Source organism: Aquarana catesbeiana, linkage group LG04 (genome assembly GCF_042186555.1).
Source record: "Aquarana catesbeiana isolate 2022-GZ linkage group LG04, ASM4218655v1, whole genome shotgun sequence".
Classification (NCBI taxonomy): domain Eukaryota; kingdom Metazoa; phylum Chordata; class Amphibia; order Anura; family Ranidae; genus Aquarana; species Aquarana catesbeiana.
In genome coordinates, this window is record NC_133327.1 from 26,766,469 (window position 1) to 26,838,557 (window position 72,089).

A 72,089-nucleotide genomic window follows, 5' to 3' on the forward strand; every position below is an offset into this window, starting at 1 on the left:
CCTGTTTAACAGTCGCATGTAATTACAATTCTTGATATAATAATTCACAGCAGGGCCCGTTCCAGCACCCACCAAGAGTAGTAACTGTGAGGGCTTACAGTGTTCTGGTACCACCAACACCTAAGGCCCAATTTTCCACAGAGTATATAGGGCAGGCCGTATAGTATATACAGACGGTCCCCTATTTTCAAACATCCGACTTACAAATGACTCCTACTTACAAACGGAGGGAGACAACAGGAAGTGAGAGGAAATCTACCCATAGGAAGGGAAATTCTGTCCTGTAAGAGTTAATATGGGAAAAAGGTGTCTCCACTGATGCTTTATCACCAATCCTTGTTTCCCTAATAACCCAAAATTTTAAAAATTCAATTGTCATTGGGACAGAAAGTGAGGTGAAATCTGAACAGGGGCACAGACAGCAAAACAAATGTTACAGGGGTGATAACCCTTCCCTATGTTATCCAAAAAGCTTAAAAATAGATTTTTTGGCTGGAGCTACCCTTAAAAAACGTACCTGTTCCAAATTACAAACAGATTAAATTTAAGAACAAACCTACGGTCCCTATCTTGTTTGTAACCCGGGGACCGCCTGTATACTGCTGCTCAGAATATATAGGGCCTGGGGCCCCACGCCTTTTTTTTTTTAAATTTGGGTGTGGGGTTCCCCTTAATATCCATACCAGACCCAGAGGGCCTGGTAATGGGCTGGGGGGGGGGGGACATGCCGTTTTTCTCAATGATTTTCATCTATATTCCCAGGACCCGACAATACATTATAGCCGCAGTTTTAAATGACTTTTATTCCTTTAGAAATGTCATTTTGCTGCAGGGACTGTTCTAAACACGGGAAAAATGTGCCACTTTACGGCATACTATAGTTACCCCCCAGGCACAATATTTAAAGGAATATTTCACTTTTATTGTTTCACTTTAGGCATTATTAAAATCACTGCTCCCGAAAAAACGTCCGTCTTTAAAACTTTTTTTGCATTGATACATGTCACCTGGGGCAGGACCCGGGTCCCCAAACACTTTTTATGACAATAACTTGCATATTTGCCTTTAAAATTAGCACTTTTGATTTTTCACGTTCGGGTCCCATAGACTTTAACGGTGTTCGCGTGTTCGCACAAACTTTTTGTATGTTCCGCCGCAAACCGAATCGGGGGGTGTTCGGCTCATCCCTAGTCTTGACAGTCTTAGGGCCTTTTAGGGAACCCAGGCTAGTAGCAGTACTAGTATTAGCTATAGGCTGTTCAAATTTTGAATGGATATGAATCGTGCCAATAAGTATCAATGTGGTATCTTTAGGTTTTGATGCTCTGTCAGTTGGTTGTGATTTCTCAGGAACAAAATGATCCAATATGGAATCATGAGGCTCCCGATCTGACAGTGCATAAGCAGCAGAAGACCCAGAGGCTAAAGCTGCAGGAATATCAAATAAAATATCAAAATAAAGGGATTCTGGAGGTGAAGGTGTAGGAGTGTGTTAAAATTTTTTGCATTCTGAGTCAGCAATCACAGATGTGATTTTTTTTCCATAAGATCTAGCATAGCAGTAGAGAACTCTTTCCTAGATAAGGCTAGATAAGGGGCCACAGCTGATTTAGCCAGGGGAGACTCTGAGAAATGTGTGGTCTCAAATAGAGATCAAAGATCCAGGCTATCAGTGTTGGGTCCTTGAAGAGGGACACTGCAAGCTGCCCCATAACTGTTAGTGGATTATGAACCGGAGTGCTGACACAGTGGGAACCACTCTAGACTCTGCAGCTAGACCTTCTGGGGAGGCTGTGTGCTACTACACACGCCAATTTTGAGAGTGGAGGGCCATTCACCTGGCTGCAGATTGCTTGCCCATCTACATCTGCCTCATCAGATGTGGCCTTTCTGGGCTATTGGGTAATGTATCTTCCTTGGGTGTGTCCAGGAACCCAGGGAGTTGTGGGAAATGGAGTTAAAAGGGCCAGTGCCTGCATCTGATCATGGTGAGTAAATGGGCACTACCACTATAGTATGGTAGCACAAAAATCTTTATCTTAGTGTCAGCATAAGAATAGATTACAAGAATTGACAGGAGAGGTAACAATGTTGGGGAAGGAGCAGTAGAATTAGCAGAAAAGACTTTAAGTGCTAGTTCACACCAGACACAGTTCCGTTCAGTTCCGTGCGCTTTTTTCTGCATAAAATGCATGCACAGTGTTTTCAATGTATTCCAATGGCTCTAGTTCACACCATGCAGTCAGTTTCCGGTCAGTTTCTGCACCGGAAACTGACCGGAAACTGACTACATGGTGTGAACTAGAGCCAATGGAATACATTGAAAATGGCCTAGGTCTTCTTTCTTTTTTTTTGTTTACAAACAATTTTTAATATTGCAAAAGGTCATGTATAACAGAAACATAGGTACATCCAATATGTATCAAGTATGTACTTAATATGAGGTGAATGGTTATATATAAAAAAGAACATAGCAAAACAACGTAAGAACAATAATGTTGCTATCTAATGCCGCGTACACACGGGCGGACTTTATGACCGGACTGGTCTGACGGACTTTCCAACTGACTTTTGAACGAACGGACTTGCCCACACATGATCACACCAAAGTCCAATGGATTCGTACGTGATGACGTACGACCGGACTAAAATAAGGAAGTTGATAGCCAGTAGCCAATAGCTGCCCTAGCGTGGGTTTTAGTCCGTCGGACTAGCATACAAACGAGCGGACTTTTCGACCGGACTCAAGTCCATCGGAAAGATTTGAAACATGTTCTAAATATAATGTCCGTCAGATTTTCGACCGAAAAAGTCCATTGCAGGTCCGATGGTGCCCACACGTCGGATTGTCCGCCGGATTCGGTTCGTCGGACCAGTCCGGTCTAAAAGTCCGCTCGTGTGTACGCGGCATAAGAATTAATTTTTTCTATAAGGTTATATAAGTTACATCACAGTTTAGTTCTAAACTAATATTTATTTTTAGGCTACATTAGGTCATAAATAGGGATGTGGTATATCCCAAGGGGACCATTTTTTTTTTAAATGTGCATAGTGTCAAAGAGGGTATGGTGGATACGCTCTGAGAGTTTTATTTGTTCCATTCTACTAAATACCTGGGACCAAGGGACTGTTGATGAGTGCCAGTTAAACGTTATCATCCAGTGGAATGAGTTGAACAGTGTGTGAATTAATCTAATATGCTGTGTGGGTACATTAGGTATAGGTGCAAACAATAAACACATCTTCGGTAAGATTTTTGCCTATAATATTTTCAATCTTAGCTGCTGCTTGTAACCATATGGGATTCAAAATTTTGCAGTTCCAGAAGGTATGTAAGATGGTGCCTTGATCTGGGTAACCTCTAAAACAAGAGAGGGATACCGATGGATAAAATGAGTTTATTGTAAAGGGAGTTAGGTACCATCTGGTGTGTATTTTGATGGCTGTTTCTCTTGCTGAAATTGAGTGAGTACATTTCTGTAGGTTTTGGATCATAGTGGTCCATTCTGATAGTGTAAAAGATTGGTTCAAGTCAATTTCCCATTGCAGCATTGCATGAAAATTCATTGAAACAGCTGTAAATACAAGAGATCAAGCCCCTATCTCTTGGTGAGGAAATGGCGATTTGTTAAAATTGGGAATAAGGGGTATGTAATGTTAGAGAGAAGTATTTTTGGTAGAATTTTTCAATTTGAGTATAATGGGATAATTCTGAAATTGGGAGATTATATAGTTCACATAAATCTGAAATTTGCTATTTAGGGATTTCAAAGTAGTGAGGTTGCATAATTTCCATATATAGAAAGTACTACAAATTCTAAAAGGGGGGGGGGAGCGGGGGAGCGGGGGTCTCCTATAAAGAATGCTGGGGGGGTGGTAGAAGTCAAGTCAAATTTATCTTTATAATGGTGCCACAATTGATATGAGTGGACCATACCTTATTTAAGGGAAAGAACTCTCTGGGTTGAATCGACTTGGACCATAATATTCCTTGAAGATGGAATGGTATAATTGTTCTTCAAAATGTAACAAAGCAACTTGATTTGAATGAGCAAATCATTGAGCTAACTGTGTAAATCTTGCTGCTAAGTAATAACACCATAAGTTAGGAAGGCTCAAACCACCATTAGATTGAGATCTGTGCATAAGAGAGTAACTAAACCTCGTTTTTTTGTTGAGCCATATAAATTTGTTAATTTCTCTTTGTAGGGAGTCTACCGTACATATAGGGATCAGTATGGGTAAAGCTCTAAAATAAAATAGTAGTTTAGGTTAAATCATCATTTTGGTAGCTGTTATTCTCCCCAAAAAGGAGATGTCATAGTTAGACCATAGTAGCGTTTTAATATGTGTGAATAGTGGTGGATAATTGGTTTTAAAAAGAGTTTTATAAGATGGGGTAAGGAGGATGGCCAAATATTTAAACGAATGTGATATCCAGGTAAAAGAGAATCTATCCTGTAAAGATGCCGTTAACAATGGTGGAATATTTATAGGCATTGCAGTACATTTGGATAAATTAACCCCTAGGCCGCTGAGATCCTGTAATACTTCTAGTTCTTTAATAGGGAAATTAAGGGGTCTGAAAGGAACAGCAAAATGTCATCGGTGTATAGGCTCTTTGAAGTCTATTAGGCCTTTGGAATAGCCTTTAATATTAACATTATTTCTTATGGCACAAGCGAGGGGTTCGATGGCCAGGGCAAAAAGGAGAGGGGAAAGGGGGCACCCTTGTCCAATTCCTCTACCTAATGCAAAGAGTTTTCCCCAGGAAGTCTAATTCTAGTTTCATATTTGGGGAGTAATAGTTCCAGGTATGAGCAACTGACACTATCAAAGGCCTTGTGGACATCAAGGCTAATGCCCTGTACACACGGGCGGACTTTTCGACCGGACTGGTCCGACGGGACGAATCCGTCAGACAATCCGACTGTGTGTGGGCTTCATCGGATCTGCAGCGGACTTTTTCGGTCGAAAATCAGACGAACTTTAGATTTAGAACATGTTTCAAATCTTTCCGACGGACTCGAGTTCGGTCGAAAATCCGCTCGTCTGTATGCTAGTCCAACGCACGAAAACCTATGCTAGGGCAGCTATTGGCTACTGACTATTAACTTCCTCATTTTAGTCCAGTCATACGTCATCACGTACAAATCCGTCGGACTTTGGTGTGATCTTGTGTGCGCAAGTCCGTTCGCTCAAAAGTCTGTCGGAAGTCTGTCAAAAGTCTGTCGAAAGTCCGTCGGAAAGACCGTCGGACCTTTGATGCCGAGAAGTCTGCCCGTGTGTATACGGCATAAGAATAACTACTAGGTTTGTATGTAAGTTAGCGTCCTGTATTATATTTGTGACAAGCCTTAAATTGTCAGTAATCTGTGTGCCTGGAATAAAACCCATTTGGTCTGGGTGGATTAATGATGTGATGACCGCAGCCATTCTGTCTGCCAGCAAACAGCCAAAAATTTTGAGGTCATTATTTATAACTGATATTGGGCGGTAGTTCTCAGACATGTGCAGGATGAAAAAATTTGTTTAGTTTAGTTTCGTTTCGATTCGTTATTTAACTAAATTAGTTTAGTTAAATTCGTTGCATTCATTACATTCGTTTTCGGAATTTGTTTCGTTTCGTATTCGAATTCGAAAAAATTCGACTGCATTCGAAAAAATTCGACCGTATTCGAAAAAAACTATCAAATTCGAAAAAATTCTAACACATTCGAAAAAAGCTGTCAAATTCGAAAAAATTCTACCACATTCGAAAAAACTATCAAATTCGAAAAAATTCTACCACATTCGAAAAAAACTATCAAATTCGAAAAAATTCTACCACATTCGAAAAAAACTGTCAAATTTGAAAAAATTCTACCACATCCGAAAAAAACCTATCAAATTTGAAAAAATTCTACCACATTCGAAAAAAACTGTCAAATTCGAAAAAATTCTACCACATTCAAAAAAAACTATCAAATTCAAAAAAAATTTTACTACATTCGAAAAAAATATAAAATTCGAAAAAATTCTACCACATTCGAAAAAAAACTGTCAAATTCGAAAAATTTCTACCACATTCGAAAAAAACTATAAAATTCGAAAAAAATTCTACCGCATTCGAAAAAAACAATAACTGAATTTGAAAAAGTAAACTATATATAACCATTTTGCGAAATTTGAAATTCGTATAGAATGAAATCGAATTCCAATAGAAAAGATTAGGATAGAATAGAAAGTATAAAAGAATAGCATAGAAAAACAATAGAACAGAATAGAAAAAAATATAATATATAGTATTCTAATCTTTTCTATTTGAATTCGAATTCATTCTGTACCAAATTCCAATTTTGGAAGATGGTTAAATATATATATTATATTTTTTTTCTATTCTGTTCCATTGTTTTTCTATGCTATTCTTTTCTATTCTATTCTAAACTTTTCTATTCGAATTTGAATTAATTCTATGCGAAATTCGAATTTCTGAAGATGGCTTCTAAAATTAGAATTTCCTATAGAATGAATTCGAATTTGAATAGAAAAGATTAGAATATAAAATAATAGAAATAGAATAGACTAGAAAAACAATAGAACAGAAGAGAATAAAATATAATATATATATATTATATTTTTTTCTATTCTGTTTCATTGTTTTTCTATGCTATTCTTTTTTATTCTATTCTAAACTTTTCTATTTGAATTTGAATTCATTCTATATGAAATTCGAATTTCGGAAGATGGCTTCTGAAATTCGAATTTCGTATAGAATGAATTTGAATTTGAATAGAAAAGAATAGACTAGAAAAACAATAGAACAGAACAGAATAAAATATAATATATATATATTATATCTTATTCTATTCTGTTCTATTGTTTTTCTAGTCTCTTCTTTCTACTCTATTTTAATCTTTTCTATTCAAATTCATTTTATACGAAATTTGAATTTTGGAAGATGGTTTTATATATATATATATATATATATACTATTTTTTCTATTCTGTTCTATTGTTTTTCTATTATTTTCTATTATATTCTGATCTTTTCTATTTGAATTCAAATTCATTCTATACAAAAGTCGAATTTCGGAAAATAGTTATATAGAAATAGAATGAAATCAAATTCTAATAGAAAAGAATAGAATAGAAAAACAATAGAACAGTAGAACAGAATAGAAAGAAATATTATATATATATATCTATATATCTATATATCTATAGATATATAGATATATAGATATATATATATGTGTATGTATGTATGTATATATATATATATATATATATATATATATATATATATATATATAAAAAAATTGGAATTTGGTACAGAATGAATTTGAATAGAAAAGATTAGAATAGAATATTTTATATTTTTTTCTATTCTGTTCTGTTGTTTTTCTATGCTATTCTTTTATATTATTCAAATTTCGTATAGAATGATTTCGCATTCAAATAGAAAAGATTAGAATAAAATAGAAAAGAATAGAAAAACAATAGACCAGCATAGAAAAAAAAAAAAAAAAATAAATAAATAAATATATATATATATATATATATATATATATATATATATATACTGTATTTATCGGCGTATAACAAGCACTTTTTTCCCCTTAAAATCAGGGGAAAATCACAGGTGCGTGTTATTGCGATCCTGAGCTCAGCTCTTCTCGGCCACTTTCGGCTTCACTCGAGCGCTGCCCGAACCTAGCCGAGTGTACTCGGCTAGGTTCGGATAGCTCCGCTCACAGTCACGCCCATCCCGGACGGGACTACGAGTGGAGCCAAAAGTGAACGAGAGCCGCCGAGAAGAGCCGAGGACTGGCTCTGTGTATTTTGGCTCCGGCGGCACCATTTTCAAATCGCGGTCGGCGATTTTGAAGCTCAGATCGCAGGGGATCACAGGATTTTGCGAGCTGCAAGGCTGCACTGGGGCAAGGCTGCACTGGGATAAGGCTGCAATGGACACTGGGGAAGGCTGCACTGACAAGGCTGCACTGACAAGGCTGCACTGACAAGGCTGCACTGGGGCAAGGCTGCACTGGGATAAGGCTGCAATGGACACTGGGGAAGGCTGCACTGACAAGGCTGCACTGACAAGGCTGCACTGACAAGGCTGCACTGGGGCAAGGCTGCACTGAGAAGGCTGCAATGATGGGCATTTAAATGTAAGTTTTTTCCCCTCAACTTCCCTCCTAAAAGTTTTTTTTTCCTTAAAATTCCCTCCTGAACTTGGGGTGCGTGTTATATGCCGGTGCGTGTTATACGCCGATAAATACGGTAATTTTTTTTGTTTTATTCTCTTCTATTGTTTTTTTATGCTTTTCTTTTCTATTATTTTATATTCTATAATAGTCTTTTCAATTCAAATTCATTCTATACGAAATTCGAATTTCGATACATGGCTTCTGAAGTTTGAATTATATATATAATATATTATATATATATTATATATATAAAATATACACATATATATATATATATATATATATATATATATATATATATATATATATATATATATATATATATATATATAAAACCATCTTCCGAAATTTGAATTTCTTATAAAATGAATTCGAATTTGAATAGGAAAGATTAGATTAGTAGAAGAGAAAAGACTAGAAAAACAATAGAACAGAATAGAATAAATTATATATATTATATTTTATTCTGTTCTGTTCTATTGTTTGTCTAGTCTATTATTTTCTATTCTAATCTTTTCTATTCAAATTCGAATTCATTCTATACGAAATTACGAAATTCCACTTTCAGAAGCCATCTTCCGAAATTCGAATTTCGTTTAGAATTTAAATTCGAATAGAAAAGTTTAGAATAGAATAGAAAAGAATAGCATAGAAAAACAATGAAACAGAATAGAAAATTATAATATATATATATATATATATATATATATATATAAAACATCTTCCAAAATTCGAATTTCATATAGACCGAAATCAAATTTGAATATAAAAGATTAGAATAGAATAGAAAATAATAGAAAAGAATAGACTAGAAAAACAATAGAACAGAATAGAAGAAAATATATTATATATATTATATTTTCTTCTATTCTGTTTTCTATCTTTTCTATTCAAATTAGAATTCATTCTATACGAAATTCAAACTTCAGAAGCCATGTACCGAAATTCGAATTTCGTATAGAATGAATTTGAATTGAAAAGACTATTATAGAATATATAATATATATATATATATATATATATATATATATATATATATATTTTTTTTTATTATTCTCTTCTATTGTTTTTTTATGCTTTTCTTTTCTATTATTTTATATTTTATAATAGTCTTTTCAATTCAAATTCGAATTCATTCTATACGAAATTCAAACTTCAGAAGCCAGCCATGTACCGAAATTCGAATTTCGTATAGAATGAATTTGAATTGAAAAAGACTATTATAAAATATAAAATAATAGAAAAGAAAAGCATAAAAAAACAATAGAAGAGAATAATAAAAAAAAAAATTATATATATATATATATATATATATATATATATATAAATATATATATATATATATATATATATATATATATATATATATATATATATATATATATATTTATATATATATATATATATATATATATATATATATATATATATATATATATATATATATTCTATTGCTTTATTATTTTATATTCTATCTTATTGTTTTTTTTAGAAAAACGTTTTCTATTTTTTTCGAATTCGATTATGTTTTTGAATTCGATTCAAATTCGATTCGAATATGTTTTCGAATTCGATTCGAATATGTTTTCGAATTCGGTTCAAATATGTTTTCGAATTCGTTCGTTTTTTTTCGGATTCGTTTAAATTCTTTACTTTTGTAATTCGGAAATTCGGATGCATCCGAATTTCCGAATAATGAAAAATTCGTCCGAATTTCGATTCGGAACGAAACGAAATGCACATGCCTAGTAGTTCTGTGGAGAGGTGTGATCTTTATGGGGCTTGGGTAATAGACACATGTTGGCTAAAAGCATTTCCTCTGGGAACTTATTGCCATGTAAAATATAATTGTATAATTTGGATAAATGGGGGGGGGGGGGCAGAATATGGGAGAATTTTTTATAATAAAAGGGTAGAATATCCGTCTGGACCAGGTGCTGTGGAAGTCTTTAGTGACTTAATAATCTCAGTTATTTCAATAGCGTTACATGTGATGTTAAGTTTTTAAAATTTGTTGGGCAGGCAGAGCAGGAAGCAAAACATCTCCAAGCCAATCATGAGAAGAATGCTTTGGTGAAGAATGAGGAGCAGATAGCAAATTCTTGTAGAAATCAGAGAAAATCTCCTTAATTCCTAAAGGAGAGAGACTAAATTTCTGTTGGAATTGTGTAATTTGTAAACATGTGGGGGGTTTGTAGATTGTTTTAGCTTTCTAGCAAACATGGTAGAGGCAGAGTTGCTATATAATAGGAATTTTGCTTTGGACCATCTCAAGGTCTTTTCTGTGTCAACAGACAACAATGTGTCTAGGGTTCTTCTTTTATATTGGATTTGATTGTATAAGTCTGGAGATGGAGATTGGAAATGCTTGTAATATAATTTGTCAAATTCTTTAGTTAGGGTAATAATATCAATTAATTTTGATTTCTTTTTGGCTGAGGCGGTATTAATTAGGTGACCTCTCATAACCGCCTTGTGTGCCGTCCATAAAGTGGCAGAAGGAATATCAGGAGTTATATTATGAGTAAAGTAATCTGCTAATTGTGTTGAAAGTTGTTGGGTAATATTGGGGTCTGTTAAAAGAGAGTCATGAATATGTCATTTATATTGGGTAGGGACCATGCCTATGTGAGAGGTAGTGAAAGAAACAATGTAATGATCAGACCACGGGCATGTATGGATGTCTGCATTAGATGAGATTAGCTAAAAGGACTGGGGTTCCAAAAATATAGTCTAATCTTGCATAGCTTTCATGTGGATCAGAATAAAAAGTATAAGCCCTTATACCAACATTATGAGCTCCCCAGGTATCTATTAATTGAAGGTTATGTAGGGAGTGGGTAAGAGATTTAGGGAATGCCTTTGATGAAGGGACAACTCTACTTCTATCGAGAACAGAGTTTGCTGCCAAATTAATGTGTCCCCCTACTATTAGGTGGGGGGAATAATATCTGTCAAGAATATCAAAAAAATTAAAAAAAAATGTAGATTGTGCCTCATTGGGGGCATAAATTGAGGCGATAGTGATTTGGCGACCATTGAGGATGCCTTTCAGGATCAGGAATCTACTTTCTGGGTCTTTGTATAAGTTTAGTATTTCCATGACTAGTGATCTCCTTATAAAGATGGCAGTACCACGAGTCTTAGAAATACAGTCTGTACAATGCAGGGTTTCCTGCAGTAAAATAATATCTGCTCCTAATCTTTTATAATTACGGAATGCTTTTTTACGTTTACTGGGTGAATTGAAACCTTGAACATTATGCGATAATACTTTAAGTCCCATTGTAGTTATCATAGATATAGATTGGTCTGATAAGATAGTATGTGATATTTACTACCATAGGGGCTTCAAAAACTAATATTATATAACCAGAGTAATTGCTTATATTGTTCTTAAACTCACAAAAAATGGAGAATAGAGTATCTGTAGATTAGAAATGATAACCCTATAGAAAATATCAACGCTGCATTGCATAAGGTTAATCCTATATAATACCTTAAGGAAAATACAGATTTTTTGTTAGACCTTTGCAAAAACTTGTAACAATAGAGTAATTTAGTAAAACTATGAGAAATATTATGTATAGCCTGGGGGTCAGTATGTCCAATACTCACAAAAGGAGCCCCATCCATTGAAACAATAGATAACATGATCAGTCGCATAAGAATCTCCACAAGCTGAACCATGTTTTGGGAACCCTTTGTGAGTAGGGGGGACAAACTAATGGAGGCGGAGCAGATCAGCCTCAGCGAGGATACTGTGAAACAAAAATATAAGTGCATGCTGTATATCATATATTGAAAAAATGGAAAAAAAAATGTATAATTTCGTATAAAAGGAACTATGATATACCAAATCAAGTCATTTTAAAGGTGTATATCAGCTGTTTACTTTTAGCTGTCAATTAAACTTGCAAACTTTCAAAACTTTAATAACTTTTCTTTGAACTTGATAGGAAAAGTGGAAGTGTTGATCATTATTTTCTTTTAATTCCTATCTTTTCCGTTTTTGTTAAAGAGAGAAAACTATGTTAGCCGATGGAATGAGATATCCTTATCTTCAGGCATCCATATTTCTGAAGAATTGTCGCCATCTTCCTTGATCCCGATGTGTGGCTGGGGTAGCCCAGATAGGTGAAGTATGGGGAGTAGTAGGAGGACTTGCATCTGCAACCGGATCTAAAAGTCCCAACTTCACCAGGAGATCCTTGCCTTCTGAGATATTGAAGACTGTGTAGATAGTGCCATTGTGCGGTACAGTTAATTTAAATAGAAATCCCCACTGGTATCTAATATGAGCAGATTGTTATACAGAAGTTTTTTCCTTCAATTTGCGTCTCCTTTCCAGGGTAGCTTGGGAGATGTCAGGAAATATTCAAATTTTTGTGCCATCCAATTCGATGTGCATATTTCTGTATGCTCTTAATATGCTTTCTTATGTGAGGAAATCTTTCATGCACAGAATGATGTCACATGGAGGTTTGTCTGGAGGTGGTTTAGGACGCAAGGTCCTATGGATTCTGTCACATGCAAATGAGGATGGAGGTAACTCAGGAAGGAGATTGTGGAACAATTTGGATACTGCAGGCATCAGGTCAGAGATTGATTCTGGGATGCCACAAATCCTTAGGTTGTTCCTGCAGTTTCGATTATCCAAATCTTCCAACTGTGATTGTAAATATGAGTAGTTTTCAGCTAAAAGTTCAAAGTCTTTTCTAAGATCATTATGTACAAGTGATAGATCATCATGTTTGGTTTCTAGAACACCTGGATGCGCCCCTAGTGGCCACAGGGCTGAGAGGAGTACTCACTGTTATTTTGTGTGGAAGCAAACTCCTGCGGAGGGTCACATCCTGTTATAGGAGATTGTACAGGCTGTGGAGAACCGGCGCCTTTTTGAGATCTTTTCTTCTGCTCCTTATTGCGCAGCAGATATGTGGTCAAAGAGTGCTGTTGTGAATAGCGACGGTGCGCCTTCTTGCCCAACGGCATGCACTAGTGTGAACTGCAGGGGTGATTATGGAAATTAAGGCGATTTGTGGTGATTTCTCCCTGCGATGTGGGTTATATCCCCGCTGATGCGATGGAGCTCCTAAATGAAGATGGGGATCTGCATGGCTCCACGCATACGCCCCTTCTTAGTTGGGATCATGGCCTTAGCTCATCTTATCTCCATCCGAGGTTGAGGTCATGACGCACTTCAATTCTGTTGTGGGGCTACAAACTGTCCAATTAGGGAGCTGCGGAGCCCTCTTGGGGTAAGGATCAGACACATAAGAATCAGGGAGAACGAAGAAACTTTTGTGGGGTGTAGTAAGATGACCGCTACTCCTAGGAATGTTGCTGAGGACTGCACTTCCTGAAGCAGTGAAGGTAGAGGGGATCCTTTGATGAGAACTATAGGTGGCAGTCAGATAGGCTGGGCAGTTCTAGCATCTTTGCAGGGGACGATTCAAGCTCGGGGGGTTAGAAAAGCCCTAGTAACCCTGCTGCTGGGTGGAGCAAGATAGCCACTGCACATGGATATGGGAACAGGGCCTCAGCCGCCACCCGCACTTCTAATGGCGACGGGACCTCTGTAATCCCTGACCAGGGTCTCGCTCTGTACGGTCGGGATGTTTCTGTTGTGCGTGGGGTGTGGATCGGGCTCAGGAAAGATGAGGAGGCTGCTGGCGTGCGCCGGGGTGTAGCAAGATGGCCACGTCTCACCTGTATCCTGGATGATGAGTGGTAGTGCTGGGGCTGCCAGCTGCGAGTATTAGGCTGAACAGCCCCGATGAGCTTGCGAGGAGGGAGTTGGGTGCAGGGGAGTTAGAAATGCCAGGAGGCGGCAATGGTGCTGCCTCTGGGTGGGGCAAGATGGAATAGGCCAGAGCCATGGACTGTCCACGTGAATAGGCCGGAGCCATGGACTGTCCCTTGGATAGCTGGAGCAGAGATGTGCGCCGCACCACCGGACCCAGGTGGTTCCCTGATAGGCTGGGGGACACAGGGGTCCATGTAGAGATCCAGGTAGGGCTGCTGGAGATTGCAATTTTTTAGATGTGCCTCTGGAATGCTGGAACTCTTCACATACACGTCTGCCCAGAACATCAAACCGGCCTAGATCTTCTTTAAGGGATTGATGCACAGCTACTCATCTGGACTTGAGATCACTTGTATTTAATTAACTTAAAATTCAAGTAAAGCTTTCAAAAATAGATGGGTTCTATAAGTTTCTGGTGATTTATATTTCAACTGGAGTTCTTAAACACACTGCTGTCTCTTAAAGGCATGGGAAGCAAAGTAATCCTGAAGTTGAATAGCAGGCACTACAGATATATGGAATCATTTCCATTCAGCAACATTTTGCAGAAGACATACATACTGATTTCTTTATTCAGAGCATGTTTCTTTTGTTTTGGGATATTTAGTTCTTTGTAGTTGTCTTTTTTTTCCTTTTTTTCATATCTGATCATTATTTGTATACCATTGCTTTTTAAGTTGGTAATGAGGGGCCTTTTGAGTGACACAAGAGCAGGTCGGGGCTAGATAAAAGAAGCTTCTGTTATCCCCCGGGAACCATTTAAGCCCATTGCTCCCTTGAAATGAACAAATAATATCTTAGCCACTTCAGCCCTGGAAGGATTTACCCCCTTCCTGACCAGAGCACAATTGACGTCCTTTTTTTTCCAACAAATAGGTCTTTCTTTTGGTGGTATTTGATCACCTCTGCGGTTTTTAGTTCTTGCTCTATAAACAAAAGAAGAGTGAAAAATTTGAAAAAAACACAATATTTTTTACTTTTTGCTATAATAAATATCCCAATTAAAAAAAAAATTAAAAATTTTCCTCAGTTTAGGCTGATATGTATTCTTCTACATATTTTTGGTAAAACAAATCGCAATAAGCGTATGTTGATAGGTTTGCGAAAAAGTTATAGCGTCTACAAAATAGGGGATAGATTTATGGAACTTCTAATAATAATTTTTTTACTATTAATGGGGGCGATCTGCAATTTTTTATCGTGACTGTGACATTGCGGCAGACATATCGGACACTTTTGACACTATTTTGGGACCATTCACATTTATACAGCAATCAGTGCTATAAAAATGCACTGATTACATTATAAATGTCACTGTAAGGGAAGGGCTTAACGTTGGGGGCGATCAAGGGGTTAAATGTGTTACCTAGGGAGTGATTCTAACTGTAGGGGGAGAGAACTCACAAGAGGAGGAGAACGATCGGTGTTCCTCTGTACTAGGAACACACGATCGGTCTCCTCTCCCCTGACAGGACTTGGATCTGTGTGTTTACACACACAGATCCACGTCCCTGCTCTGTTACTGGCAGTCGCGGGTGCCCGGAAGACATCGCGGCTGCAGGGCACGCTCATCTGCTCCTGAGTGACAGCTGAGAAGCTGAGGACATCATATGAAGGAAGTCAAAATGACCTCAGATCTCACATTTACACAAAAATGCAATAAAAAAAAAAAGAAATTTAATTTGAAAAAAAAAAAAAATGTTACTTTAAGAGCAATGGGCGTAACTGACGTTTTGATGTCGTTTACGCCCTGCAATGGTATGGAGATGGGTGGGGGCCATCTTCCCCTCACTCATCTCCATACCTAACAGGGAGAAGGTATCCGGTAAGCGGCGGAGGGCACCGGAGAGCAGCGGGAGGGGGGGCTCTCTCCCGCCGCCGATAAAAGTGATCTTGCAGTGAATCCGCTGCAGAGACCACTTTTATCTGAAAGCGGACCGCCTGCTGAAGAAGAGGATACCGGGGTTATGGCAGCTGGTCCGGAAGTCGTTATCCATGAGCAAATGAACACCCGATGTTCGAGTCGAACTTACATTCGACTCGAACCACAAGCTCAATGTTTTTTTTTTTAAGCACATGATTAGAGCCTGAAGCTCTAATTGGCTTCAAAAAGGGTGGCCTTAGGGCACAGAGCACTGCGCCCTGAGCCCACCCAGTTGTGTGACATTAGCAAATTAATATTCGCTAATGTCTTACTGCTTCTCGTCTCGGCCAATCAGGAAGCTGGTCCTAAAACCAGATTAGCCAGGGAGTCTTAGGACTCTCGGCTTATCGAGTCTCAGGCCCACTTCCTGTTCGGCACGGAGGAGAAGCAACACCTGTTCGGCCGGGAGAAGAAGCAACAACCCCGGCTCTTCCCTCAGCTTGCTGGAGCAAAGAGCAGAAGGTGGAGGGGCAGAGGGGTATTGTATGTAATGTATGTAGTTAGTATGTAATATATTTGCTTTGTTATTTTTTGACATGCGTTGCCCTTCCGTGTGCTCCTTGCTGCAAAGGCCAGTTATAGGTTGGGGTGGTTGCCTTTTGTTTATACTGTTGGTTAATTGGTGCATGGGGTGCATTGGATACCTTTGCTGCCATTGTGCTATTGCTGGGTGTCCAGTGGGCTCCCTCCAGGCATACCTGCTCTCATGTCCATTATTATAGATTTGCTCCAACTTTGGTTTTAATGTGAACTGTTAGACAGGACAATTTGGTTTGTTGCAGGCTGGCTGGTTAGTGAGCTGGGAATTTTTCTTTGTTGTATTATGTAATATATGTGCCTTACTTTGGTGGTCATCTGGAGTAGGGATAAGTTGACGGTTCGAATGCCCAAAATTTTGCCCCTTCAGTGGGAAATCACCAGGAATCCCTGCCACATAAGCAAGGGAGTGGGGATAGCGGTGACATCACTGCCATGGCCAAATTTGGTCAATGATGTCACCACTATCCCTGTTCCTTGCCTTATTTACAGTATCTCACAAAAGTGAGAACACCCTCACAGTTTTGTAAATATTTTATTATATCTTTTCATGTGAAAACACTGAAAAAATGACACTTTGCTACAATGTAAATTAGTGAGAGTACAGCTTGTATAACAGTGTAAATTTGCTGTCCCCTCAAAATAACTCAACACACAGCCATAAATGTCTAAGGCCCCTTTCACACTGCCGTGACTTGAAAGTTGCGAGATTTTCCTGTGATTTTACCGCAATTTTTGCGGCCTGTGATTTCAGGGAATGCCTGTGTAAACTTGAGGTCTATGGACCTCAACTCACATCAAAGTCAGACCAAAGTAGTGCAGGGACTACTTTGAAGTCGGAGCGTCATTAATGTCTAAACCGCTGGCAACAAAAGTGAGTACACCCCTAAGTGAAAATGTCCAAATTGGGCCCAATTAGCCATTTTCCCTCCCCAGGTGTGAATGGGGAGCAGGTGTGTTTAATTTGGTGTTATCGCTCTCACTCTCTCATACTGGTCACTGGAAGTTCAACATGGCACCTCATAGCAAAGAACTCTGTGAGGATCTGAAAAAAAAATTGTTGCTCTACATAAAGATGGCATAGGCTATAAGAAGATTGCCAAGACCCTGAAACTGAGCTGCAGCACGGTGGCCTAGACCATACAGTGGTTTAACAGGACAGGTTCCATTCAGAACAGGCCTCGCCATGGTTGCCCAAAGAAGTTGAGTGCATGTGCTCAGGGTCATATCCAGAGGTTGTCTTTGGGAAATAGACGTATGAGTGCTGCCAGCATTGCTGCAGTGGTTGAAGGGGTGGGGGGTCAGCCTGTCAGTGCTCAGACCATATGCCGCACACTGCATCAAATTGGTCTGCATGACTGGCGTCCCAGGAGGAAGCCTCTTCTAAAGATGGTGCATAAGAAAGCCCTCAAACAGTTGACTGAAGACAAGCAGACTAAGGACATGGATTACTGGAACCATGTCCTGTGGTCTGATGAGACCAAGATAAACTTATTTGATTCAGATGGTGTCAAGTGTGTGTGGTGGCAAGGAGTACAAGGAGGAGTACAAAAAAAGTGTGTCTTGCCTACAGTCAAGCATGGTGGTGGGAGTGTCATGGTCTGGGGCTGCATGAGTGCTGCCAGCAATGGGGAGCTACAGTTCATTGAGGGAACCATGAATGCCAACATGTACTGTGACATACTGAAGCAGAGCATGATCCCCTCCCTTCGGAGACTGGGCCGCAGGGCAGTATTCCAACATAACCCCAAACACACCTCCAAGATGACCACTGCCTTGCTAAAGAAGCTAAGGGTAAAGGTGATGGACTGACCAAGCATGTCTCCAGACCTAAACCCTATTGAGCATTGACTGTAGGTCCAAGTCACCAAGGGGACTTTACTACCACTTTAAGGGTCTGGTTTGGATGTTAAGGACAACCTCAAACATTTTTTTTTGTGTGGAGCCCCCCTTAAAATCGATACTTGACTCAAAAGGGGCTGGGATGCTTTTTAGTGGGGACTCCAAGCTAATTTTTTTTTCATTCTTGCTGTAGGATGTGCTAAAGCAAGAGTGACATTTACAAAGAAATAAAAAAAACAGGACACAGATCTTTCCAAAGGGGGGCTCCACACAAAAAAATATGTTTGGGGTCATCCTAAACATCCAAACCAGACCCTTAAAGTGGTAGTAAAGTCCCCTTGGTGACTTGGACATACAGGTAAACTTATTTCTTGTACCTACAGGTAAGCTTTATTATAAGTTTACCTGTAGGTCCAAGTCACCAAGGGGACTTTACTACCACTTTAACCACATGCCGACCAGGCAATAGCCAAAAGACGGCTACAGCGCGGACCCGGGAATATCCATGACCCGACGCATCATGGATCACGGTGAATTGCCGCTGATAGCAGCAGTTTACCACGCGATCGCTTCGTCAAATGACAGGGCATCACTTGTAAACAAACTCCCTCCCCTCTCTGTACCGATCAGTACAGTGAAAGAGGAGAGAGGGAGAGATAGTTTGCAGCACTGTGGGCACTACAGATCCAGCCCACAGCGCTGCTCAGTGCCCATACTATGGCAATACTATGGCAATACTCTGCAATACTATGGCAATACTCTGGCAATACTCTGCAATACTATGGCAATACTCTGCAATACTCTGCAATATTATGGCAATACTCTGCAATACTATGGCAATACTATGGCAATACTCTGGCAATACTATGGCAATACTCTGGCAATACTCCGCCAATACTCCGCCAATACTCTGCCAATACTCGCCAATACTCTGCAATAAATTTTAACAGAAACAAAGAATTTTTTTTTTTTTCACCGAATTTTCAGTCTTTTTTTGATTTATAGCACAAAAAATATAAAACCCAGCAGTGATTAAATACCACCAAAAGAAAGCTCTATTTGTGTGAAAAAAAGGACAAACATTTCAAATGGCTACAGTGTTGCATGACTGAATTGTCATTCAAAATGTGAGAGCACCTAAAGCTGAAAATTGGTCTGTTAGGAAGGGGGTTTAAGTGCCCAGTGGTCAAGTGGTTAAAGGTCTGGTTTGGATGTTTAGGACAACCTCAAACATTTTTTTGTTGTGTGGAGCCCCCCTTAAAATCGATACTTGACTCAAAAGGGTCTGGGATGCTTTTTAGTGGGGACTCCAGGAAATTTTTTTTCTTGCTGTAGGATGTGCTACAACAAAAGTGACATTTACAAATAAAATTAAAAAAAACAGAACACAGACCTTTCCAAAGGTCTGTGTCCTATCCATTTATGTTTTTTTTATACTTTTCTTGAAATGCCGCGGATGTGTTATAAGGACATCATGGACTACTTAAAGCAAAGGTTTAACATCCGTACAGTCCCTCGCTGGCGTTGGCATCTTCTCTCTCATATCAGTTTATTTCATTTATTGCTCAACATTTTTTTTTTACCTTGGAAATGATTTATTGCATCATACATTTCTGTGGAAAACGTTCTCTGGAATGGTATAATCGATTGTTCTTCAAACTGTAACAAAGCAACTTGATTTGAAGGAGCAAATCATTGAGCTAACTGTGTAAATCTTGCTGCTAAGTAATAACACCATAAGTTAGGAAGGCTCAAACCACCATTGGATTGAGATCTGTGCATGAGGAAGTAACTAAACCTCGTTTTTTTGTTGAGCCATATAAATTTGTTAATTTCTCTTTGTAGGGAGTCTAGCGTACATATAGGGATCAGTATGGGTAAAGCTCTAAAATAAAATAGTAGTTTAGGTTAAATCACCATTTTGGTAGCTGTTATTCTCCCCAAAAAGGAGATGTGATAGTTAGACCATAATTTTAGTAGTGTTTTAATATTTGTGAATAGTGGTGGATAATTGGTTTTAAAAAGAGTTTTATAAGATGGGGTAAGGAGAATGCCTAAATATTTAAACGAATGTGATATCCAGGCAAAAGAGAATCTCTCCTGTAAAGATGCCGTTAACAATGGTGGAATATTTATAGGCATTGCAGTACATTTGGATAAATTAACCCCTAGGCCGGTGAGATCCTGGAATATTTCTAGTTCTTTGATAAGGTTAGGAAAGGAAATTAAGGGGTCTGAAAGGAACAGCAAATTGTCATCGGCGTATAGGCTCTTTGAAGTCTATTAGGCCTTTGGAATAGCCTTTATTATTAACATTATTTCGTATGGCACAAGCGAGGGGTTCGATGGCCAGGGCAAAAAGGAGAGGGGAAAGGGGGCACCCTTGTCTAGTTCCTCTACCCAATGCAAAGAACTCTGAGTTTTTCCCAGGAAGTCTAATTCTAGTTTGAGGATTTTGATATAAAGCTCTAAAGCCATGCATGAATTCGTTGCAAAGACCGCATTTGGGGAGTAATAGTTCCAGGTATGACCAACTGGCACTATCAAAGGCCTTGTGGATATCAAGGCTAATGCCGTGTACACACGGGCGGACTTTTCGACCATACTGGTCCAACGGGACAAATCCGTCGGACAATCCGACCGTGTGGGGGCTTCATCGGATGTTTCAAATCTTTCCGACGGACTCGGGTTCAGTCGAAAAATCCGCTCGTCTGTATGCTAGTCCGACGGATGAAAACCGATGCTAGGGGAGCTATTGGCTACTGGCTATTAACTTCCTTATTTTAGTCCAGTCGTACGTCATCACGTACAAATCCGTCGGACTTTGGTGTGATCTTGTGTGCGCAAGTCCGTTCGTTCGAAAGTCCGTCGGAAGTCCGTCGGAAAGACCGTTGGACCTTTGATGCCGAAAAGTCTGCCCGTGTGCACACGGCATAAGAATAACTACTGGGTTTGCATGTAAGTTAGCGCCCTATATTATATTTGTGACAAGCCTTAAGTTGTCAGTAATCTGTGTGCCTGGAATAAAACCCATTTGGTCTGGGTGGATTAATGATGTGATGACTGCAGCCATTCTGTCTGCCAGCAAACGGCCAAAAATTTTGAGGTCATTATTTATAACTGATATTGGGCGGTAGTTCTGTGGAGAGGTGTGATCTTTATGGGGCTTGGGTAATAGACACATGTTGGCTAGAACCATTTCCTCTGGGAACTTATTGCCTTGGAAAATATAATTGTATAATTTGTATAAATGGGGGGCCAGAATATGGGAGAATTTTTTATAATAAAGGAGAATAAAGAATATCCGTCTGGACCAGGTGCTGTGGAAGTTATTAGTCACTTAATAATCTCAGTTATTTCAATAGCGTTACATGGGATGTTCAGTTTTTAAAATTTGTTGGGCAGACAGAGTGGGAAGCAAAACATCTCCAAGCCAATCATGAGAAGAATGCTTTGGTGAAGAATGAGGAGCAGATAGCAAATTCTTGTAGAAATCAGAGAAAATCTCCTTAATTTCTAAAGGAGAGAGACTAAATTCCCGTTGGAATTGTGTAATTTGTAAACATGCGGGGGGTTTGTAGATTGTTTTAGCTTTCTAGCAAACATGGTAGAGGCAGAGTTGCTATATAATAGGAATTTTGCTTTGGACCATCCCAAGGTCTTTTCTGTGTCAGCAGACAACAATGTGTCTAGGGTTCTTCTTTTATATTGGATTTGATTGTATAAGTCTGGAGATGGAGATTGGAAATGCTTGTAATATAATTTGTCAAATTCTTTAGTTAGGGTATTATTATCAATTAATTTTGATTTCTTTTTGGCTGAGGCGGTATTAATTAGGTGACCTCTCATAACCGCCTTGTATGCTGTCCATAAAGTGGTAGAAGGAATATCAGAAGTTATATTATGAGTAAAGTAATCTGCTAATTGTGTTGAAAGTTGTTGGGTAATAGTGGGGTCTGTTAAAAGAGAGTCATTTATATTGGGTAGGGGCCATGCCTATGTGAGAGGTAGTGAAAGAAACAATGTAATGATCAGACCATAGGCATGTATGGATGTCTGCATTAGATGAGTTAGCTAAAAGGACTGGAGTTCCAAAAATATAGTCTAATCTTGCATAGCTTTCATGTGGATGAGAATAAAAAGTATAAGCCCTTATACCAACATTATGAGCTCTCCAGGTATCTATTAATTGAAGGTTATGTAGGGAGTGGGTAAGAGATTTAGGTAATGCCTTTGACAAAGGGACAACTCTACTTCTATCGAGAACAGAATTTGCTGCCAAATTAATGTCTCCCCCTACTATTAGGTGGGGGGAATAATATCTGTCAAGAATATTAAAAAAAATAAAAGAAAATGCCCCTCATTAGGGGCATAAATTGAGGCAATAGTGATTTGACGACCATTGAGGATGCCTTTCAGGAATAGGAATCTACTTTCTGGGTCTTTGTATAAGTTTAGTATCTCCATGACTAATGATCTCCTTATAAAGTTGGCGGTACCACGAGTCTTAGAAATATAGTCTGTACAATGCCAGGTTTCCTGCAGTAAAATAATATCTGCTCCTAATCTTTTATAATTACAGAATGCTTTTTTACGTTTACTGGGCGAATTGAAACCTTGAACATTATGCGATAATACTTTAAGTCCCATTGTAGTCCCATTGTAGTTATCATAGATATAGATTGGTCTGATAAGATAGTATGTGATATTTACTACCATAGGGGCTACAAAAACTAATATTATATAACCAGAGTAATTCCTAATACTGTTCTTAAACTCACAAAAAATGGAGAATAGAGTATCTGTAGATTAGAAATGATAACCCTATAGAAAATATCAACACTGCATTGCATAAGGTTAATCCTATATAACACCTTAAGGAAAATATAGATTTTTGTTAGACCTTTGCAAAAACTTGTAACAATAGAGTAATTTAGTAAAACTATGAGAAATATTATTTATAGCTTGGGGGTCAGGATGAGGAACACCGTCTGACCAAGAATAATTTTGATGTGGAAAATAATGTCCAATACTCACAAAAGGAGCCCCATCCATTGAAACAATAGATAACATGATCAGTCACATAAGAATCTCCACAAGCTGAACCATGTTTTGGGAATCCTTTGTGAGTAGGGGGGACAAACTAAAGGAGGCGGAGCAGATCAGCCTCAGCGAGGATACTATGAAACAAAAATGTAAGTGCATGCTGTATATCATATATTGAAAAAATGGAAAAAAATTTTAAAAAGTATAAGTTCGTATAAAAGGAACTATGATATACCAAATCAAGTAATTTTAAAGGTGTAGATCAGCTGTTTACTTTTAGCTGTCAATTAAACTTGCAAACTTTCAAAACTTTAATAACTTTTCTTTGAACTTGATAGAAAAAGTGGAAGTGTTTGATCATTATTTTCTTTTAATTTCTATCTTTTCCGTTTTGTTGTATTTGTTAAAGAGAGAAAACTATGTTAGCCAATGGAATATCCTTATCTTCAGGCATCCGTATTTCTGAAGAATTGTCGCCATCTTCTTTGATCCCGATGTGTGGCTGGGGTAGCCCAGATAGGTGAAGAATGGGGAGTAGTAGGAGGACTTGCATCTGCAACTGGATCTAAAAGTCCCAACTTCACCAGGAGATCCTTGCCTTCTGAGATATTAAAGACTGTGTAGATAGTGCCATTGTGCGGTACAGTTAATTTAAATGAAAATCCCCACTGGTATCTAATATGAGCAGATTGTAATACAGAATTTATTACAGAAGTTAGTAGCAAGATGGCCGCTACTCCTAGGAATGTTGCTGAGAACTGCACTTTCTGAAGCAGTGAAGGTAAAGGGGATCCTTTGATGAGGACTATAAGTGGCAGTCAGATAGGCTGGGCAGTTCTAGCATCTTTGCAGGGGGCGATTCAAGCTCAGGGGGGTTAGAAAAGCCCTAGTAATCATGCTGCTGGGTCGAGCAAGATGGCCACTGCACGTGGATATGGGGACAGGGCCTCGGCCGCCACCCACACTACTAATGGCGAAGAGACCTCTGTAATCCCCGACCAGGATCTCGCTCTGTACGGTCGGGATGTTCCCGGTGTGCGTGGGGTGTGGATGGGGCTCAGGAAAGATGAGGAGGCTGCTGGCGTGCGCCGGGGTGTAGCAAGAAGGCCATGTCTCACCTGTATCCCTGATGTTTTATCCGGATGGCTCAGGAGTGGTATCGCGGGGGCTGCCAGCTGCGGGATATAGGCTGAATAGCCCCGATGAGCTTGTGAGGACGGAGTTGGGCGCAGGAGAGTTAGAAATGCCAGGAGGCGGCAATGGTGCTGCCTCCGGGTGGAGCAAGATGGAATAGGCCAGAGCCATGGACTGTCCACGTGAATAGGCCAGAGCCACGGACTGTCCCTTGGATGGCTGGAGCAGAGATGTGCACCACACCAATAGCCCCAGGTGGTTCCCTGATAGGCTGGGGGACACAGGGGTCCGTGTAGAAATCCAGGTAGGGCTGGTGGAGATTGCAATTTTTTAGATGTGCCTCTGGAATGCTGGAGCTCTTCACATACACGTCTGCTCAGAACATCAAACCGGCCTGGATCTTCTTTAAGGGATTGATGCACAGCTACTCATCCTGGACTTGAGATCACTTGTCTTTAATTAACTTAAAATTCAAGTAAAGCTTTCAAAAATAGATGGGTTCTATAAGTTTCTGGTGATTTATATTTCGACTGGAGTTCTTCTTAAACACACTGCTGTCTCTTAAAGGAGTGGGAAGCAAAGTAATCCTGCAGGTGAATAGCAGGCATTACAGATATATGGAATAATTCCATTCAGTAACATTTTGCAGAAGACATGCATACTGATTTCTTTATTCAGAGCATGTTGCTTTTGTTTTGGGATATTTAGTTCTTTGTAGTTGTCTTTTTTTCCTATCTGATCATTATTTGTATACCATTGCTTTTTAAGTTGGTAATGAGGGGCCTTTTGAGTGACACAAGAGCAGGTCGGGGCTAGATAAAAGAAGCTTCTGTTATCCTCCAGGAAACATTTAAGCCCATTGCTCCCTTGAAATGAACAAATAATATCTTAACCACTTCAGCCCTGGAAGGATTTACCCCCTTCCTGACCAGAGCATTTTTTCGCAATATGGCACTGCTTCGCTTTAACTGACAATTGCGTGGTCGTGCGAAGTTGCACCCAAACACAATTGGCGTCCTTTTTTTCCCACAAATAGGTGTTTCTTTTGGTGGTATTTGATCACCTCTGCGGTTTTTAGTTCTTGCGCTATAAACAAAAGAAGAGTGACAAGTTTGAAAAAAACACAATATTTTTTACTTTTTGCTATAATAAATATCCCAATTAAAAAAAAAATTAAAATCTTTCCTCAGTTTAGGCCGATATGTATTCTTCTACATATTTTTGGTAAAACAAATCGCAATAAGCGTATATTGATTGGTTTGCGCAAAAGTTATAGCGTCTACAAAATAGGGGATAGATTTATGGAACTTTTATTAATAATTTTTTTACTATTAATGGCGGCGATCTGCGATTTTTATCGTGACTGTGACATTGCGGCGGACATATCGAACACTTTTGACACTATTTTGGGACCATTCACATTTATACAGTGATCAGTGCTATAAAAATGCACTGATTACTGTATAAATATCACTGGCAGGGAAGGGGTTAATGTTGGGGGCTATCAAGGGGTTAAATGTGTTTACTAGGGAGTGATTCTAACTGTAGGGGGAGAGAATTCACAAGAGGAGGAGAACGATCGGTGTTCCTCTGTACTAGGAACACACGATCGGTCTCCTCTCCCCTGACAGGACTTGGATCTGTGTGTTTACACACACAGATCCATGTCCCTGCTCTGTTACTGGCAATCACGGGTGCCCGGAAGACATTGTGGCCGCCGGGCACGCGCATCTGCTCCCGAGTGACAGCTGAGAAGCTGAGGACGTCATATGAAGGAAGTCAAAAAGACCTCCGATCTCACATTTACACAAAAATGCGATTTAAAAAAAAAAAATGAAAGTTAATTTGAAAAAAAAAATGTTGCTTTAAGAGCTATTGGTGTAAGTGACATTTTGATGTCGCTTACGCCCTGCAATGGCATGGAGATGGGTGGGATCCATCTTCCCCTCACTCATCTCCATACCTAACAGGGAGAAGGTATCTGGTAAGTGGTGGAGGGCACCAGAGAGCGGCGGGAGGGGGGGCTCTCTCCCACCACCGATAAAAGTGATCTACAGTAAATCCGCCGCAGAGACCACTTTTATCTGAAAGTGGAACGCCTGCTGAAGAAGAGGATACCGGGGTTATGGCAGCTGGTCCGGAAGTGGTTATCCATGAGCAAACGAACACCTGATGTGCACAAGCTCATCTCTACTGGCAACCAACTACAGTGAGACAATAAACAAATGGTAATGAACATGTACAATATGCAATGGCAGCTGCTCCATTAGGGGTGCAGGGGCGCCACCCCCCTGATCCATGCGCTTGGCCCCTAATCTACATGCAGGGCGCTGGACGCATGGATTTCAATGTTTTTTTTAAGTACATGATTAGAGCCTGAAGCTCTAATTGGCTTCAAAAAGGGTGGCCTTGGGGCACAGAGCACTGCGCCCTGAGCCCACCCAGTTGTGTGACATTAGCAAATTATTATTCGCTAATGTCTTCCTGCTTCTCCTCTCGGCCAATCAGGAAGCGGGTCCTAAAACCAGATTAGCCAGGGAGTCTTAGGACTCCCGGCTAATCGGGTCTCAGGACCCACTTCCTGTTCGGCACGGAGGAGAAGCAATACCTGTTTGGCCGGGAGAAGAAGCAACAACCCCGGCTCTTCCCTCGGCTTGCTGGAGAAAGAGCAGCAGGTGGAGGGGCGGAGGGGTATTGTATGTAATGTATGTAGTTAGTATATAATGTATTTGCTTTGTTATTTTTTGACATGCGTTGCCCTTCCATGTGCTCCTTGCTGCAAAGGCCAGTTATAGGTTGGGGTGTTTGCCTTTTGTTTATACTGTTGGTTAATTGGTGCATGGGGCGCATTGGATACCTTTGCTGCCATTGTGCTATTGCTGGGTGTCCAGTGGGCTCCCTCCAGGCATACCTGCTCTCATGTCCATTATTATATATTTGCTCCAACTTTGGTTTTAATGTAAACTATTAGACGGGACAATTTGGTTTGTTGCAGGCTGGCTGGTTAGTGAGCTGGGAATTTTTCTTTGTTGTATTATGTAATGTATGTGCCTTACTTTGGTGGTCATCTGGAATAGGGATAAGCTGATGGTTCGAATGCCCAAAATGTTGCCCCTTCAGTGGGAAATCACCAGGAATCCCTGCCACATAAGCAAGGGAGTGGAGATAGCGGTGACATCACTGCCATGGCCAAATTTGGTCAATGATATCACCACTATCCCTGTTCCTTGCCTTATTTACAGTATCTTACAAAAGTGAGAACACCCCTAACAGTTTTGTAAATATTTTATTATATCTTTTCATGTGAAAACACTGAAAAAATGACACTTTGCTACAATGTAAAGTAGTGGGTGTACAGCTTGTATAACAGTGTAAATTTGCTGTCCCCTCAAAATAACTCAGCACACAGTCATTAATGTCTAAACCGCTGGCAACAAAAGTGAGTACACCCCTAAGTGAAAATGTCCAAATTGGGCCCAATTAGCCATTTTCCCTCCCCAGGTGTGAATGGGGAGCAGGTGTGTTAAATTTGGTGTTATCGCTCTCACTCTCTCATACTAGTCACTGGAAGTTCAACATGGCACCTCATAGCAAAGAACTCTGTGAGGATCTGAAAAAAAAATTGTTTCCTACATAAAGATGGCATAGGCTATAAGAAGATTGCCAAGACCCTGAAACTGAGCTGCAGAACGGTGGCCTAGACCATACAGCGGTTTAACAGGACAGGTTCCATTCAGAACAGGCCTCGCCATGGTTGCCCAAAGAAGTTGAGTACACGTGCTCAGGGTCATATCCAGAGGTTGTCTTTGGGAAATAGACGTATGAGTGCTGCCAGCATTGCTGCAGTGGTTGAAGGGGTGGGGGGGGTCAGCCTGTCAATGCTCAGACCATATGCCGCACACTGCATCAAATTGATCTGCATGACTGGCGTCCCAGGAGGAAGCCTCTTCTAAAGATGGTGCGCAAAAAAGCCCGCAAACAGTTCACTGAAGACAGACAGACTAAGGACATGGATTACTGGAACCATGTCCTGTGGTCTGATGAGACCAAGATAAACTTATTTGATTCAGATGGTGTCTAGCGTGTGTAGCGGCAACCAGGTGAGGAGTACAAAAACAAGTGTGTCTTGCCTAAAGTCAAGCATGGTGGTGGGAGTGTCATGGTCTGGGGCTGCATGAGTGCTGCCAGCAATGGGGAGCTACAGTTCATTGAGGGAACCATGAATGCCAACATGTACTGTGACATACTGAAGCAGAGCATGATCCCCTCCCTTCGGAGACTGGGCCGCAGGGCAGTATTCCAACATAACAACCCCAAACACACCTCCAAGAAGACCACTGCCTTGCTAAAGAAGCTGAGGGTAAAGGTGATGGACTGGCCAAGCATGTCTCCAGACCTAAACCCTATTGAGCATTGACTGTAGGTCCAAGTCCCCCAAGGGGACTTTACTACACTTTAAGGGTCTGGTTTGGATGTTTAAGACAACCTCAAACATTTTTTTTTGTGTGGAGCCCCCCTTAAAATCGATACTTGACTCAAAAGGGGCTGGGATGCTTTTTAGTGGGGACTCCAAGCTAATTTTTTTTTCATTCTTGCTGTAGGATGTGCTAAAGCAAGAGTGACATTTACAAAGAAAAAAAAAAAACAGGACACAGATCTTTCCAAAGTGGGGCTCCACACAAAAAAAATATGTTTGAGGTCATCCTAAACATCCAAACCAGACCCTTAAAGTGGTAGTAAAGTCCCCTTGGTGACTTGAACCTACAGGTAAACTTATTCCTTGTACCTACAGGTAAGCTTTAATTTAAGTTTACCTGTAGGTTAGTGGGACTTTTTTTTCTTGCTGTAGGATGTGCTACAGAAAAAGTGACATTTACAAATAAAATTTAAAAAAAGAACACAGACCATTCCAAAGGTCTGAGTCCTATCCATTTATGTTTTTTTTATACTTTTCTTGAAATGCTGCGGATGTGTTATAAGGACATCATGGACTACTTAAAGCAATGGTTTAACATCTGTACAGTCCCTCGCTGGCTTTGGCATCTTCTCTCTCATATCAGTTTATTTCATTTATTGCTCAACATTTTTTTTTTACCTTGGATTTGATTTATTGCATCTTACATTTCTGTGGAAAACGTTCTCATTTCACTGGAATTGAATTCCCCAGCACGTTTATACAACATAAAAGGTGAGGACTCTTTACTCAAGGAAAAAGTCAACATCCGTATTGATAAAGCTTTGTATATAAACCTGATCGAGGAAGTATCACTGCAGAGGAAGATTTTGGAATAAGACACATTTTCATTGTCAGGTACAGTAATAATGGGCAAAAGAAAAAAAGAAAAGAGAAAATGAGCTATAGGTTACGCTTGTGGCAGGAAGTATTATGCTTATGTTTTTACAATATTGTATATAGGTTTATAGAGCCAGTATGCTTAACCACTTGTCTTTTTTTTTTTTTACTTTTTTGCACTCTGCATTGAATCTGCATTTTGTGCCTGAAATTACTGCAACCCCCCCCAAAAAGTATTAGTTTTCTAAGACCCTGAAAAAGAAAATTATTATAGTTGCAATTTTTTATGTCACACAATATAAGTGCAGTTGTTTATCAAATGCATATTTTTAGGAAAAAATACACTAAAATTAGATAAAAAACACAATATAATACCCAATTTTCTTGGTAAAATATAAAAGATGGAGTTGTGTTGAGTAAATAGATACCAAACATGTCAAGTCTTAAAACTGTGCACACCTGTGAAATCGCAATAGACTATGGTACCCAAAATTTTACATAGACAATGCTGTAAATCTTTAACATGTTACCAGTTTACAGTAGATTAAACTGTGAATTTGGCCTGGGAATTATTGCTCTCATTACGATGTTTGTGATGATACCTCACATGTATGGCGCAATTCATGTTACATACACACGCTTGCCCTAAACTGTGCTTTTTTTGTGGGGTGTGTGCAGGGGTGACTTGGGTACTTTACATTTTTTTTATAATTTTGATGTTTTTTTTGTCTTTTCTTTATTTACTCTTTTTATTTTTTTACTTTATTGCCATCACATAGGGGTTGTGTTATAGCATGGGCAGGTGACAGGTCCTTTTTATTAAGACATTGGGGGTCTATTAGACCCTCTGTGTCTCCCCTACCTTCCAGTGCCAATATTCCAGAATAGAACAAGCTGGGATAGCTGCATCCTCAGCTACTCTAGCTAAGAAATGACAGCTGTGACCCTGGAAAGTCCGGCTGCTTTAACCAGGGAAGCCGTTTCACATGGTCCCAGGCTCCCCACTGTGCTCATTCTGAGGGCTCCCACATCCATACTAGATTTTTTTGTTTATGTTATATTAAGGAGCACATAACAAGAGGAGCTGGAACGCACAAAAGTGGGTGGAAACACATAATTTTCCCAGCTGGACAGGATCACAGTTGGGGTTTTTGGCAGGGAGATCCAGCAAGCTCAACCTTTTATCAAAGTATGATTTTTAGGTGGAATAACCCTTTAACCAGACCGCCCACAGTCGTTTTACTTGATGACTTTGAAGGAGGATATCGTTGTTTTGGCAGCAGCTAGCTGTAATAACCCCGGTATCCTCTTCTTCAGCGGGCGGTACGCTACAAGATAAAAGTGGTCTCTGCGGCTGATTCGCCGCGAGATCACTTTTATTGGCAGCGGGTGAGGGGCTCCCCCTTCCGCCGGGATCTGGTGCCCTCCGCCACTTACCAGAGCCGTCGGCATCGGTGGAGGTGATCGCGTCTGTCCCTTTGCTGGGTATGGAGACGAGTGAGGGGAAGATGGCCCCCCACCCGTCTCCATATCACTGCAGGGTGGAAGCAATGTCAAAACGTCACTTCCGCCCATAGCTCTTAAAGGGCTATTTTTTTTTTTTAAATGACAAAATGTATTATTTTTCTTTTTTGCATTTTAATGTAAATATAAGATCTGAGGTCTTTTTGACCCCAGATCTCATATTTAAGAGGTCATGTCATGCTTTATTCTATTACAAGGCGTGTTTACATTCTTTGAAATAGGAATAAAAGTGACACCATTTTTTTTTTTTAAAACAGTGTAAAAATGTAAAAAAAAAAAAAGTAAAATAACGTTCACGTGCAGAAGCGAACGCATCCGTGAGTAGCGTGCGTATATGAAAACGTTGTTCAAACCAAACATGTGAGGTATCTCCGTGATCGGTAGAGCGAGAGCAATCATTCTAGCCCTAGACCTCCTCTGTAATTTAAAACATGCAACCTGTAGAATTTTTTAAACGTCGCCTATGGAGATTTTTAAGGGTAAATGTTTCTCGCCATTCCACGAGCGGGCGCAATTTTGAAGAGTGACATGTTGGGTATCAATTTACTTGGCGTAACATTATCTTTCACATTATAAAAATAAAATTGGGCTAACTTTACTGTTGTTTTATTTTTTAATTTAAAAAAGTGTACTTTTTTCAAAAAAAGTGTGCTTGTAAGAATGCTGCGCAAATACGGTGTGACAGAAAGTATTGCAATGACCACCATTTTATTCTATAGGGTGTTAGAAATAAGAATGTATAATGTTTGGGGGGTCTAAGTAATTTTCTAGCAAAAAAAACCTGTTTTTAACTTGTAAACAACAAATCTCAGAAAGAGGCTCGGTCATTAAGTGGTTAAGTAATATTTGTGAGTGCTTTTCTTTTGTTTTTAGGCTGGGTTCACACTGGTGCGATCCCAGACAGGCATGCCTGTGCACATCACATGTGATATCTGTGCAGTGTGAATTCCATAGAATTCGGACCAAAATAGTGCAGGAACTTTTCTTTTGTCTGCACTGGAATGGGATTGCTTGGGTGTTTAGACCCATGCCATCCAATTCCATCCGATTTCACATTTCACACTGTGTTCTGAAAAACAATTTGGGGGTGTCATTAACTTTATTTTGTTACCCGCAGTGGTTCGCTGCAGAGAGCAGTGTGAACTGCCTGCGAGACAGATGTGATGAGGGAACCTGCACAGGAATTGCCGTGGTTCCCGCATTGCACCGGTGTGAACCCAGCCTTAAAGTGGTTGTAAACCCTTACATATACCTAGTGAAGTGACTGGGCTCATATGATACGTGGAGATTAATCCTCCTACATAAGCTGTACCTGTTTATGTGAAGCCCTCTCTCCTCTACAGCCATTTAAAGTGCTGATTTTTTAAAGCTTGTCTCAAAGTCCAGAAAAGGGGGTAGAGAGCCGAAGTTACACTCTGCAGAGTTTAGCGAGCTGATTGGAGGGAAGAGACACAACTTCCTCCGCACAGCTCACAGGAACAGAGCTGAGGCAGTCAATCACAGGCCGTGTGCTTGAGATCTCTCCCCGTCACCATTTTTCTCTTTTTGTCAGGAAAACTTGTCGGGAGTGTCTCATGCTGATGGCAGAGGAACGAAGCAGCAGACAGAAGTGACATTTAATGCTCTGGATTGAGACAAGTACACACTATAGAGCAGGGGCCTCCAAACTTTCCAAACAAAGGGCCCCTTTACTATCCTTCCAACTTTAAGGGTGCAAAACTGTGGCCAGTGGGAGAAGAAAGTGCCCTGGCATCAGTGGGAGTATACAATGCCCCGTCATTGGTGTCAGTGGGGGGGAATAGTGCCCCGCCATTGGTGTCAGTGGGGGGAATAGTGCCCCACCATTGGTGTCACTGGGAGGAATAGTGCCCCACCATTGGTGTCAGTGGGAGGAATAGTGCCCCACCATTGGTATCAGTGGGAGGAATAGTGCCCCACCATTGGTGTCAGTGGGAGGAATAGTGTCCCATCATTGGTGTCAGTGGGAGGAATAGTGTCCCATCATTTGTGTCAGTGGGGGGGAATAGTGTCCCATCATTGGTGTCAGTGGGGAGGAATAGTGTCCCATCATTGGTGTCAGTGGGAGGAATAGTGTCCCATCATTGGTGTCAGTGGGAGGAATAGTGTTCCATCATTGGTGTCAGTGGGAGGAATAGTGTTCCATCATTGGTGTCAGTGGGGGGGAATAGTGTCCCATCATTGGTGTCAGTGGGGGGGAATAGTGTCCCATCATTGGTGTCAGTGGGGGGAATAGTGTCCCATCATTGGTGTCAGTGGGGGGAATAGTGTCCCATCATTGCTGTCAGTGGGAGGAATAGTGTCCCATCATTAGTGTCAGTGGGGGGGAATAGCGTCCCATCATTGGTGTCAGTGGGGGGGGATAGTGTCCCATCATTGGTGTGAGTGGGGGGAATAGTGTCCCATCATTGCTGTCAGTGGGAGGAATAGTGTCCCATCATTGGTGTCAGTGGGGGGAATAGTGTCCCATCATTGGTGTCAGTGGGGGGGAATAGTGCTCCATTGTTGGTATCAATGGGAGGAATAGTGACCCATCATTGTTATCAATGGGAGGAATAGTGTTCGATCATTGGTATCAATGAGAGGAATAGTGCCACATCATTGGTATCAATGGGAGGATTAGTGTTCGATCATTGGTGTCAGTGGAAAAAATAGTGACCTATTGTCAGTGTCAGTGACAGGAACTATGCCCCACTGTTGCTGACAGCGGGGGGAATAGTGCCCCAAGGGCCGGATGAAAGCAAACCTTGAGCAGAGGAGTTTCCTGATAAATATTGGTGGTGTGTGGCTGGTCGGAGAATTAAGAAGAGGAGGAAATCCAGGGATAAAAAAGTTGTTTTCATCCTGAGGAGATGAATGAGACCCCTTTAAGGAGAATAAGCTTAGTGACCTATTTACTTGATAGGTGAATACAACCAGGTGAACACACTCTGTGAATGGTGATAGAACTCACTTTGAACACTGCATGTTGGAGTAGTTAATTCAGGCACAGTGGATATATTGTATCATCATAAAAGGACTGGTTTATGGAGCATTTTTATTTAATCACATAAACATTAAGTTAATAGAATGTACAGTATATAAGATATATGTATATGAGTTATTAGATGTTTTAACACATGCGTATCGATTTGTATGTGTATGTGTATATATATATATATATATATATATATATATATATATATATATATATATATATATATATATATATAAATATATACATGATATATTGGCACATAATATATAGTGATATTGGTTAGATGGCGACATATTTTTAAGGTATATGTTGCGCTGCACTTTTTGATAGATTTATACTTTTAGGTGTGGGACATCTCAGTGTATGCAGCAATACAAATAATTGTTTTTCACAAGGTTTAATAAGTAGTATTGTATATGATTAATTTGATTAGGGGTTGAATACTGGTCGCACAGAGAATCATCTTCATATTCTAAGTTCATCTTTAAAGGATAAGTTCACCTTTTGTAACATGTTACGTTACACCCATATTCAGGGAGGGTGTAACATGTAACATGTTACAAAAGGACCGGCCCCTGCTCCCCCCTGATCCCCTGTTGTGACAGCTAGTGGGGATTTTCTCATCTGCTAGCTGTCAAAAGCGTCACTCATCCATGGTATTCTCTGGATGGCAAAACTATAAGTCCCAACATCCTTTGCGGCTGTCAGCTTGTTGTTATCAGTGAACTACCACGGCGCTGTTGAGCACTGTAGTAGTTCATTGATTCTTCCTGTTATGCCTCATACACACGATTGGACATTCTGACAACAAGATCCATGTTTTTTTTCCGACTGATGTTGGCTCAAACTTGTCTTGCATACACACGGTCACACAAAGTTGGTCGGAAATTCCGAACGTCAAGAACGCAGTGACGTACAACACGTACGGCAAGCCGAGAAAAATGAAGTTCAATAGCCAGTGCTGCTCTTCTGCTTGATTTCGAGCATGCGTGGAACTTTGTGTGTCGGAATTGTGTACACACAATCCGAATTTACGACAACGGATTTTGTTGTCGGAAAATTTGAGAACCAGCTCTCAAATTTTGTGCAACGGAAATTCCGATGGAAACTGTCCGATGGAGCCTACACACGATCGGAATTTCCGACAAAAGGCTCCCATCGAACATTTTCCGTCGGAAAATCCGACCGTGTGTACGAGGCATTAGTGTGCATCTGCTTGCCTGTACGTGGTACAAGCAAACAGATGCACTGACAAGTCTGCAGGAGTCCTGCATGGTGTCAGTGATCTGCTGATCATTGGTGCCATGCTTTATAGGCTCCCAAAACAAAAAAATAGTAAATGCACTTTTTTTTGTACCTGCAAAAAAATGTGCATTTATTATTTTTTGTTAAAAGTTGTTTTTTGTTATCCTTTAAGTAAAAAATATTAAATGCACATATTTTTTCAGGAAAAAAAAATGTGCATTTATTATTTTTTTTCTGACGAACCTGTAGAGCACCCTTTCTCAACCTTCTCAACACAGAAGAACCCTTGAAACAACTTTTCTCAGGGAACCCCTGCTAAAAATGTCTATATCTACAACTCATGATTAGGGATGAGCTTCGAGTTCGAGTCGAACTCATGTTCGACTCGAACATTGGCTGTTCGCAAGTTCGCCGAACAGCGAACAATTTGGGGTGTTCGCGGCAAATTCGAATGCCGCGGAACACCCTTTAAAAGTCTATGGGAGAAATCAAAAGTGCTAATTTTAAAGGCTTATATGCAAGTTATTGTCATAAAAAGTGTTTGGGGACCCGGGTCCTGCCCCAGGGGACATGGATCAATGCAAAAAAAAGTTTTAAAAACGGACATTTTTTCAGGAGCAGTGATTTTATTAATGCTTAAAGTCAAACAATAAAAGTGTAATATCCCTTTAAATTTCGTACCTGGGGGGTGTCTATAGTATGCCTGTAAAGGGGCGCATGTTTCCTGTGTTTAGAACAGTCTGACAGCAAAATGACATTTGGAAGGAAAAAACTCATTTAAAACTACCCGCGGCTATTGCATTGCCGACAATACACATAGAAGTTCATTGATAAAAACGGCATGGGAATTCCCCACAAGGCAACCCCGAACCAAAATAAAAAAAAAAAAAATGATGTGGGGGTCCCCCTAAATTCCATACAAGGCCCTTCAGGTCTGGTATGGATATTAAGGGGAACCCCAGCCAAAATTTAAAAAAAAAATTGACGTGGGGTTCCCCCTAAATTCCATACCAGACCCTTCAGGTCTGGTATGGATTTTAAGGGGAACCCCGCGCCAAAAAAAAAAAAAAAAAACGGCGTGGGGTCCCCCTAAAAATCCATACCAGACCCTTATCCGAGCATGCAACCTGGCAGGCCGCAGGAAAAGAGGGGGGGGACGAGAGTGCGGCCCCCCCCCTCCTGAACCGTACCAGGCCACATGCCCTCAACATTGGGAGGGTGCTTTGGGGTAGCCCCCCAAAACACCTTGTCCCCATGTTGATGAGGACAAGGGCCTCATCCTCACAACCGTGGCCGGTGGTTGTGGGGGTCTGCGGGCGGGGGGCTTATCGGAATCTGGAAGCCCCCTTTAACAAGGGGACCCCCAGATCCCGGCCCCCCCCCTGTGTGAAATGGTAAGGGGGTACTTACCCCTACCATTTCACTAAAAAACTGTCAAAAATGTTAAAAATGACAAGAGACAGTTTTTGACAATTCCTTTATTTAAATGCTTCTTCTTTCTTCCTTCATCTTCTTCTTCTTCTGGTTCTTCTGGCTCTTCTGGTTCTTCCTCCGGCGTTCTCGTCCAGCATCTTCTCCGCGGCGTCTTCTATCTTCTTCTCCTCGGGCCGCTCCGCACCCATGGCATGAGGGGAGGCTCCCGCTCTTCTCTTCATCTTCTTCTCTTCTTCATCTTCTTCTTCATCTTCTTCTTCTTCTTCTCTTCTTCATGTCTTCTCCGGGCCGCTCCGCAGCCATGCTGTGGCATGGAGGGAGGCTCCCGCTGTGTGACGGCGTCTCTTCGTCTGACGGTTCTTAAATAACGGGGGGCGGGGCCACCCGGTGACCCCGCCCCCCTCTGACGCACGGTGACATGACGGGACTTCCCTGTGGCATTCCCCGTGACGTCACAGGGAAGTCCCGTCAAGTCACCGTGCGTCAGAGGGGGGCGGGGTCACCGGATGGCCCCGCCCCCCATTATTTAAGAACCGTCAGACGAAGAGACGCCGTCACACAGCGGGAGCCTCCCTCCATGCCACAGCATGGCTGCGGAGCGGCCCGGAGAAGACATGAAGAAGAGAAGAAGAAGAAGAAGATGAAGAAGAAGATGAAGAAGAAGATGAAGAAGAGAAGAAGATGAAGAGAAGAGCGGGAGCCTCCCCTCATGCCATGGGTGCGGAGCGGCCCGAGGAGAAGAAGATAGAAGACGCCGCGGAGAAGATGCTGGACGAGAACGCCGGAGGAAGAACCAGAAGAGCCAGAAGAACCAGAAGAAGAAGAAGATGAAGGAAGAAAGAAGAAGCATTTAAATAAAGGAATTGTCAAAAACTGTCTCTTGTCATTTTTAACATTTTTGACAGTTTTTTAGTGAAATGGTAGGGGTAAGTACCCCCTTACCATTTCACACAGGGGGGGGGGCGGGATCTGGGGGTCCCCTTGTTAAAGGGGGCTTCCAGATTCCGATAAGCCCCCCGCCCGCAGACCCCCACAACCACCGGCAATGGTTGTGAGGATGAGGCCCTTGTCCTCATCAACATGGGGACAAGGTGTTTTGGGGGGCTACCCCAAAGCACCCTCCCAATGTTGAGGGCATGTGGCCTGGTACGGTTCAGGAGGGGGGGGCCGCACTCTCGTCCCCCCCTCTTTTCCTGCGGCCTGCCAGGTTGCGTGCTCGGATAAGGGTCTGGTATGGATTTTTAGGGGGACCCCACGCCGTTTTTTTTTTTTTTTTTTGGCGCGGGGTTCCCCTTAAAATCCATACCAGACCTGAAGGGTCTGGTATGGAATTTAGGGGGAACCCCACGTCAATTTTTTTTTTAAATTTTGGCTGGGGTTCCCCTTAATATCCATACCAGACCTGAAGGGCCTTGTATGGAATTTAGGGGGACTCCCACATCATTTTTTTTTTTTAATTTTGGTTCGGGGTTGCCCTGTGGGGAATTCCCATGCCGTTTTTATCAATGAACTTCTATGTGTATTGTCGGCAATGCAATAGCCGCGGTAGTTTTAAATGTGTTTTTTCCTTCAAAATGTCATTTTGCTGTCAGACTGTTCTAAACACGAGAAACATGCGCCCCTTTACAGGCATACTATAGACACCCCCCAGGTATGAAATTTAAAGGGATATTACACTTTTATTGTTTGACTTTAAGCATTATTAAAATCACTGCTCCTGAAAAAACGGCCGTTTTTAAAACTTTTTTTTGCATTGATTCATGTCCCCTGGGGCAGGACCCAGGTCCCCAAACACTTTTATTGACAATAACTTGCATATTAGCCTTTAAAATTAGCACTTTTGATTATTCATGTTCGTGTCCCATAGACTTTAACGGTGTTCGCGTGTTCGAACGAATTTTTTTCCTGTTCGCATGTTCTGGTGCGAACCGAACAGGGGGGTGTTCGGCTCATCCCTACTCATGATACAGTAGTGTGACGGTCAGTGGGAAGAATGCTCCCTACACTGGTGGTCATTGGGAAGAAGTACCCCCTTACAGATAGCTAAAAAGATCAATGGTGTCAATGGGATATTTTCTCAGAGGCAGAAATTGCTCATTCCTCAAGGAACCCCTAACAACCTCTGGAGGGACCCTGGTTGAGAAACCCTGCTGTAGAGCATTGCACACGCTATCAGTAGAAGGGGTGAGTTTCGGGGGGCAGACCTTGAGCATGTTACGCATTACACCCTTAGGCCTCTTTCACACGGGGCAGATCAGTCATGATCCGCCCCGTGAACACACGCTGGCTCAGCGGGGATCGCTCCGCCGATCCCCGCTGAGCAGGAAGATGACAGGTGCATCGCTGCACGCTGTGCAGCGACGGACCTGTCAGAGCGCCACTCTCCCCTATGGGGGGATCGGATGATGACGGTCCGTAGTGTCCGTCGTCATCCGATCCGATCCGAAAACGGAGGGAAAAGTAGGTTTTTCCTCCGTTACACTTTTCGGATCGGAGCGGGGTCGGATGTCAGCGGACATGTCACCGCTGACATCCGACGCTCCATAGGGATGACTGTATGTCCGTTTTTCATCCGAAAACGGATGGATGAAAAACGGACATACGGATCATCCGTGTGAAAGAGGCCTTAATATTGGTGCAACGTGTAACATGCTCCAAAAGGTGAAACTATTCTTTAACATAACTGCAGTTCTATAAATGCATAGTATTTTATATGGTAGTGTAAATCAAGAAAACTACAAATTCCTAAAGTGTGTTTCCTAATAATCATAGTTGAAGATGACGGGTCACGTCCTGCTATGCCTGCTCTGTTTGTTGGCTTGTATCCCAGGTGGGATGTTACTAAGTGAAGGACAACTGGCGAGCGTAACAGAATATATCAAGGATGAAATGACTAGGTAAGATGTATATCTCATTATGAATACTGGCAAAATAAGGTCTGATTGAACAAAAGCCACGAGACCCGTCCTAGCGGTCGGGACCCAGAACGGCTGATTCCGGGTCACCTGATCACTGTGATAGCCTCTGATTGGCTATTATTATTATTATTATTATTATTAATAAACAGGATTTATATAGCGCCAACAGTTTGCACAGCGTTTTACAACATGAGGGCAGACAGTACAATTACAATACAAATCAATACAGGAGGAATCAGAGGGCCCTGCTCGTTAGAGCTTACAATCTAGAGGCTATCACAGTGATCAGTCACTGTAAAGCCTGCCCCCTGTGTTTTCTGTCTTTGTGAATGGACAAGAGATATACAGTATCTCACAAAAGTGAGTACGCCCCTCAAATTTTATTAAATATTGTATTATATCTTTTCATGTGACAACACTGAAGAAATTACTGTTTGCTATAATGTAAGTATTAAGAGTGTACAGCTTGTATAACAGTATACATTTGCTGTCCCCTCAAAATAACTCAACACACAGCCGTTAATGTCTAAACCGCTGGCAACAAAAGCGAGTACACCCCTAAGTGAAAATGTCCAAATTGGGCCCAAAGTTTCAATATTTTTTGTGGCCACCATTATTTTCCAGCACTGCCTTAACCTTCTTGGGCATGGAGTTCACCAGAGCTTCACAGGTTGCCGCTGGAGTCCTCTTCCACTCCTCCATGACAACATCACAGAGCTGGTGGATGTTAGAGACCTTGCGCTCCTCTACCTTCCATTTGAGAATGCCCTACAGATGCTCAATAGGGTTTAGGTCTGGAGACATGCTTGGCCAGTCCATCACCTTTACCCTCAGCTTCTTTAGCAAGGCAGTGGTCATCTTGGAGGTGTGTGTGTTGGGGTCGTTATCATGTTGGAATACTGCCCTGCGGCCCAGTCTCTGAAGGGAGGGGATCAGGCTCTGCTTCAGTATGTCACAGTACATGTTGCCATTCATGATTCCCTTAATGAACTGTAACTACCCAGCGTCCCGGCAGCACTCATGCAGCCCCAGATCATGACACTCCCACCACCATGCTTTACTGTAGGCAAGACACACTTGTCTTTGTACTCCTCACCTGGTTGCCACCACACACGCTTGACACTATCTGAACCAAATAAGTTTATCTTGGTCTCATCAGACCACAGGACATGGTTCCAGTAATCCATGTCCTTAGTCTGCTTGTTTTCAGCAAACTGTTTGCAGGCTTATTTGTGCATCATCTTTAGAAGAGGCTTCCTTATGGGAGGACAGTCATGCAGACCAATTTGATGCAGTGTGCGGCGCATGGTCTCACAGGCTGACCCCCCCACCCCTTCAACCTCTGCAGCAATTCTGGCAGCACTCATACATCTATTTCCCAAAGACAACCTCTGGATATGACGCTGAGCATGTGCACTCAACTTCTTTGGTTGACCATGGCGAGGCCTGTTCTGAGTGAAACCTGTCCCACTGAACCGCTGTATGGTCTTGGCCAACTGTGCTGCAGCTCGGTTTCAGGGTCTTGGCAATCTTTTTATAGCCTAGGCTAACTTTATGTAGAGCAACAATTTTTTTTTTCAGATCCTCAGAGAGTTCTTTGCTATGAGGCACCATGTTGAACTTCCAGTGACCAGTATTAGAGAAGGAGAGCAATAACACCAAATTTAACACACCTGCTCCCCATTCACACCTGAGACCTCGTAACACTAATGAGTCACATGACACCGGGGAGGGAAAATGGCTAATTGGGCCAGATTTGGACATTTTCACTTAGGCTTGGTTTCCACTAGTGCGACTTGTCATGCGACTTGGGACTGCAAAGTCACATGACAAGTCGTACCCCATGATTTCCAATGAGTACTGTTCATATTTGTGCGATTTAAAGTCACAGCAACTTCAAAATAGTCCCTGCACTACTTTGGTCCCATTTTGATGCGACTTGAGGTCCATAGATCTCAAGAATACACAGGCATTGTTTCAAGTCGCAACAAAATCACGTAAAAAAATCACGGCAAATTTTCCCAACTTCCAGGTCGCAATAGTGGAAACCTAGCCTAAGGGATGTAGTCACTTTTGTTGCCAGCAGCCCCTTTCACACTTGTGCGACTTGTCCTGCGACATCAGAATACTAAGTCGCATGACAAGTCATACTCCATGATTTCCAATGAGTACAATTCATATCTGTGCGACTTCAAGTCGCTCCGACTTCAAAGTAGTCCCTGCACTACTTTGGCCTGACTTTGATGTGAGTTGAGGTCCATAGACCTCAAATTTACACAGGCATTCCCTGAATTCACAGGCCACAAAATCGCGGTAAAATCGTGGCAAAATCTCACAACTTTCAAGTCATGGCAGTGTGAAAGGGGCCTTAGACATTAATGGCTGTGTGTTGAGTTAGTTTGAGGGGACAGCAAATTTACACTGTTATACAAGCTGTACACTCACTACTTTACATTGGAGCAAAGTGTCATTTCTTCAGTGTTGTCACATGAAGCCCTGGTTCACATTGCAGAGATTTGGGATGCGATTTGACATGTCAAACGGTATGCCAAAATGGCGGCTATTGCCGGCAATGGCACCGTCCGATTCCCAAAAGTAGTTTCTGTACTACTTTTGGCGACTTCAGGGTGTGATTTCAATAGAAATCTGTGCAGAAACCTGCACAGATGTTTCGGTAATCACCCCCGAATTCGGGACTGACATGTGGGAATGAAATTGTGTGAGTTCAGCTGAACTCGTACGACTTCATTCCCGCTGTCAGTGTGAACCTAGGCTAAAGGATATAATAAAATATTTACAAAAATGTGAGGGGTGTACTCACTTTAGTGAGATACTGTAGATTGTATCATTCTCTGTCCTTGGAGAGATAGAAAAAAAAGTGTGAAAAAAAAAATAAAAAAAAAAATAGAATAACATTTTTTTTTTAAATACCTAGATCAAGGTTTGTCTAGGTCAGTGCTATGGTTAGTAAATAAAGTGATAATGGAATAAAGACGGCGCTGCCCTCAATAGACTAATAAAGTAATAATAAGTGACCCCAAACTCTATATACACTGAGTCAATAAAAATACCCCTAAACACAAAACAGATGCCGCAGTCTCAATAATTTCAACTCTAGTAATACATCAAATTAATAAATTGAAATCCTCCCAGTGAATAGATAAATAAGTGCATAGTATAAGTGATAGAATGAACTGTGATTGAATGTACAATAAGTGTTTCCTCAAAAATCAAAAGTTTTGGGACAAAAAAACGCCAGAGGTGATATAATTATTATGCTGAAAAATAATTAATTGGATGTGTGTGTGTTGCTGATACTGTGGTCTCTACGTATCATTACCATGTGTGTGTGAAAAAGATTCCTAACAATACCAAAAATATTAGAACACCCTGCCACTTATGTGTGAACCATAAAAACATAGAAAACTTGTTTGTGACACCCTATTGCACACTACTATTGGGTATATTGCAGTTATTTAGAGTTGTTTAAAAGTTCGTACAACAGCCATAAGACCAGTTATAAAATTACACATTCAGCACACATTAATTCATAAAAAAAGTCCATGCCAGGGGTCATCCTTTACTGACCAAGATGGAGAAGACAAAATTAACCCTTATAAAAGCTGTAGATTTGAAACTTTAGGGGACACTGCAGTGACTTCCGTGCCTTACACTCAGGACAGTGACTTACAGGTGCACGCCCCCCTATCACACCCCACTCACCAGAGATGAACACCCCTGCAGGGGTACCGAGCAACTGAGTGGGCGTCCCAGGGCATGCGATATTCACTCCAAGTCTGCTTGCTGTCCTCTCCAACGTTCGATCCTCACCGCTGCTCCCAAGAAGTATAGTGATGTGATCAGGATACTACAGCAGTTTGCCACCTTCAGCTCTCCAGTATACCGGAGCAACAGAAAAAACAAAGGGGCCCTCCTTGGTGAAGTACGTTATGTCCAATTTATTGCACAAAATGTTAAGAAAAGGTTACAGTAAAAGTTCCATTTCATTTGTCCACTTGTTTACAAGCCAAAAAAACAAGAAAGATGCATAAGACAAGCACCGCTGTATGCAGGGTTGGAGCCGGCTGCTAGCCGCGGGTGTGCGTTCCACCGTGCGTTCCAGCCAGCACTTCTGGGTTGTGACGTGTGAGCGTGGCTCCGCCTTACGCGTTTCGTCATAGGACGTTTTCAAAGATGGTGCTATGGTTAGTGTTTGGGTCAAGGTCAGGGTCAACGGTCGGTATTTTTGGACAGGATTTTTTTTTTTAAATAGTAACAGCGTCCATGTTTTAGGCAGGATTAAAAAAAAAGCAAAATGCGCACTATTGTTTCTGGGATGTACTACGGGTACAAACAACAACTAACATACACATATGTAGTATCACTGCGATTGTCAGGAGCAGGCGGATTTATTTTGGGTTGTTCTTTGGTAGTAGGTTATGGTAGTGGCAAGAAATATACAGTTAAATTAAAAAAAAAGTGTTTGTTTTTTTTACTAATTTGGGCCAGTTTTCCTTTGATAACAAAAGAATCAGGATATATGCATTACCGTTTACCACCAAATGAAAGCCCAATTTGTCCTGGAAAAAAAAAACAAGGTATAATCCACCTGGATGCACAAAGTAGTTGTGATGATATGTACAGTTTTACTAAGACATGTTAAAATTGCAAAAGTGGGCTTAGATTGGGCTTTAGATTTGTTTTACCGTTAGGCGTGAAGGAGTTAGGGACCTACGAAACATGCATTTATTTTGGAAGTTGGAAGAGCAAGAATATTTTACAATGTTCTTCTAGACAGGAACAAAAGCCAAAGTGAAATTCCCCTGGATATTAGACACGGAAAGTCATCTCTTTGTTTGCTACAGTGTTACAGGGCTCATACTATGAGAGGTCCACTTGTCCTGCCATATATTTGTGCTGAGGTGCATAGACTTGATGGGTGTAGATTTGTACTACCTTGTATGAACTTTTGGATATTAGATTGTTAATTCAAGGCATATTAATCACACCGTTGTATGGATGTTTCCTATATCAGAGTTGTGTTTTGATACACATTTTGAGGAAAGGCCATGTCTAATATTGTGCATTTTTATGTTTAAATGACTGTATTGTATGTGGATCACTTTTATTGTATGGAAGGCCTTATCTGAAAGTACATTGGAGTTACCTGATCAGGCCGGGGCCACTGGGCCACATGAGAAAAATAAAAGGTTGCGCTAATACTAGTAGTGCGTAATGTAAAATCCACAGTGCAAGAGGTTTATACCGTGATCATACATAACAAATAAATAAATATAAAAATAAACCAATGTGCAAAACATATGGTAATGGTGAAAGAAAACAGTCCCATCCAATGAGGCATCAAAAAAATATCATAGTGAGTTTGGATCACCAAAAAATAAAAAATAAAAGTCCAAGTGACAATAGGTATATTTCTGTAATAGCGAAGAGAGGTCCACCACCAGAGAATAGAAGGGGTTACTTCTTACCAGAAGGCCATGACCCCCCACCACAGAGGGTCACAGCAAGCAGAAAACTTTAAAAGCCAAAGGATGAGAACTGCCAGCGGTGTCCACCAGAGGTCATCTCAACATCAGCCACACCAACGAACCCATATCAAAGGTATCATGGAATATAGAAGGGGCTCACATAGTGTAAAACTGATAAAATTTATTGAAATGTAATAAAAAATAAATGAACACTTACAAACATAATAGATAAAACAGCCTTAAGTCCGGCTCCGTGGCCACCGGAGCTCGGACAAACCCGTCCTACTGGAATAAGCTCACTCGGGGGTGACGTCAGCGCGTCGTCTGGCTCCGCCCTACGCGTTTCGTGACATCATCAGGTCTTCCAGGGGCACAGGCGGCGCGCCGCGTCACCTCCCTTAAGTACTAACATGATAGAACCAAGCCTCGCTGTGGATCACTCCACACCATGGGTCATCCAAACCACTGCACAAACTTCCGGTATTCGGATGCGCTCCACGGTGTGAGCGATCAACAGGGGCTGCACGGTCCAGCGATACACACGGACCAACGGACCAAAGCATATGTGGAATCCTATGCATTAAACATGACCAGATAAAACATTGTGCGAATAAACACACTCCCAATATGTATATATAGCTAAATACAGTGTATAAAATAGGATAAGATAAAATGAAACAAATAAACAGTGCCCACATAGATTGACAATGTTAAATCTCTGATTGGAGACAAAAAAATCCAAGTTGGGTGGCCAAAGCCGATCAGACCTGGAAACCAATCGGATCTATATGGGACTGTAGTATTCCCCAAATCGGCCTCTATCTAGTTGCTCAAAGGGTGAATTTATTATGCATTCCTCATCCCTAGAGTCTCGGGGCCACAAAACCGGAAGTGGGATAATGTGTTGATTGTAGTCACCAACTGGGCCACATGTCCTAACAAGAGTTGGCTAATGCAGGGGTCCCCAACCCCAGGCTGCGGATCGGTACCGGTCCGAGGCCTGTTGATGACCGGGCCGCACAGCAGGAGGTAAGTGGCGACTGTAGTCGGTGCTCACTTCCCACAACGCGGCCATGCCTGTGTCTCCTTTCCCGGCTCTCCCACCTCGCTGATGATGTCATCCTATCAGCAGAGCTGGGGAAGGGAGGAGCTCGAGATCTGCACAGAGAGCAGGAGTCTTTTCATATTAACAAGCGGGTAATCATCCACTTGTTAATATGATCCAGATCTGCAGCTCCTCCCTCCCCCAGCTCTGCTGATAGGATGACATTGTCAGGAGGCAGGAGACCTTGGAGAGGACACACAGGCTGAATCCTCTGCCCTGCAGAATGTAGGACTGTGCAGGGGAGGCAGAGAGTAAAAGGGGGCACTGTGATTAGAGAGAAAAGTGTGGGGGGGGGCATGACTACAAGGAGAACTGTGATGGGGGCGGTGATTGCTAGGGGCACTGTAATATAATCATTACGGTGAAGTCCTCTTTTTATCACAGTGCCCATTTACATTATAGTAGGGAGGACCGACTCCGTGAATATCTCTCACCAACCATGAAAATGCCTGGGCCTATCTTTTGTCCCAGTCCGGGCCTGCTTATAGCAGCAACTCAGCAGCACAGCTCCCATTCTCTCCCCTTCCAGCAGAGACTTAGCTGCTCACCTCCCCCTGCTCCCCCTTCCAGCAGTGACTTAGTGGAACAGCTCCCTCTGCTCTCCCCTTCCAGAAATTATTCAACAGCTCAGTTCCTCTTGCCCCCCACCCCCCGTCCTTTCTTGTCTCAGTAGTTCAGCCCTCCCTCTCTGTTCCCTCATCAAGAATGTGACTTGACAGATTCTAGCCAATGAAGACTAAATATTTGGTCTCCCTTACTTTTTAGTACAAAACATATCAATTAGAAATGCAAGGCAATTATGGACACCCCCAGAATGACCACTCTTGTCAAATGCCATCTCACCATATATTAGGTCAATCATAGCACAAGCATCCCCACGCCTTTATGTACATGTAGCTATGGGGCAGGGAATGCCCTGGCCACAGTTGACTGGGTGGCAGTGGGCAGGAGTGACAACTTCCTGCTGGGTTCGGTCCAAACCCAAGTTTGGATCAAACCTGCACTCATCCTTCATGCAGAACCATGTAATCGCTTGTTAAAAAAATAGGCAAGAAGGGACAGTGTACTTTATTTTTAAGTAGTAGCTTTTGAGTTCAGGTCTACATACAACATTTAATAAAAGCAAACCTCATCTGTATGTATTTATATTTATAGTGGATACTTCAACTTTCAACATGCCTATGCAGTGAAGTTCACCTTGGATGAATGCAAACGTCTAAGTACTGATGACATCAAGAAAGCTCTGCGCCAAGAAGATATTAACTCCCTCCGTGAAACAGTCAGAAATTTCGGGGTCTATGAGGGGCACAGAATGGTAGCGGCCTCCTATCGTGGATCATTGCATGCTGAATATCGTCTGTTGCATGGTGAGGGTAAAGTTTCTCCCATTCAGAATCTGATGAACAAAGCCCCGGAGGCCGGATGCATCGTGTTTTTTACCTTATACTCCCCATGTTTAAGCCAGTGTGTTAATACTGGGGATTATTTTAATATTATAAAGGAGCTTTCTGTATTTGATAAGCTAAATGAAGCCCAAAGAGCTTTTGTTTTTAGAAACACATACTCTGATGATAAGGAGAGAACCGAGAAAGAAATCTGGGCCGGTTGGCGGGCACTTGATGAAAAGATGGCTCTATTCAATTGCAAAAACAGTATCTGCCGTCGATGCTTCATAAAACCTGTCCATGGTGGAAAAAGTCTTCCAGTTCAGCAATGCCGTTAACCCTTAATTTAAGGGTATGCCAGGGCAAAAGGAAAAAAAACATATTCAGTACATCTCTAAAACACGTGCATATTTAGTAATGTTTTATTCATTTTAAAAAGGTTGTAAGAATGAAAAAATACCCATTGATCTGCCAGAAATCTAGTGAGCTCTTAATTTCCTCTTTGGGATGTCAACACAGTGGTCTGCTGTACTGAATTGCCAACTAGCATTGTCATTCCTGCCTGCTTAAAGGGGTTGTAAACCCTCCTTTTTTTTTTTTTTTAAATAACAAACATATCATACTTACCTCCACTGTGCAGTTCGTTTTGCACAGAGCGGCCCCAATCCACCTCTTCGCTGCGCTGGTAGCTCCTCTCTGCATCGAGTGTCCACATTGGAGAAGGCTCTTCTAAGGTGGACACCCATGTGGGCACGCTCCCAAGTCCTGCATCTGTGTACCTTCACACAGAATGCAGGATTCGGCCCAGCCCCCCGGCGCCCACGTCATTGGATCTGATTGACAGCAGTGGGAGCCAATGGCTGCGCTGCTATCAATCTGTCCAATCAAGAGCCGAGTCAACGGGCAGAGAGGAAGAGCGTGACTCCACCAAGGGAACACACAGGCTCAGGTAAGCAAACCGGAGGTGGTCAGTGTCAGACATTTTCTCACCTTAATGCAAAAACACAAGGGTTTACAACTCCTTTAACTACAGAATTCTACCTATCCCCTTCCTTCTCTGTTCACTCCTCAGATGTACATTGATTTCTTTCAATGCCACTGCTTTGAATCGCAAAGCGCCTGCCCACACACTGTGTTTAGGTGCTTTGGGAGATATCGTTCTGAAAGAGTGCATTTGTCAATAGGAATTAAGCTCCCAGCAATTGACCCTACAAAAATTTTACAAGGCTGGTGATGATCTCACCAGGAGAAATAAAAGCTATTTCTTGCTACAGGAACAAAGTAAAAGTAAAATAAATCAATGCTGGGACATTATCTAAAGGGGGAGAAGGAAGTTTGATGATAAACTTGGATCATGTCAGAGAATGTTTTGACATAAAAACTCAACTGATTAGAAAGCCAAGCTATTTTAATCAGTATGAATTATCTTGCCCTTTGTTCAATTGAAAAACAAATGCTTGCACGCTTTAGGGAAACTATATTGTTTTTTGGTCAATTTTATTAATTTTAATGATTGCAAATGTATAATTTATAATTGTAGCAAAATCAATGTTTAAATTGTTTCAATTACATTTTTCTTTTGCAAATAGATTGGACTTGTGTCTTTTTTCAGCCTCGCCTACTATATAACTATGTAAATCTGTAACTATGTAAATATAAAACTGATATATTGATGCTAGTGATACTAATAAGAAAGCACACCATTGTCTCACCCACTGCCTAAGGCTGGCCAAAGTTGGTTCATTCTTTTCCTTTGATCAGCCAGAGGATTCCTACATCCACAAGTGATGAGGATGTAGGAATCCTCCCCTCTGTGCTCTGGTAATTCTGACAGTGGGGACTCGGAATACATTGTTCAGCACTGCAGCTGATTGGCTGCAGTGCAGATTGAAGAAAAAAACAATCCCCAAAATTCTTCGAGAAGCTGATCATTAGATCAACTTCTCTCAAGCTGGAATGTCCATAGATGGATCAGAATTTAGCCAATCCTTGCTGAACCGCACAATTTTCAATCCATCTATGGCCAGCTTTATTCTCCGTTTCCACTAGTGCGACTTTTCATACAACTTCGGACACATGACATGACTTGCATGACAAGTCACAGCCTGTTGATTTTGATGGCACCTGTTCCAAACTATGAGACTTAACCACTTAAGGACCGGGCTTATTTTTCAAACTTGTTGTTTACAAGTTAAAATCATTTCTTTTTTTGCTAGAAAATTACTTATAATGTATATATAATGTTTGGGGGGTTCTAATAACCTAGAGAATAAAATGGCAGTCGTTGCAATACTCTGTCATACCGTATTTGCGCAGCAGTCCTACAAGCGCACTTTGTTTGGAAAAAATACACTTTTTTGAATTAAAAAAGACAACAGTAAAGTTAGCCCAATTTTTTTTTATGTGAAAGATGATGTTATGTCGAGTAAATTGATACCCAACATGTCACGCTTCAAAATTGCACCGTTAGTGGAATGGTGACAAGCTTTTATCCTTAAAAATCTCCATAGGAGACATTTAAAAATTATACAGGTTGCATGTTTTGAGTTACAGAGGAGATGTAGGGCTAGAATTATTGCTCTTGCTCTAACGATCAGTGATACCTCACATGTGTGGTTTGAACAAGGGATGGGCTGAACGGACCCCTGTTCAGTTCGTACCAGAACTTTCGAACACAGCGAAAGTTCAGACCCGAATAGCAAACCCCATTAAAGTCAATGGGACCCTAACGTCAAAAATCAAAATTGCCTATGGGATAGATTTATGGACTTTTTTCTTTTTATATTTTTTTTTACTAGTAATAGCGACGATCAGTGATTTTTAGCAGCATTGCGGAGGACAAATCTGACACTAAGTGACACTTTTTGGGGACCAGTGACACCAATACAGTGATCAGTGCTAAAAAAAAAAAGCACTGTCACTGTATAAATGACACTGACAGAGTTAAGTGTGCTCCTAGGGAGTGATTTCTAACTGTGGGAGGAATGCTTTTACTGGAGGAAAACAGAGATCCGTGTTTTTGCTCAGTAGAAACACAAGATCTTCATTTTCCTCTCTGGCACAATGGCGATCTGTCTTGCTTACACAGGCAGACCGTCATTCTGCCTCTCTCCAAACGATCGCTGGGTTCCCGGCAGACAGCTGATTGGCCCCCGCTGTGTCCAATCACAGCGGGAGCAGGGCGCCGGCGGCGCATGTGCGCCCCAGACCTGGAAGACACGAACAGTGTACAGGTATGCTGTTTCGCGCAACTGGGCCGTCCTTCTGCAGTATAAGTGCGGTGGGCGGTCTGGAAGTAATTAATTATGCTGGGTTTTTTATGTTTTTCTAAATAAATGAAAAAGACCAACAATTTTGAAAAAAGAAACAAGTTTTTCTTCGTTTCTGTTATAACATTTTGCAAATAAATAATTGTTCTTCATAAATTTCAGCCAAAATGTATTCTGCTACATTTACTTGGTGGAAATGTTATGTGACCTGCTGTGATTGGTTACAGTGGTCACACGGTACCGGCAGCAGGCTGGTACAGTGATCAGTCTTTCGCTGTGTTCGGTGGACTCACATTTTAACCAGATAGGTAGGTGTGAAGGTCAGGTGTCCACAAACTTTTGGCCACAATTGCCAGGTAATGATTATTAAAAAATTAGATAATTAGGACAGTGTATTTTGGTTGCACAAGTTCCCCAAACTGGTTGTACAGCTGTACACACCTAAAAAAATAATTGTAGGTTAGTTCAGGGGGGAGTCAAATCTGTAGGGTGGCAATATATTATATGGTATAAAAGGCACTCATTTTACTGAATGTACAGGCTGCCCTGCACAAGACGAGGTAAGAAAAATGACTTTTTTAACAATGTTTTATTAGGTGTTTCCTATATAGTACAAGCTCAGAGAAGAAACAATACCATGATACCTCGGTTCACAAACTTAATTTGTGAAAACGACTCTGGTCGTGAACCGAATTGGTTGTGAACAGAGGCAAATTTTCCCATAGGGTTCAAGGTAAATCAGGTTAACCCGTGTAGCACCCTCTACCAATAGATGGGTGCTAGTAAGGTTTATTTTTACTAGGTTATCCAGCACAGGTAAATTTAGGCAGGCTTATGCTGTGCGCTAGGCCTGTCTGTTTTGATCTGGGGGGCTGGGAGTGGGCTGTGGGCGTTACAACCTGTGCTCTGAGGTGCCTCCCCTGTTTTCAGAAAGAAGGTTCTGGAAAAGGGGCTGGGTCTGGAACTGGAGTGGCAGGCAGCTTGTGTGTGAGCCCTGACCAATCCCTATCAAGATTGGCAGGGGGCGGGCCTCATATATAAAGTGAGGTGATTCTCCACAAGGGGCAGAGTCGGCTGGGTGAAGCGAGGAATAGCATGTTAGTCAGTCGCAAGAGGCGATCCCCATCTGGGGGGGGGCGCCGATCGCAGGAGAGGCCCGGGGAGGGCTGTGAGGGAACATTGCCTCTACACGGTCATTGGCAATGTCTCCGCCACCACACGGTTGGATGGCAGGGAGCTCCTGGAGCAGAAGGGCAGGTGAAACTGGCATGGTCCAGTCAAAGTTCCTCATCAAGAACTCAGGGCTGTTGGAAGCAGTGGGGCTGGAGGTGCCAAGGGCTGAAGTGCCAAGGAGTCTGTGAAGGGCTGGCTGGGAACAGTAGTCCATATTTCCTAGAAGATATGCTTTTAAACCACTGGGCCTTCGGGGAGAGGTTCTGCAGGCCTCTGGCTTAGTGGCAGCGAGCAACCAGAGCCACAGTAGGGTGGCTTATTTAGAGTGGGCCCCTACTATTAAATAGAAGAGGATGTGTCATATTTCAATAGAGTATCTAAGTTTGTGCAGGAGGAAACAAGTTATGGGCAGGAGGTGAAAGAGATCTAAGAACATTGCTTTTACACGGTCATTAGTGATGTCTCAGCCACCACACGGTCGGATGGCGGAGAACTCTTAGATGGAAACCTGAGGAGATTGGGCTGCAGGAGGAACAACAGTCTGCATGGAGATGCAGGAGGAGATTCATACCTAAATATGCACATTATATCTTCTGGCTCTAAATTTATTCTGAATGTACTAAATCCTTTGATATGATGGCAATAACTTATCCTGTGGGCATCCCATATTCCTAATCCCTATCCAAGTTGTACCCCCCAATAAAAACAAAGCTCGGAAAAGACTGTTCATTGTCTCTGGAAGTGATGTATGAAGTCTGGCAGTGGGGTGATTTGGCGGATTGTTTTATTAGCTGCAACACCATGGCTACACCCATTTATATAAAATTATGAAACGTATGTACAAAGAAGGATTTTAAAAATATATTACATACAGTCTTTTACATTAAGCTGACCTCTTTCATGTGTACATCTAAAAAAACAAACTATAGCTCCTCTTTAACCGCTTGCCGACCACCCGCCGTCATTATACTGCGGCAGGTCGTCACGATCCCGCAAGCCGTCTAGCTATACGCCTGCCCCTTTAAACGTGATAGCAGGTGTGGGCGCGCCGTCAGAGGGCGCGCGCATGCGCCCACTGCACTGCGGGGGGGTGCCGATGCTCGTGGCCGATGGACGCGAGGACTGCTGGACACGAGTGATCGCGGGCACAAGAGGCAGAACAGGGACTTGTGTATGTAAACACACAAATCCCTGTTCTGTGAGGAGAGACAGATCGTGAGTTCCTAATAGCTAGGCATCACAATCTGTCATTTCCTCTAGGTCAGTCCCCTCCCCCTACAGTTAGAAACACCCATAGGGAACACAGTTAACCCCTTGATCGCCCCCTAGTGTTAACCTCTTCCCTGACAGTGACATTTACACAGTAATCAGTGCATTTTTATAGCACTGATCGCTGTATAAATGACAATGGTCCCAAAAATGTGTCAAAAGTGTCTGATGTGTCCGCCATAATGTCGCAGTCCCGATAAAAATCACAGATCACCGCCATTACTAGTAAAAAAAATAATAATAATAAAAATGCTATAAATCTATCCCCTATTTTGTAGACACTATAACTTTTGCGCAAACCAACCAATATACGCTTATTGGGCTTTTTTTACCAAAAATATATAGAAGAATACATATCGGCCTAAACTGAGAAAAAAATTTGCTTTTTTAACCGCTTCAGCCCCGGAAAAATGTACCCCCTTACTGACCAGAGCGTTTTTTGCGATTCGGTACTGCGTCGCTTTAACTGACAATTGCGCAGTCGTGCGACGTGGCTCCCACACAAAATTGACGTCCTTTTTTTCCCACAAATAGAGCTTTCTTTTGGTGGTATTTAATCACCTCTGCGATTTTTTTTTGCGCTATAAAATAAGAGCGACAATTTTGAAAAAACGCATTATTTTTTACATTTTGCTATAATAAATATCCCCCAAAAATATATATAAAAACATTTTTTTCCTCAGTTTAGGCTGATACGTATTCTTCTACATACCTTTGGTAAAAAAAAAAATCGCAATAAGCGTTTATTGATTGGTTTGCGCAAAAGTTATAGCGTTTACTAAATAGGGGATAGTTTTATGGCATTTTTATTAATAATTTTTTTTTTTACTAGTAATGGCGGCGATCAGCGATTTTTATTGTGACTGCGATGTTATGGCGGACATGTCGGACATTTTTGACACATTTTTGGGACCATTGTCATTTATACAGCGATCAGCGCCGGTCGGGAACCGGTTAAAAAAAATTGAGGATATTTATTATAGCAAAAAGTACAAAATATTGTGTTTTTTTTTTTTTCAAAATTGGCGCTCTTTTTTTGTTTATAGCGCAAAAAATGCAGAGATGATCAAATACCACCAAAAGATCCAGAAGCTTTAATAAAAAAAAAATCATGTTTATCTGCCCGAGGACTGGCCATGACGTCGGAGGTTGCTCCGGTCCTCCAAGGGTATAAAGCCGAGTGGGGGCTATCTTGCCCTCACTTGACTTCCTACCTAACCATCGGCTGTACCTCTCCCGCCACCTAAAAAAGTGATCTTGCGGCGATTGCACCACTGGGATCACTTTTATCGGAAAGCCGGCTGCCTAATGAATGAAACATACTAGCTAGCCGCTGCCATAACAACGGTTTTTTACATCAAAGTAATGCCGTACATTTACAGTTGGGCGGTCAGTGATTGCATGCACTACATACAAGATACATTATCCCTTTACGGACCGCAGTTTTTTCGTCGGTACTTAGAAGAGGATTATCGTTGTTATGGCAGCAGCTAGCTATCCTATAGGTATCCTCTTCTTCAGTGGGCGGTCCGCTCTCAGATAAAAGTGGTCTCTGTGGTGGATTCGCCGCAAGATCATTTTTATCGACAGCAGGAGAGGGCACCCTGCCCTCCACCGCTTACTGGAGCCGTCTGTAGCAGTGGAGATGATCGGATCCTTCTCCTGGCTTGATATGGAGATGAGTGAGGGGAAGATGGCCCCCACACGTCTCCATATCATTGCAGGGCAGAAGCAACGTCAGGGGCCATTTTTTTTTTTTTTTTGCAAATGACAAAATTTGTATTCTATTTATTTTTTATTGCATTTTAGTGTAAAAATGAGATCTGAGATCTTTTTGACCCCAGATCTCATATTTAAGAGGTCCTGTCATGCTTTTTTTCTATTACAAGGCATGTTTACATATTGTGACCACCTGCTGGAGGTCAGCCAGATAATTATGTCCAGCACGGGAGCTGAGGAAAGGACCCAAGCATGGATCAGGAGCACACACGCAGTCCCCCAAAAAGTGTGTATGGAAAAATCTTGATGTGACTGTGGATGGGATTTCTGTATTGTATACAATAAAGTAAGTGGTTTGTTACCATATTGGTATAAATAAAAAGAAATGTCATAAAGAGTAGACCCATCACCACAGTATAGAAGTATATTGTGGAGCATATCAACAAAGTGAACAGAATGAAAAAATAGGGTGTCCATATAGTAAGAATAGGGAAGAGGAGATGAGATTCCTGAAATCAGGAGAAATTAATGAAAACTGGAGTAAAGAAGTATTAGTAATGCTTGTTATAGAGGAATTTAAGAATAAATCAAGAGCTTGCTATGTATTTACCCATGTAGGTCCTAATGGGATATGAACCAAAAATGGAGTGCAAAATGGGACTGCTGAGAAAAGGTCACTGAGGGGGAACTGCAGGGTGAGACCAACGGCCAGGGTCCCATCCAGCGTCACACTGGCATGACAAGGGAGAGACAGCAGGGCAGCAGCCAGACGTACTCACCATGTGTCAGCCAAGCTGAAATAGCACACACCTGCGTGAAGGGATGCCCACTGGGCGTCGCACGCATGGAGTGGAAGGTGTGGCGCCGATGCACGGTGAAATCGCCCTCCCAATCCCCCATCCTCAACATTTTGGCAAATTATTGGCCATTATTGCAAGCTGACCCTATTCTTACTAAATATAATAAAGCCCCAACCTGAAATTACCTTTAGATGGTCGAGGTCTCTGCGTGACAGGTTGACATCTAGTCACTATTCTGGCTATTTACAATCTAGACATCCTCCAAATGGCATAACTCGATGTGGTAAATGTGCTTTTTGCCCTTGGATCACCACAGGCACTAGATTTATGCTTCTTAATGGCCAGACATTTGTCCCTCCTTTCCATGCCAATTGTGACACACTAGGTGTTGTTTACTTGATGACATGTAAATGTAACACTTTTTATGTCGTCAAAACTGCTAGACAGTTTTCGTTCCAGAATCAAGGACCATATCTACTAATCCAAAAATGGTAAAATGGTTGCCACAGTTAGTAGACACCTCGACCTATATTACAAATTTGATGTGTCACTGGTCTCATTCATCGCCTTAGCTGTGGTCCCCAAGGACCCATGAGGCGGTGATTGGGACAAATCAATTCTCCGCAAAGGAGACTGTTTGGATAGAACGCCTTAACGCCATCTATGCCCCTGGAATCAATGAGTCTCAGTCTTATAAACCTTTTTTATAATCTCTATGATTTAGGTTATTTCATAAGTTCCTGTGGTCCTATGTACAACTGTTCTGATTTGTTTGAGTATGGTATATTTTATTTTTGTATCATATTTTGTTTTTTATTTACTCGTTCAGGTCCGCTCTATCTTTAAGCCCCTTGATTGAGAATATATCTGTCCATTATGTTTGTTTAATAAAGTTCTGGTATATTTTCTGTCAAGACTTCATTTTGGGAAAATATTATTGTACCCAGGGGACTTATTTATAAATTTTGCTGGCCAAGTGTCAGTTTTGTGTTGAATACTAACACAATTATGGTCCAATTATGTTTTATTATTATGTACTTTCTTTATATATCTTTACTTTGTTATGTTTGAGCTGTCTATCTGTTTCCTGGGTTTGCCTCTTTCCTTACATCTGTTGGCGGAATGGTGGTTTTTCTATTGCTATGTGGACGCCCAGCGTCACGTCCTTGCATCTCCTGTGCGGGGTGTGATGCAGGGAGGATCAGTCGGAGGGCCCCCCCCGGTCCTCGTATGTCACTCCTTGCGCTCTCCTCCCTCTTTGCAGAGTGTTGTTTTTCTACCTACTGCGCATGCATGGCTTTGGCGGTGGGTGCATGCGCAGAGACTACAGCGGTTGGTCAGGATGACGTCACGTCGGCGTTTCTGACCTGTTGACTACAGGCGGGGCGTGCATATTTAAGTACGGCATCTTAGTGCTTAGTTTTGCTACTCTATACTACGGTCACTTGCCACACGGAGGTTCTTTATATTGCAGGGCTCTGTCCATTGGGTAGGTACCCTGTTCTTCCCTTTGGGACATATATATTATGTGTCCATTTTGGCTTGTCCCTCTTTTTGCTTTAAGTTGTATGCCTTACTGACCTTACTATCTGTACCTTGTTATAGGTTTTTACCAATGTGGGAACGATTCCTGAGGGGTCATTGTTGCCTGGTACGGGCTTTTTTAATATTGCACAGCTATCTTGGGTGATACCTAGCTATTGTCTCTACCAAATTTTCTGGCATCCATTGCAAAAATTATTGCTATCCTTCATTACAATCCCCCTTGGCTTTACTGGTTCTCAATACACATATTCGCCACTTCTTATCAGCTTGGTGAGCCTTAATATTATCAGTTTTTCCTTTTTATCTATCAGGATTCTGTTGAGATCATTTTATTAATTTTGATACTCTATTTTCAGAGACCTGGTTCAACAGCTCTCATGATTGGTTGGCAAACATTCAAGGGTATACCCTATACCGCAAGGATAGAGAGAGTAAAAAAGGGGGAGGGGTATGCCTATATATCAAGAATAATGTACAAGCGAATGTGAGAGATGACATCACTGAGGGAGCTAGAGAGGAGGTGGAATCCTTATGGGTAGAGCTCCAAAGGGATGAAGCTAAGGGGAAAATAATACTGGGAGTATGCTATAGGCCCCCTAACCTGAGGGAGGAAGTGGAGACGGATCTCCTATCACAAATTGGATTAGCAGCAAGGATGGGAAGTGTTATCATAATGGGGGATTTTAATTATCCAGACATAGACTGGGCGGAGGGAACCGCACATTCATTTAAGGCTCGCCAGTTCCTTAATGTCTTGCAGGACAATTTTATGGGTCAGATGGTAGACGCACCAACTAGAAATAAAACATTACTGGATCTACTGATTACCAACAATACAGACCTGATCACAGATGTGGAAATACGGGGCAATTTAGGTAACAGCGATCACAGGTCAATTAGTTTCAGTATAAATCACACAAATAGGAAACATGAAGGGAACACAAAGACACTGAATTTCAAAAGAGCCAACTTCCCTAAACTACAAACCTTGCTAAAAGGCATAAATTGGGATAAAATATTAGGAACAAAGAATACAGAGGAGAGATGGGTTTGCTTTAAGAGCATATTAAATAAGGGCATTAGCCAATGTATCCCATTGGGTAATAAATTTAAAAGAGTGAACAAAAATCCTGGATGGCTTAACTCCAATGTAAAAATGCATATAAAAGCAAAGGAGAAGGCCTTCAAAAAATATAAGGTTGAGGGATCATCCTCAGCATTCAGACTTTATAAAGAATGCAATAAGAAATGTAAGGGTGCAATTAGGACGGCTAAGATAGAACATGAAAGACACATAGCGGAGGAGAGCAAAAAAAATCCCAAGAAATTCTTTAAGTATGTAAACAGTAAAAAAGGAGGACATACCATATTGGCCCCATAAAGAATGAGGAAGGACATCTGGTTACAAAGGATGGGGAGATGGCAAAGGTATTGAATTTATTCTTCTCCTCAGTCTTCACGAGTGAATCGGGGGGCTTCAGTAACCAAAACTGCAGTGTTTATCCTCATGATACAACACAGGAAGCACCTCCATGGTTAACAGAGGACGGAATTAAAATTAGACTTGAGAAACTTAACATTAATAAATCACCGGGACAAGATGGCTTGCATCTGAGGGTACTTAGGGAACTCAGTCAAGTGATTGCCAGACCGTTGTTCCTAATTTTTACAGACAGTCTATTGACTGGAATGGTACCAGCTGATTGGAGAAAAGCCAATGTAGCACCAATATTTAAAAAGGGCCCAAAAAACATCCCTGGGAATTACAGACCAGATAGCCTAACATCAATAGTATGTAAACTCTTGGAGGGGATGATAAGGGACTATATACAAGATTTTAGTAATAAGAACGATATCATTAGCAGTAATCAGCATGGATTCATGATGAATCATTCTTGCCAAACCAATCTATTAACCTTCTATGAGGAAGTGAGTTGCCATCTAGATAAAGGAAGGCCCGTAGACATGGTGTATCTGGATTTTGCAAAAGCATTTGACACAGTTCCCCATAAACGTTTACTGTACAAAATAAGGTGCGTTGGCATGGACCATAGGGTGAGTACATGGATTGAAAACTGGCTACAAGGGCGTGTTCAGAGGGTGGTGATAAATGGGGAGTACTCAGAATGGTCAGGGGTGGGTAGTGGGGTTCCCCAGGGTTCTGTGCTGGGACCAATCCTATTTAATTTGTTCATAAACGACCTGGAGGATGGGATAAACAGTTCAATCTCTGTATTTGCAGACGATACTAAGCTAAGCAGGGCAATAACTTCTCCGCAGGATGTGGAAACCTTGCAAAAAGACCTGAACAAATTAATGTAGAATGTAGAAAAATGTAAAATAATGCATTTGGGTGGCAAAAATATGAATGCAATCTATACACTGGGGGGGAGAACCTCTGGGGGAATCTAGGATGGAAAAGGACCTGGGGGTCCTAGTAGATGATAGGCTCAGCAATGGCATGCAATGCCAAGCTGCTGCTAATAAAGCAAACAGAATATTGTCATGCATTAAAAGGGGGATCAACTCCAGAGATAAAATGATAATTCTCCCGCTCTACAAGACTCTGGTCTGGCCGTACCTGGAGTATGCTGTCCAGTTCTGGGCACCAATCCTCAGGAGGGATGTACTGGAAATGGAGCGAGTACAAAGAAGGGCAACAAAGCTAATAAAGGGTCTGGGGGATCTTAGTTATGAGGAAAGGTTGCGAGCACTGAACTTATTCTCTCTGGAGAAGAGACGCTTGAGAGGGGATATGATTTCAATTTACAAATACTGTACTGGTGACCCCACAATAGGGATAAAACTTTTTCGCAGAAGAGGGTTTAATAAGACTCCTGGTCACTCATTACAATTAGAAGAAAAGAGGTTTAACCTTAAACTACGTAGAGGGTTCTTTACTGTAAGAGCGGCAAGGATGTGGAATTCCCTTCCACAGGCGGTGGTCTCAGCGGGGAGCATTGATAGCTTCAAGAAACTATTAGATAATCACCTGAATGACCGCAACATACAGGGATATGTAATGTAATACTGACACATAATCACACACATAGGTTGGACTTGATGGACTTGTGTCTTTTTTCAACCTCACCAACTATGTAACTATTTCTAGGCTATTTTTATATATGTTGTATTCTCATCTGGTAACCAGGACTATTTAACGTTGTTTCCAGTTCACCAGAAGGTCTGCTGTACCTTTGTATCGGCTTCACCGTATTGTTCTTTTAAAAATTGGCATTTATCACTCCATAGTATGAAGTAAGTCCTTTATTTATGTTTTTTCAATGTTTACCAAACTAGACATATTCAAGTGTTCTGTCCCCTTCCTTGCCCTTTCTGTCCCTTCCCCCTCCTTCAATTTATGTAATTAATATGTGTTGACTGTGCCTAAAAAGTCCATGCCCCACCTCTGTCTTTTGATATACAAAATTTTTAGGACGTGGCACTTTGTACCACCACTGTATTTACAGTACCACTCTGTGGCTTGATACAGATAATCTTTTCAAATCTCAGAAAGAAGCTCGGTCCTTAAGTGGTTAAGTAATACATTGTATACATACAAGATCCATTATATTTTAAATTGTATACATACAGGATCCATTATGTAATACATCTTATACATACAGGATGCATTATATAATATAATAAATATATAAGAAAAAAATACAATGCAAGATGTGGAGCAGCTCTGCCTAGAAACCAATCAGCTTATAACCAGCTTGTTCAATTAAGCATGAACAATAAAAACTGCAAGCTGATTGGTTACTATGCAGAGCTGCACCAGATTCTGCACTCTCCAGTTTTAGTAAATCAACCCAATTATATAATACATTGTATATATACAGGATCCATTATATAATATACATTGTATATTTCTTCAAGTGCATTTTTATTGTGCATCTTAAAACAGCCACACCACATGTTTTCAGAGAGTCCTGTATTTTACCTGAAGTTATTTGTTGGTTTTTCTTTGCATCCCAAACAATTTTTCTGACAGTTGTGGCTGAAATTTTAGTTGGTCTACCTGACCGTGGCTTGGTTTCAACAGAACCCCTCATTTTCCACTTCTTGATTAGAGTTTGAACACTGCTGATTGGCATTTTCAATTCCTTGGATATCTTTTTATATCCCTTTCCTGTTTTATACAGTTCAACTACCTTTTCCCGCAGATCCTTTGACAATTCTTTTGCTTTCCCCATGACTCAGAACCCAGAAACGTCAGTGCAGCACTGGATGAAAGATGCAAGGATCTGTCAGGAGTCCAGAAACTCATTGACCTTTTATACACACACACTAATTGCAAGCAAACAGATCACAGATGAGAATGGTTACCTTTAATAGCCATTCAAACCACTTTGTGTCAACTTGTGTGCATGTTATCAGGCCAAAATCACCAGGGTATGTAAACTTTTGATCAGGGTCATTTGGGTAGTTTATGTTTCCATTATGATTTAAAAAGAGTAAACACAGTTGATTGATAATAACTGGCTTCAGCCAAACACTAACATTGAGCGAAAGAAATGTTTTTGTGTTATCATTCATATTCTCTGAAAAATGGCCAAGAAATCATCAATTCTGCCAGGGTATGTAAACTTTTGAGCAAAACTGTATGTGTGTGTGTATATGTGTATATGTGTATATATAAAATTCCAAGACAGTACAAATGCCCACCAAATGACCCCATTTTGGAAAGTAGACAGTCCAGGGTATTTAGTAGGACTCATTGTGAATTTTTTGAAGTTGCAATTTTTTTTGTCTCAATTTTTTGGAAAATGAAGAAATGCATTTTTTTTTTTTAATGTTGTCTCCAAGGAATTTTCTGAAAGGCATAGTGAATCTTTAGAAAATGCAATTTTTTTGCCAAAAGTTTTTGGAAAATTCAGGAAAGAAAATGAAAATAATTATTTGTTTTTTTTAAAACAAAGTTGTCCATTAATAAGATATTTCTAACACACAGCAGTCTAAGGTACAAAGGTTGCCTTCAATGAAGTACCTCTCTGATAAATAAGTACAGGACTGCATTTTAAGTAGTATGAAAAACATTTATAGTAATTTAATGACAGAATCCATTAGTTTACTGTAATAAATGCACACTGCACTATCACAGGAATCACAGGAACCAAAGGGCTTCATTTGGGTAAGCTTTTCTATTTTTGATTGCAAACATTAAGGCTGGGTTCACACCATTGGGAATTGGATGCAGGTTTCCCACATCCAATTCGCAATAGCAGGAGGTCCGGTGCGTTTTGCACAAAAACGCTGTGTGTCTTTTGGTCCTTTTCAGTTCCAAATTCAGCACAAAATTCAGGCTGAAATCGCTCCTGAAATGGTGAACCAGGACGCACCGGACCCCTGCTGTGAGCCGGATGTGGCGATGGTGTGAACCCAGCCTTAAAGCTGAACTCCAGATAGATGAAAAAAGACACACATTAATACAGCTCCATATTCCTTAATAAATATATATATATATATATATATATATATATATAGTGTAGGTAGGTAAAACAACTCTTATACAGTAGTACAGTGAGTACAACCCTTACATTTTTGTAAATATTTTATTCTATCTTTTCATGTGACAACACTGAAGAAATGACACTTTGCTACAATTTAAAGTAGTGAGTGTACAGCTTGTATAACAGTGTAAATTTGCTGTCCCCTCAAAATAACTCAACACACAGCCATTAACCACTTACCCACTGGGCACTTAAACCCTAACCAGACCAATTTTCAGCTTTCCGTGCTCTAACATTTTGAATGACCATTACTCAGTCATGCAACACTGTATATGAATTTTTTGTCCTTTTTTTTCACACAAATAGAGCTTTCTTTTGGTTGTATTTAATCACCGCTAGGTTTTTTATTTTTTGCGCTATAAATTCAAAAAGACCAACAATTCTGTAAAAAAAAAAGGCATTTCTCTTTGTTTCTGTTATAAAGTTTGGCAAATTAGATTTTTTTTCTTCATAAATTTTGGCCAAACTTTATACTGCTTTATATCTTTGGTAAAAATAAAAATAACCCAAATCCGTGTATATCATTTGGTCTTTGTAAAATTTATAGTCTACAATCTATGGTGCCAATCATTTAAAAATGATCAAACCTGATGCACTGATCTCATTTCTAGAGACAGTAACAAGCAAGGAAAGTACAAATATCCCCCAAATGACCCCTTTTTGGAAAGTAAACATTCCAAAGTATTTAGTAAGAGGCATAATGAGTTTTTGGAAGTTGTAGTTTTTTCCCACAATTCTTTGCAAAATGAAGATTTATTTTCTTTTTTTTTTTCTTCACAAAATTGTCATATTAACAGGTTATTTCTCACACAAAGCATATGATTACCACAAATTAGACCCCAAAACACATTATACTACTTCTCCTGAGTATGGCGATAACACACTTGTGAGACTTTTACACAGCGTGGCCACAGAGAGGTCCAACAAGCAGGGAGCGCCATCAAGTGTTCTAGGGGCATACATTTAAAATCTAATTTGACTACCTTTTACACTTTTGTGAGGCACTGTAGTGGCACTGATGGGCACTGTAGTGGCATGGATGTAGCACGGATGAGAACTGATGTGGCATAGATGAGCATGAATGAGGCATAAATAAGAAATAGATGGGGATGGATGAGCTGTGGATGGGGATGGCTGAGCCATGAATGTGGATGGATGAACCGTGGATGGGGATGGATGAGCCGTAGATGGGGATGAATGAGCCATGGGTGGAGATAGCTGAGCATGGATAGGGAAGGCCGAGCATGGATGGGGATGGCCGAGCATGGGTGAGATGGCCAAGCATGGATGGGGATGGTTGATCATGGATGGCTGTGAGTATGGATGGGATGGCTGAGTATGGATGGATGGATGAGGCTGGAATGATCACAGAGCAATGCTGTGGGCACTACAGATCCAGCCCACAGCGCTGCTTCACCCAATCTCTCCCCCTCTCTTTTCACACTGTACCGATTGGTACAGAGAGGGGAGAGAGGAACTGGGCATGCGCCGCCCTGTTTACAACTGATCGTTCCATCATTTGACGGAGCGATCACTTGGTAAAGGGCTGCTGCCATCGGCCCTATACCATGATTCTTGAGGACTCGGCAGTCACGGATATTCCCAGGTGTGTGCCCCAGGGGGCGCACAAGAGCATAATTCTGGGAGGATGTTATAGTACACCCTCCCAGAGTTATCCAACCACCCTGCAGACGTTTTTCGGCTATGGGCGGTCGGCAAGTGATTAATGTCTAATGTTATAAGGTATTAGGTGTGAATAGGGAGCAGGTGTGTTAAATTTGGTGTCATCGCAGTCACTCTATCATACTGATCACTGGAAGTCAGGGGCGGACTGACCATTCGGGCACTCGGGTGCTGACCGAGGACCCGGCCAGCAGGGGGCCCCACGGGGAGCTAAGAGCGGGATCAGCACACTGCAGCCGCGGTCCGTTTTGAAAGTGACTAGGAGAATCAGGTCTTACAGATTTGGCTGTTGTGAAGGAAATCTGAAGTAGCAGTGGATGGACACAAGAAGATAAACGTCAAAGGATCGGGTGCGGTGAGCTGCAGAGGACTTCTTACACAGGCTTGTGTCTAAACTGAGTGAAGGTCAGTGTATACTGCTCCTCTTATATGTGCACTCGCTATCTCTGGCCAGCCACTGTTTGCTCCCAGTACACTGATCTATTTAACCATACAACAACCAGTTTTACAGTTTATGAGCTTGATTTAAATACTGGACTGGCTCCAAAGCTCATACAGTGGTTGACAGACATACAGTATATCTATTTTCCCAGTCTCATGAAGAGAGATGAGCTGCTCAAACATGCATTTTACTAATATTTACTAACCTGCTTACCTGTTAGCTCCTTCAAACCCAGCAATATACTTCAGCTTTTATTTTATGTTAGAACTTTTGTACTCTGCCACAATCTGATTCAATATTTGCCTGCTAGCAAATGCTGTTAAATACTACAGAGCATGCACTTATTGCTTGCACCTCTGCATATTGCTGCAATTGCCTTATCTCACAGTATATGACAGAATGCACAAAAATACCAAGTAACATCTATTTTGATCATTCCTGCTTGCAATTTTCATTCATAGCAAAGGTGTTCTCATAATGATTTCCTCACATAACTGTACATTAACCACTTCAGCCCCAGAAGGATTTACCCCCTTCCTGACCAGAGCACTTTTTGCGATTCGGCACTGCGTCGCTTTAACTGACAATTGCGCAGTCGTGTGACATGGCTCCCAAACAAAATTGACGTCCTTTTTTTCCCACACATAGAGCTTTCTTTTGGTGGTATTTGATCACCTCTGCCATTTTTATTTTTTGTGCTATAAACCAAAAATAGAGTGACAATTTTGAAAAAAAAAGCAATATTTTTTACTTTTTGCTATAAATATCCCCCAAAAATATATAAAAAACTATTTTTTTTCCTCAGTTTAGGCCGATATGTATTCTTCTACATATTTTTGGTAAAAAAAAAAACAAAACGCAATAAGCGTATATTGATTGGTTTGCGCAAAATTTATAGTCTCTACAAAATAGGGGATAGATTTATGGCATTTTTATTATCAATTATTTTTTTATTACTAATGGCGGCGGTCTGTGATTTTTATCTGGACTGCGACATTATGGCGGACACATGCTTCAGTTTATGAATAAACAGAAGCCTCTGTTTCCTGTTCATTCATCTCCAGTGCATCTGAGGCTTCAGAGAAAGGAATTAAATAATCCATCCTCAATTCCTTTCCTTGTCTCAAAGGTGAGATGTCAGAATGCTGATATCTCATCAATGCCCCCCCCCCCCCCCAACAGAATAGAAAAAAAAATTGTAATTTTTAAAATTCATAAAAAATCATTTAAAACATAAAGGACTCATTCACGTGGGTTCTCTGGCCCATACAGTGTGAATTAGTGGTTTGTGCGGCTGTATCTGCTACTCTGAGGATGCAGGATCTGATGAACACAGCCACAGGTCCTAATTTGGTAAGTGTGTGTGTGGCCCCAAATGCATACTGTCAGTGTTTGGAGGCCATACACCTCCATCCACACACCTGTCAAATTATGACCTGTGGCTGTGTTCATACAGTTGCTGAATCCCCATAGTGTAACATAGGCTTCCTGCACACAGCAATAGCCACATAAAAACAAAGAACAAACCACTGATTCACACAGTACAGGCCACAGCATCTATGTGAAGGAGCCTCAATACCTAATTTACACACAGAACTGTATTAACTTAAGACTCCATGCACACAAGCATTTTTTAAGCTCCTAGAAGCTGATATTATCAGGCTAAATAGTGTTATTCTATGTGTCCATGCACACTACTTTAGGCTATTAGCATTTTTTGAGCTTTAGCGTCTAAGAGCAGAGAAAACGTTGTTTTTGTAGAGTTCCTTGGAGCGCTTTTCCAGCAGAGATGCTCCTAAACGCTTCTACTAACGATTTTTTAGCTTTTTTTCCTTTTTTAAAGGAAGCTGCAAAACTGCTAATAACACGCCAACGCTCCAAAACACTGCTAAAACGCTACTACAAAAAGCTATTACCAGTGTTTTTTATCCAGCCTTTTTTCCAGCTTTTTTTAACTTTAAAAAACACTAGTGTGCATGGAGCCTAATACAGTTTTATCTGTTAGATTTAGTAAGATGTTTGTAAGGTATGTTATGTTTGTCTCTGCTAATAATGATTTTATTGTAGTTATAGTGAAAATATCAGTATTTTCCGGGGTTGGAAGGGGCTATCAGGTAGACTGTACAGGGCCTCGTGATTTCCAACAGCAGCTCTGGGGCTCCCTGAGAGGCTCCTCGTACCTTTGTACTTTTATTTATTATTTTAAGTCCCTGGCTCTCTGGGCACTCGGCATCCTCAGCCCTGCCCCTTCCTCCTCAGCCTATCACGAATCACCCAGTGTTGGTCCCTCGGATGACCTGCCTGTGCAGTGCATGCTGCGAGAGGCCAATATGGCAGCGCCCATAGACTGTCTATGAGGAGAGGCGGCAGAGTATCCGGGGCAAGATGGAGCACCAGAGCCGGTCTTAGTAGGACTCTGAGCTCAGTGACTGGAGCCTACTGGCTGCCTTCATGATGAAGAGATTCACTGAGAAGATGGAGGGCTGCAAATCCCTTGACCAGAGCTGGAGGATGAAGGATTGGGTGAGAGAGACACCGGGGACACCACTGGGGGGAGGAGGGATACTTGGGGGGGAACTAAGAGTAGGGGAGACTAGGGATACCTGTGGAGTAGGGGGCAGTGCAATATGTAGGTGGGGCTATGTGTGAGTGTGGTTTGAGCATAAGCGGGGACACAGGGGGCCCCATGATCTCCTATTGCCCAGGGGCTCCATGAGTTGTCAGTCCGCCCCTGCTCCGGAGCGAATTGCACAGGAGTCCTGTGCGTCTTCTGGTCTGTTTCAGGTCCAAATTCAGCCAAAAATTCGGACCGAAATTGGACGTGAAACGGTGAACAGGGACATACTGATCCCCTGCTGTGAGCCGCTCCGTATGGCAGTGTGAACCCAGCCTCATAGTCTTCAAGTGCTACAACCTCTGGCAGAATCTTCTTATCTTAAATACTTCTGATGTTGATTGTCTCGTTTCCCGCAACACCCAGTGGTTATTTCATGGCCCCCAATGTCACTACTGTGTTCTGTAGTGACCTAGGGCTAGAAGATTACACCGAAGCTTGTGGCAGGAGACACAAGCATCCAACCCTCTTGAAAGTGCCAAAAACTGAAGACTTTGCTTGGGCTCCCCAAAAAGGTAGTTGTTCAATGGCTTCATAGGGAACTTTTTTTACATTATTTTTTTAATGGGACTGAGTTGCGTGAAGCAAAATATAGGGATCCCAATAAGCAATTCATAGAATGAGTAAACATTCTTCTTGTTTCATCTATGTAACTAGTGTTTATCTTTTAGTGTAGACTCACCCAAGTCATCGATCAACAACTGGAAGTCTTTTAAAAATCATGAATCAATGGATAATTTTCACCTTCTTGTGGACATTAGCATTAGCTTTTTTGTTTTTTTTTTATTCACTTGGGCACTTAGCACAATCCCCCACCTCCTGATTATTCTAACTAAGTTAGTTTAAATAGAAAATGGTGCACTACCATATATGAGTGTAACAATGAACTTATACCCAGTTCACCACATCCCTATAATACATTGCAACAAATAATGATAAAAAGAAGGAAACCCTGGGATGGTACGGGTGAATGGGAAGGGAGTAAGCAATGGGTAAATCAAGGTAAAGGAAAAAGAAACATGCTAAATATTGTAATTGGTATGAGGAATGCCCAGAAATAGTAAAAGAAAAAAATACTTTATTAGAATATACAAAACATGGTTATAAAAGTAATGACCAATGCATACAAAATACCTAAACCACGCAAATGTGTATACTGGTAAGGGAAAGCATCCACATGCGTGGTATAAAGGAGCCCAACATGTTTCGGATAGGAATAAAAATTCAGCTCCTTCTTCAGGGGTTTCCTGTAAGGATTTTTTGTATGATCTGGGGGAAGTATATTGATAAAACATACCAGTCATTAGTATATGTACATATATACACATACACATACATATCATGAGTATATCTCATAGGTATAGAGGGTGTAGAGGAGCAGAATTATTGGAGACAAAAAAAAAAAAAACCATGTATATGAAATGAAAAGAGAATGATAAAGATGCAATACTAATAAAAACTCAAAATATGCCATCATTTTTCAAAATAGTATATAGCATTATAGGGACTTACTAGTTCAAACAATTAGCTGCATACAGAGCAACAGGCTATGGTCTGACAGTCTGCCAACAGGTACTTCAGGTCAACATCACCATGGTTCATTGCAGATTCAGATATGAGTAACACATGTGTGGATATATATATAAAGTGGAGGTCTGAACTCAAAGATGGTATAGAGATTTGCTGATATATATCAGGAGGAGGTCATTGATGCCAATTAGGTACGGCGAGGTAGGTCAAACCACCAGCGTCCACGAGGAACAACCAATGCAAAGAGGGGAATGTACATCCCTACATAAAAAATAAAATAATATAATACTATTGGAGTATAGATGTCAAGGGTCCATAAAGTAACAATCCATACATAAATAAATATTAAATGTGCAATGGATGTAATGTAATAAGTTGTAGCAAGGAAGGGAAGAAAGGGGGGGGGGGGGGAAGGGGGAGGGAGGGGGGGAAAGGGGGAAAATGGAAAGAGGGGAAAGGTTGGGGCATACACACATATATATATATATATATATATATATATATATATATATATATATATATATATATATATATATATATATATATACATAAATTTAATATGTAATGCATGAATGGATATATAGGAATAGTGGGTGTCTAGGGCCAATGCAAGCATATTTATCCCCGACAGTCATGTCCCATAGTATGCAGCATACAGTCAAAAAACTTTTAATGTAGATAGGATAGGTTAGGTGAGGATATGCCCAGTACACGTTGCTCTATGCAGTCACGATATAGGCAAAAAGAAATAATATTGGGAGTAAAGCTTACTTACAGATTGTGGGATGTATGGAATCACAACCTCCAGCCTGGCGTCCAAACCTGGATATGCAGCACAAATGTGTTTGCATTTGGAGGTTTTTTAAATGCAAAGAGCAAATGAAGAGGGAGTGGTAACACCTGTGTTGGGCGGGGAATGTGTATTAATGACAACTGAAGGTACTAGCTAGTGAAACTGGGTGTGAGTAAGACCCGGCGTCAACCCCCTCCACTGAACAGTGTCAGCAGAGGATGTAATGTGCGGCGGGAAGTTGTTCCCCCGGCGCCGGGGCGTCCGGCGTACACCGCGTCAACGGGCGCGGCGACGTCAGATGTCGCAGCGCCGCCGACACAGGAAAGGAGGACTCAATAAGGCCGCCCCGGATGGCAGCCGCCATGCGCAGGCGCAAGCGGCGAACCAATGGGCGGCCGAGAGTCCTAAGTATGGCTCCACTATAGAAGGATGTGGAGCCTACCTGTGCCGGGGGACATGATGCTGGCGATAAGCGCACAACGGCCGATCCCACGGCAATATACTAAAATAGGGCAGGCCATCCACATATAAAGATTAGTATAATATATGATAGGTGATCCTGTAAGACCGAAGGGAGGAGCAGCAGAGTGTCAGATTAAGCGCAATATACAATCATGTATAAGCAATATATACAAACATCTACATGCAATGTACAATGTATATTTGATCTGTACAATGAGCCCAACATACAGTCATGTATTAGATAACCAGAGGCATATTATATAAATACCGATGGAGTTACAGGTATCAATGTAGCATTGTGTCTCATAAAGCAAACAAAACGCATACATATGTAAAACGCATACATCATGTAACCTCATTATAAATGAAAAAGACTTTTTGAAAAGAGATAAATAAAATTTTTTTACATAATCTAAACATACATATATAAAGTACTGTATGATTGAGTGCGATAGGCAGACTTTTGCTAAATGGTCGGCTGATAAGATCAAATTAGGTGGTTATAGATCCCTCTCATAGCCCCCTGATGTAAAGCCTTGTAAAAATGGTTTAAAGCTTAATATTTCATTAAGGCCTGGGGGTGAGGTGGCATTTAAATTTGCAATCCATCTCATCTCTCGTTGGAGGAGCAGTTTATTAAGGTCTCCACCTCTACACGTCTGATGGATACGGTCTAAGGCTGTAACTGAGATTCTGGGAAAGCGTTTACAATGGACTAACTTAATGTGTCGGCCCCATGGGGAATCGGGGTCTTTTGATTTCATTGCTGCTATGTGTCGATATAGGCGCTTACAAAGTTTCTGAATAGTTTTGCCAACATAGAAACAACCACACTCGCACAGTATTAAATACACTACGAGTGTGGTCTGGCAATTAACATAATGTCTGGGGAAAAATGTCCACCCATTAGGGAGGCGCGGATTTATGTTGGTATTGATATACCTGCAGTAGCCACACGACCCACATGGAAAGGTGCCAAATGTATTGCATGGGTCGCCACGAGTGCGTCCCTTGAACTCGCTCTTAACCAAGCGATCCCCGACCGAGGTGTTGCGTCTAAAAGTGATTAAGGGGTTGGGGGAAACAAAGGGGCCCACCAAGGGGTCATTGGTTAGTATATGCCAATATTTAGCAAAAATCTGCCTGATCTCTGTATGTTCATTGGAAAATGTAGTAATTATCCTGGTATAAGGATTGTTATCACGATTGGCTCTGTTGCGTGGTTGTATTAATGCCTGTCTGTCCCGACTATTAGCTTTGTTAAAGGCTCGTTTTAAACTCTTGTGGCTATAGCCTCTGTCCAAGAGGCGATTTTTTAGAGCTCTGGCCTCACATAAGAAATCGTCATTGTTAGAACAATTTCTTTTTATTCTGAGGAATTGACTGAATGGGATGGAGTT

General features: G+C 41.3%; 1 protein-coding gene across 1 annotated transcript; it reads left to right on the forward strand.

The window, feature by feature from the left end:
• The first annotated feature begins 29,641 nt into the window (after positions 1 to 29,641).
• On the forward strand, positions 29,642 to 49,462 carry LOC141139114 (uncharacterized). The gene is made up of 3 exons (XM_073624933.1): positions 29,642 to 29,797; positions 39,750 to 39,874; positions 47,645 to 49,462. Exons 2-3 carry the CDS (start codon positions 39,756 to 39,758, stop codon positions 48,210 to 48,212), a joined length of 687 nt encoding a protein of 228 aa, XP_073481034.1. The 5' UTR covers positions 29,642 to 29,797; positions 39,750 to 39,755; the 3' UTR covers positions 48,213 to 49,462.
• The last annotated feature ends 22,627 nt before the right edge of the window (positions 49,463 to 72,089 follow it).

What these genes read in the sequence shown, in the direction of transcription:
- LOC141139114 (XM_073624933.1), top strand. Translation starts at nt 39,756, where the DNA reads ATGACGGGTCACGTCCTGCTATGCCTGCTCTGTTTGTTGGCTTGTATC. An exon ending in ATCAAGGATGAAATGACTAG is followed by an intron (nt 39,875 to 47,644) that starts GTAAGATGTATA and finishes TTATATTTATAG; the next exon opens with TGGATACTTCAACTTTCAAC.